Source organism: Cervus canadensis, chromosome 10 (genome assembly GCF_019320065.1).
Source record: "Cervus canadensis isolate Bull #8, Minnesota chromosome 10, ASM1932006v1, whole genome shotgun sequence".
NCBI classification, from domain to species: Eukaryota; Metazoa; Chordata; class Mammalia; order Artiodactyla; family Cervidae; genus Cervus; species Cervus canadensis.
This window is the reverse complement of record NC_057395.1, coordinates 45,193,091-45,257,631: the sequence shown is the minus strand read 5'-3', so window position 1 is coordinate 45,257,631 and position 64,541 is coordinate 45,193,091. Positions and strand designations below refer to the sequence as shown.

The 64,541-nt window shown below is 40.9% G+C and overlaps 2 protein-coding genes across 4 annotated transcripts in view; one reads left to right on the top strand and one right to left on the bottom strand.

Moving 5' to 3' along the window:
• Nucleotides 1–17,356: 17,356 nt before the first annotated feature.
• Nucleotides 17,357–31,076, top strand: LOC122447964 (prostaglandin F synthase 1-like). 2 transcript variants are annotated; one of them, XM_043478760.1, is made up of 10 exons: nucleotides 17,357–17,473; nucleotides 19,576–19,743; nucleotides 20,578–20,684; nucleotides 22,028–22,041; nucleotides 22,125–22,198; nucleotides 22,623–22,745; nucleotides 25,072–25,179; nucleotides 26,110–26,277; nucleotides 28,652–28,734; nucleotides 30,838–31,076. In XM_043478760.1, the coding sequence occupies exons 1-10, from the start codon at nucleotides 17,390–17,392 to the stop codon at nucleotides 30,878–30,880; spliced, it is 972 nt and encodes a 323-aa protein (XP_043334695.1). In that variant the 5' UTR covers nucleotides 17,357–17,389; the 3' UTR covers nucleotides 30,881–31,076. The 2 variants fall into 2 exon arrangements, with proteins under 2 accessions (XP_043334695.1, XP_043334694.1); XM_043478759.1 differs by lacking the exons at nucleotides 22,028–22,041; nucleotides 22,623–22,745; nucleotides 25,072–25,179; ... (1 more) ...; nucleotides 28,652–28,734; nucleotides 30,838–31,076 and having other exon boundaries at nucleotides 20,578–20,693; nucleotides 22,121–22,135.
• A 25,331-nt stretch (nucleotides 31,077–56,407) lies between these two features.
• LOC122447958 (dihydrodiol dehydrogenase 3-like) overlaps nucleotides 56,408–64,541 on the bottom strand; it is a 28,199-nt gene continuing 20,065 nt past the window's right edge. For both annotated transcript variants that reach the window (XM_043478753.1, XM_043478754.1), the window contains exons 7-10: nucleotides 60,646–60,755; nucleotides 59,542–59,707; nucleotides 59,267–59,349; nucleotides 56,408–56,607 (exon numbers count right to left, since the gene is read on the bottom strand). In XM_043478753.1, the coding sequence (XP_043334688.1) occupies nucleotides 56,565–56,607; nucleotides 59,267–59,349; nucleotides 59,542–59,707; nucleotides 60,646–60,755 (402 nt within the window). In that variant the 3' untranslated portion in view covers nucleotides 56,408–56,564. The remainder of the gene's footprint in view (nucleotides 56,608–59,266; nucleotides 59,350–59,541; nucleotides 59,708–60,645; nucleotides 60,756–64,541) is intronic.

Below are 64,541 nucleotides of genomic sequence, written 5' to 3'. Positions count from 1 at the left end.
GATCTTCTCTAGACAGGAAACAAAGAAAGGGTGTATAAACTCGAACCCAAAACAATAAAGTAAATGGCAACAGGATCATACTTATCAATAATTACCTTAAGTGTAAATGGGTTGAATGCCCCAGCCAAAAGACAAAGTCTGGCTGAATGGATACAAAAACAAGACCCCTATATATGTTGTCTACAAGAGACCCACCTCGAAACAAGGGACACATACAGACTGAAAGTGAAGTGCTGGAAAAAGATATTCCATGCAAATAGAGACCAAAAGAAAGCAGGAGTAGCAAAACTCATATGAGATAAAGTGACTTTAAAACAAAGGTTGTGAAAAGAGACCAAGGCGGACAGTACATAATGATCAAAGGATCAATCCAAGAAGAAGATATAACAATCATAAATATATATGCACCCAACATAGGAGCACCACAATATGTAAGACAAATGCTAACAAGTATGAAAGGAAAAATTAACAATAACACAGTAATAGTGGGAGACTTTAATACTCTACTCACACCTATGTGTGAGTAAACAGAAAATTAACAAGGAAACACAAACTTTAAATGATACAATAGACCACTTAGACCTAATTGATATCTATAGGACATTTCACCCCAAAACAACGAATTTCACCTTTTTCTCAAGCACACACAGAACCTTCTCCAGGATAGACCACATCCTGGGTCATAAATCTAGCCTTGGTAAATTCAAAAAAATTGGAATCATTCCAAGCATCTTTTCTGACCACAATGCAGTAAGATTATATGACAATTACAGGAGAAAAACTATTAAAAATTCCAACATAAGGAGGCTGAACAACACGCTGCTTAATAACCAACAAATCACAGAAGAAGTCCAAATATGCATAGAAACAAATGAAAATGAAAAAACAATAATCCAAAACCTATGGAACACTGTAAAAGCAGTGCTAAGGGGAAGGTTCATAGCAATACAGGCTTATCTTAAGAAACAAGGAAAAATCAAATAAATAATCTTACTCTACACCTAAAACAACTTGAAAAGGAAGAAATTATGAACCCCAGAGTTAGTAGAAGGAAAGAAATCTTAAAAATTAGGGCAGAAATAAATGCAAAAGAAGCAAAAGAGACCATAGCAAAAATCAACAAATCTGAAAGCTGGTTCTCTGAGAAGGTAAATAAACTTGATGAAACATTAGCCAGACTCATCAAGAAACAAAGGGAGAAAAAAAATCAAATCAGCAAAATTAGAAATGAAAATGGAGAGATCACAACAGACTACACAGAAATACAAAGGATCATAAGAGATTATTATCAGCAACTATATGCAAATAAAATGGACAACTTGGAAGAAATAGACAAATTCTTAGAAAAGTACAACTTTCCAAAATTGAACCAGGAAGAAATAGAAAATCTCAACAGACCCATCACAAGCATAGAAATTGAAACTGTAATCGGAAATCTTCCAACAAACAAAAGCCCAGGACCAGACGGCTTCACAGCTAAATTCTGCCAAAAATTTAGAGAACAACTAACACCTATCCTAGTCAAACTCTTCCAGAAAATTGCAGAAAACTGCAGAGGAAGGGAAACTTACAAACTCATTCTGTCAGGCCGCCATCACCTTAATACCTAAACCTGGCAAAGATGCCACAAAAAAAAGAAAACCATAGGCCAATATCACTGATGAACATAGATGTAAAAATCTTTAACAAAATTCTAGCAAACAGAATCCAACAACATATTAAAAAGATCATACATCATGACCAAGTGGGTTTTATCCCAGGGATGCAAGGATCCTTCAATATCCACAAATCAATCAATGTAATACACTACTTTAACAAATTGAAAAATAAAAACCATACAATTATCTCAATAGATGCAGAGAAAGCCTCTGACAAAATTCAACATCCATTTATGATAAAAACCCTCCAGAAAGCAGGAATAGAAGGAACATACCTCAACATAATAAAAGCTATATATGACAAACCCTCAGCAAACATTATCCTCAATGGTGAAAAATTGAAAGCATTTCCCCTAAAGTCAGGAACAAGACAAGGGTGCCCACTCTCACCACTACTATTCAACATAGTTTTGGAAGTTTTGGCCACAGCAATCAGAGCAGAAAAATAAATAAAAGGAATCCAGATTTGAAAAGAAGAAGTAAAACTCTCACTGTTCACAGATGACATGATCCTCTACATAGAAAACCCTAAAGACGCCACCCGAAAATTGCTAGAGCTAATCAATGAATATTGTAAAGTTGAAGGATATAACATTAACACACAGAAATCCCTTGCATTCCTATACACTAACAATGTGAAAACAGAAAGAGAAATTAAGGAGACAATCTCATTCACCATTGCAACGAAAAGAATAAAATACTTAGGAATGTACCTACCTAAAGAAACAAAAGACCTATATATAGAAAACCATAAAACACTGATGAAAGAAATCAAAGAGGACACAAATAGATGGAGAAATATACTGTGTTCATTGATCAGAAGAATTAATATAGTGAAAAAGAGTATACGACACAAAGCAATCTATAGATTCAATGCAAATCCCTATCAAGCTACCAACGGTATTTTTCACAGAACTAGAACAAGGAATTTCACACTTCGAATGGAAATACAAAAAATCTCGAATAGCCAAAGCAATCTTGAGAAAGAAGAATGGAACTGGAGGAATCAACCTGCCTGACTTCAGTCTCTACTACAAAGCCACAGTCATCAAGACAGGGTGGTACTGGCACAAAGACAGAAATATAGACCAATGGAACAGAATAGAAAGCCCAGAGATAAATCCACGAACCTATGGACACCTTACCTTTGACAAAGGAGACAAAAATATACAATGGAGAAAAGACAATCTCTTTAACAAGTGGTGCTGGGAAAACTGGTCAACCACTTGTAAAAGAATGAAACTGGAACACTTTCTAACACCATACACAAAAATAAACTTAAAATGGATTATAGATACAAATGTAAGACCAGAAACTATAAAACTCCTAAAGGAAAACATGGGCAAAACACTCTGACATAAACCACAGCAGGATCCTCTATGACCCACCTCCCAGAATATTGAAAATAAAAGCAAAAATAAACAAATGGGACCTAATGAAACTTAAAAGCTTTTGCACAACAAAGGAAACTATAAGCAAGGTGAAAAGACAGCCTTCAGAATGGGAGAAAATAATAGTAAATGAAGCAACAAAGAATTAATCTCAAAAATACACAAGCAGCTCCTGCAGCTCAATTCCAGAAAAATAAATGACCCAATCAAAAAGTTGGCCAAAGAACTAAACAGACATTTCTCCAAATAAGACATACAGATGGCTAACAAACACATGAAAAGATGCTCAACATCACTCATTATCAGAGAAATGCAAATGAAAACCTCAATGAGGTACCATTACACGCCAGTCAGAATGGCTGCTATCCAAAAGTCTACAAGCAATAAATGCTGGAGAGGGTGTGGAGAAAAGGGAACCCTCTTACACTGTTGATGGGTATGCAATCTAGTACAGCCTCTATGGAGAACAGTGTGGAGATTCCTTAAAAAACTGGAAATAGAACTGCCATATGACCCAGGAATCCCCCTCCTGGGCATACACACCGAGGAAACCAGAATTGAAAGAGACACGTGTACCCCAATGTTCATCGCAGCACTGTTTATAATAGCCAGGGCATGGAAACAACCTAGATGTCCATCATCAGATGAATGGATAAGAAAGCTGTGGTACAGATACACAATGGAATATTACTCAGCCATTAAAAAGAATTCATTTGAATCAGTTCTAATGAGGTGGATGAAACTGGAGCCTATTATACAGAGTAAAGTAAGCCAGAAAGAAAAACATCAATACAGAAAACTAATGCATACATATGGAATTTAGAAAGATGGTAATGATGACCCTGTATACGAGATAGCAAGAGAGACACAGATGTATTGAACAGTCTTTTGGACTCTGTGGGAGAGGGTAAGGGAGTGATAATATGGGAGAATGGCATTGAAACATGCAAATTATCATATGTGAAACAAATCGCCAGTCCAGATTTGATGCAGGAGACAGGGTGCTTGGGGCTGGTGCACTGGGATGGCCCAGAGGGACGGGATGGGGAGGGAGCTGGGAGGGGGGGTTCAGGATGGGGAACACATGTATACCCATGGCAGATTCAAGTCAATGTATGGCAAAACCAATACAATGTTGTAAGGTAAAATAAATAAATTCATTAATTTTTAAAAATGAAGCCTATACATGAAAAAACCACAACTCATATCAGATTCAGTGATAAAAGACTGAAAGCATTTCTGGTTAAGATCAGTAATATAGAAGTTTTACCAGTTTTTACCACTCATGGTAAACATACAATCATCAGTTTCAGCTATAGTAATAAAAGAAACAAACAATAATATGCATTCAAAAGTAATAAAATTATCTCTGTTCTGAGACGGCATGATCATTTATGTAGAAAACCATAAAGATAAAACAAAAAACTGTTACAACTAATAAATAATTTTAGCAGAGGTGTAGGATGCAATATCAAAACAGAAAAGTCAGTTACATTTCTATACACTAAGAATGTAAATTTGTATGTAAATCTAAAAGAAAAACTGTAAAGCAATTCCACTGGGGAAAAAAAAAAAACATGAACAAATAATGCATTTGGAAATAACCAAAAAGGCAAAAGAAATGAATAATTAGCAATATAAAATTTGCCTGAAGGAAGTAAAGACAAAAATATATGGAACAGCAACCATGTTTCATTAATGAAAGATTTAATATTAAGATGACAAAACTAATCAAAGTGATCTGCACATTCAATTGAACTTTACATATGCCAACAATATTTGGAGGAAGGGGAAGTAGAAAAACTAACCCTAAAATGCATCTGGAATTACAAAGGACCCTGAATAGACAAAACAATTTTGAAAAGGAAGAAATAAATCTTGGAAAGTAGAAAGTAAAGAAACAACAGAGAACAGAATTTGGTTTCTCACAGCTTGAGCTTTCATAATTAACTACAAAGCTACTATAATCAAAACTGTGGATAACGGCATAAAGACAGATACAAAGACTAGTGAAATAGAACTCATACAGAAATAAACACAAACATAATATATGATAATTGACAAGGTTGCAAAGACCATTTACGGGGAAAAGTCAGTCTTTTTAACAAATAGTGCTGAATAAACTTCATATCTGTATTCAGAATAAAGAAGCTACCCATTAACTTTCATCACACCACACACACACACACACACACACACCCCAAAATGCATCAAAGGCCTGAGCATACAAGACACAAATATGAAACTCAGGAGAAAAGCTAGAGGGAAGGCTTCAGTACATTAGATTTAATGTTTCATAATAAGCACAGGCAAAAGACAGATAAATAAATTTTGTCAAAATTCAGAATACTTTTGTATCAAAGAAACTATCAAGAGACTGAGAGGACAATCCACAGAAAGGGAAAAAAACTTTGCAAATCTTATTTCTGATAAAGCTGAATAGCGCGGAAATTCCTGGAAACACCCTAAAAACCTTATTTCAAATTGCTTGGCTTGGTGTTCTTTACTTTTTAATCCTTAATATGTCCATAATTAAACTTTTGATTATCCCTGCCTAGTGATGCGAAATGTAAAGTGTTTTTATTTCCTCACTCTTTCTGAGTTTGTCTTGGCTACCGCTATTTCTCTTCCCTACTGAATTCAAATCATTTTCTAAGAGCATTTGGATTTATACCTTGAACTAGTCCTAGGGTTTCCCAACCAGCAGACATGGACATGGTAGAAACTGTCACAGTCTCTGTGTGAACGGACAACACACAGGAAAGGAAACACATTCTTCCACAAATATCACACAAAACACTGTTGTGTAGTCTCTGCACACCCTCCAGTACCAACTTCTATTTCTCTTTGACTTCAGTTTTCTACACAGTGCATCCCAAACCATAGTAACTGTGTGAACAGGATGATGGTAAGCTCCAAGTAACGGTGGCCCAGGTGCTTTGATCATGTTCCCCAGTTCCTGCTTCTGTTCCCTCCCCTCCATGTCTCAGAACCACCACCTGTTCTTCATCTTTGTATTCTTGTACTTACCAGATCTCAGAGTTTGAGGGAACTTGAAGTCCTGTCACAATCAGAGGATAAGTGTGATCAGATCACAACAGGAATAAAGTGGTACATCAATAAACATCATCTTTTATAGAAGGAGTTGATAATAATGTATAAGAAGTGCTCAGATTCTCAAACAAGCATTCAAGGAGCTCTTTTTAGGTAACGTGCATTTCAATATCTGCTGGATATTCATCCAATCCATCTTCATTGAAAACACAGTCTTCATGTCCTGAAGCAAGTACATCTATTGTTCTTGATCTGGTAACTAGAAAAGTCTTCTCACTATAGTGTGCATGATTTCCACCCACAAATTCAGATGAGTGGGAAGGAATCACAGTTTTTCATTTTGCTTGGAATTGATATCTTTGTGGCTATTTCAAACATGATCTTTCATGGAAATGGTAGCTGAAGAACATACTCTATTCTAGATAGAGAACCAAGACTTGGGAGCACCCCCATCATCAGGGATTAGCTCCATAGAGACACCCATTGTCCCAAGTCCTTTGTGCATTCAAGTCCAGGTGCCTGAATGGTGGTCAGCTCAGCTCCAGAGGAAAAAGAGGGTTACTGCTTTGAGGTCTCAGCATCTAATTGTTGATATAAAAGAGAAACAAGGGAAAAAGTTTTAACAGAATGGCCTATATGAGTGTGTGAATGGAGGACAGCTTGGGACCATGCTGGGAGAAAAGACCTCCCCATCAGAAGACCCTTTTCTGATTCTCCAGACCACAAAGAGTCTCTCTTAGATGGCATCTGGAAGGTTTCATGTGAATTTTGGCAATCACAGTAGAAACAGATATCAAGGACTATTGTTCAAATATACAGAAATTCAAGTCATTTACTTTATTATTTGTTCACAAACTCTTGAAGTTGCTTTCAATAAAGACTGTGGTCTTCATCTCTAAAACTTCTTTAGTTTTCCCTTTCGGGGAAGAACACTGACCTTGTGATACATGACACATCTAATGTACACAACAGGTCTGGTGGATCCAAGGAAGACAACTCATTCATTACTCACCATCCAGCAAACACCAGATTTACTGTCACATATATGTAACAATAAAAAGGCAAGGCGTTTTCTGTACCTCAGCATTTATGTGCCACAGAAACTGTATGCCCTGCAGAAAATAAGGTGAAAAAAGAGTCTGTGATCACCTGGGTTTCAGAAATTAATTAAAACAATATCCACTGTCCTTTCCAAAGCATGGAAAACTGCCCAAGGCTGCGGTCTGTGAAGGAGTAGAGGTAAAAATAAAAATGATCTTAATCACAGATACACTTGTTGCAAAATGCCATGCTGATGGAGCAATAGCATCAATTATACTCCTCAACATCCTGGTGCATATATGTTAACCAGTGGTATATCCTCTTTCTGTATTGACCCCTTCAACACTCTGTTATGCTCTTCTGTGTCTTTTGTTATAGACTGTATTTTAGAGTTTATTTTGTCTGATATGAGTATTTCCACCCCTCACTGTCTCATCATTTTCATTTTCATGAAATGTCTTTTTCATCCCTTTGCTGACAGTCTCTTTATCTAAAGAAACATAGCTCTGCAGTGAGTCTCTTGTAAGAAGCATATAGATGGACTCGTGTTTTATTATTATTATTATTCAATCAATCAGCCAATCCATCTTTTGACCAGATAGTTCATTCCATTGACTTTTAAGGTGATTATTGATAGGATTGTACTAATTGCCATTTTGTTACTTGTTTTCTGTTTTCTTTCCTCTAGTTTTGTGTTGTTCTTTTATTCTCCTTTGCCTGGCCTCTTGATGAAGGTAAAAGAGGAGAAAGAAAAATCTGGCGTAAAACTCAACATTCAAAAACAGTTTATGGTATCCAGTCCCATCAGTTCATGCCAAATAGATGGGGAGAAATGAAAATAGTGACAAAAATCAGTTGGATTTTTCTTGGGCTCCAAAATCACTGTGGACAATGACTGTAGCCACAAAATCAAAAGACACTTGCTCCTTGGCAGAAAAACTAACAAAACTAGACAGTGGATTAAAAAGCAGAGACATCACTTTGTCAGAAAAGATCCATCCATATAGGCAAAGCTATGGTTTTCCCAGTAGTCAAGTACAGATGTGAGAGTTGGACCACAAAGAACCCTGAGCCCTGAAGAATTGATGCTTTCCAACTGTGGTGCTGGAGAAGGCTCTTGAGAGTCCTTTGGACTGCAAAGAGTTCAAAGCAGTCAATCCTAAAAGAAATCAACCCTGAATATTCTTTTGAAGGACTGATGCTGAAGCTGAAGCTCCAATACTTTGGCCACTTGATGTGAAGAGCCAACTCATTGGAAAAGACACTGATGCTGGGAAAGATTGAAGGTGGGAGGAGAAGGGGCTGACAGAGGATGAGGCGGCTGGGTGACATCACTTGAGTTTGAGCAAACTCCAGGAGATGGTGAAGGTCAAGGAAGCCTGGCATGCTTCAGTCCATGGTGTCACAGAGTCAGACATGACTGAGCAACTGAACAACAGCAACTTGTGGTTTAATGATTTTCTTTAGTTGTTTGCTTGTGTTCCTTTCTCTCTTGTTTTTGTGAATTGATTGTAGACTTTTGACTGGTGATTACTGTGGGGTCCATATATGTTAAATTCACGCTATATGTCCTCATTTTAATTTGATAGACATTTAGGTTCAAACACATTTTAAAGGATCTGCATTTTTTACTCTCCTCTCGCATTTTGTGTTCTTGATGTCATATTCTTCCTTTCCTATAAACTCTTACTTCTTGGTAGCATCTTCTTTTCCACTTAGAGAAGATCCTTTAACATTTCTTTTCTGATTATTTTATTATTGATGAATTCTTTTAGTTTTTGCTTGTCTACGAAGTTTTTTAGGTCTCTTTCAATTCTGAATGATAATCTTGTACGTTATCTTGCATTTTTTTTTTTCCTTTTGGTACTTCAGAAAGATCATGGCATAGTCTTCTGCCTACATAGTTTCTGCAGGAAAATCAGCCAATAATCTGATGTGGTTTTCCTTGTCTGTGACATGTTGTTTTTCTCTTCCTGCCTTGAGAATTCTTTTATCTGTAACTTTTGTCATTTTGACTGTGATATATCTTGGTGTGGGCAGCTTTGGTTTTATGTTGTTTGAGACTCTCTGTGCTTCCTGCACCTGGATAACTTTTCTCTTCTTTGAGTTCTGGTTATTTGGGGTCATAATTTCATCAAATGTCTTTTCTGCCCCTTTCTCTCTCTCCTCTTTCTAGGACTCCTAGAATGTGGATGTTAGTATGCCTGATGTTGTCCCTGTGGTCCTTTAAAAGGTTCTCTTTTTTTTTTTTAATTGGAGGATAATTGCTTTACAAGGGTGTGTTAGTTTCTGCTGTACAACAAAATGAATCAGCCACTTGTATACATAGGTCCCCTCCCTTTGGAGCCTCCCTCCCATTAAACCATTCTCTTCTTTAAATTTTGCTTTTCTTTTTGCTGTTTTTATTGCATGATTTCAATAATGGTATCTTTTAGATCACTTCTGAATTCTGTATCACCTAGCCTGCTATTATTTCCTCCTAGTGTGTTTTTCTCTCTGAGTTATCATAATCTTCAGTCCTGACTGGTTATTGTCTTTAATATTTTCTAGTTACTTCTTAACACTCTTCATTGTATTCATTTATTCTTTTCCCTTGTGAAGTTAGAATTCTTATTACTAATTCTTTGAAATATGGTAAATTATTTTGGTGAGTTAACTGTCTTATTAGCTATTTTTGCAGGGCTTTTTTTTTTTTCCTTATTCTTTAACTTGAACAACTTCCTCTGTCTTCTCAATTTGCTTAACTTCCTCCAACTGTATGAAGTTAAGTGAAAAAGTTACCTATACCAGTCTTGCAGGGGTGTCCTTGTGTGGACATGTCCCTGTGCAGTCTGTAGTCTGTGTGCCTGGAGGCTTTGGGACAGAGTTGGAGCAGAAGTGGGCCAAGGTCAGGCCTTTCCCAGGGTGTACTGGCAGCTGGCAGTTTGGTGGGAGGTTGAGAGGGAGGCTAGATCCAGGGCCAAGTGTGAGCAGAGGCTTTTCTTGTGCTCTGTGGCTGTCCACACCCTACTGGACCAGGTGTGTCCCAAGGCGCTGAAGCAGAAGCCCTGACTGTGGCCTTAACTTGGTTCTAACTTGTAGATGTGGACCCCTCCCTCCCCCACTCTGGCACCTTTGCCCCAGAGGGTGGCAGAGATGGAGGGAGGTGTGCTGAAGCAGCCCCTGGTGCAGGCGGCTGTGCCTGTGGTGCAGACCTGGCACACCATCAGAGCCCCAGATCCTGCTCCTTAGGCCGCACTGCTCTCTGATGGCCGCACTGCCGTATCCTGATGTCCTGCTGGTGTCAGCTGGCTCTGTACCCCCCACTGCCCACTCTGCCCAGCATGGGTGGCCCCTTGACCCAGGAGGGTGAACTGGATCCAGAGGTGATGAGGAGGCATCTGTGGGCCAGAGGTCACACAGGCTGCCCAGTAAACTGGCTGAGTCCTGGGAAGAGTCTTGCCACCCCCTCAGCCTATTCCAGGAGCAGGAGTGGGTTCATGGCTCAGGAGAGGCGTCAGGCTCCTGGGCCTCCTGCGGGTCCCCCTGGGTTCACAGCAGCTGCGGGGCTGTGACCTCCCGAGGTCATCCCAGGGTTGCGGTGCCCAGTGCGTGGTGTTCATGGGTCTCTCCAGGGAGGACCTCTGAGCCCCTGTTCCTCAGCTCCTGGGGGAGCTGAGCTCAGCGTCCTCTTGCCCACCTGGAGCTCCTCCCCAGGACAGTGCGTGACACTCACTGTGCACTGAGTGTGGCTCCTGTGATTGTACAGGAAGAGTCGGTGCTGATTTATTTCCTTCCTGTTATGCCTGATGTCCAAATCCCCGAGCGGGAAGAGAGAAGGCTTCCAAGACAATGCAACTCGCAGGAAGGGAAGTTTATTACTGACTCGAGTCAGGACTCTCCGCCTGCAACCAACACAGTGGTGTGGGTCAGAGAGCCCCGAGCCCAAGCTGTTACACAAATTTATAGGGTGAGAAGCGGATTGGTTACACGTTTGCAAAGCAATTTCATTGGTCAATACTTTCATGCGTGCGGGACTTTCCTGGGGGTTTCCGCCCCGTTCCTAATTTCCTAATTGGCAACCAGCAGTCAGTATTAAGTGAAAACTAATTGGTCCTAATTGGCTAATTGGTTGTATCCAGGTGGCCTGATAATCTTACCAAGTAGGAAGGCCTACTCCTAATCTAAGCTGCGTTACTTTTGTTCGCCTCACATTCCCCCCTTCCTGTTGTTCAAGTAGAGGAATCTTCCTCTTTTCCATCCTGGGCCACTGACACTATAAGTGGACCCAGGAGGGTGGAAATTAAGGTAGTCAGCCAGGGGGAGTGTTGAAAACAAGACTCAAACCATCTCTGCTGGGCTTCCAGTTCTCTCTTTCTAATCAAGACCACCTCAGACAAGGAAGTCAAAGACTTCTCTAAATGACTGATTGATTCTCTTCATCTACAGCAGCTCGTAGGGAGGAAAGCCCTTGGCCTTGCAGAGATAGTAAAGCTTGGTTCACCCATATCTGAGATACTTGGCCCTGCGGGTTGCGCCACACTTGGGGCTACCAAATCTCTGTTTCCTACGTCCCATTCCTGGGGCCCATCACAAGAGGTTACACAGCTTCAGCTCCTGCCATAATCAGCAGGAGAATTAGGAGACCTCCCAGCGGACGAGTTTCAGTTTCAAAGGATTTGACGGGTGAGGACTCGCCTTCCATTCTTCTTGTGCTTTTTCCTGTTCTTCCGGTGTGGCTTGCCGCACGTGATTGCAGTGAACCCAGGGTCCAATCCCGTCGACTTTTATAGCAGTAGGAGTGGTAAGGAGAACAACATTAGGGCCTTTCCATCTAGGTTCTAATACTTTAGATTGGTGCCGTTTTGCCCAAACCCAACCACCTGGGCCAATATCATGTGAGGGGATGGCCCCCTTATTTTGACCCTCGTGTATCTCTCGAATCACTTTCCAAACATGGTTATGTAGGACACACAGGAGGGGGTCTTCCATACAGAATCTCAAAAGGGGTAAGATTCAGCTTATAAGGGGTGTTACGCGCCCGAAAGAGTGCAAAGGGAAGGAGGGTCACCCAGTCCCTGCCAGTCTCTATTGTCAACTTCGTCAAAGATTCATTCTCTCAACCTGTCCTGAGCTCTGGGGATTATATTCACAATGTAACTTCCATTTCGTCCCCAGAGCTCGGGCCAGCCCTTGTACAATCTGGCTCACAAAGGCAGGTCCGTTATCAGAGTCCATAGTCATCGGCAGCCCATACCTAGGCACTATTTCCTCTAAGATATTTTTAGCAACCACTATTGCTGTCTCTCCCTTAGCGGGGAAGGCTTCCACCCACCCTGAGAAGGTATCTACCAGAACTAACAGATAGCGATACCCGTTATTGCCTGGCCTTACCTCAGTGAAATCTATCTCCCGGTGTTGCCCTGGCTTTTCCCCTCAGTACCTCATTCCTGTGTGCTGCTTCTTCTCTGCCCTCATTAGCTGGCACGCTTTGCAAGCCCGAATTTTCTCTCGTACATTTGCATTTTCAACACGCAGATTCAGTCCATCATTTATCTACTGAGTGTCTTCTTCAGAGACTAGGAGGGCGAGGGAGCCTGAAGTAGACCTTCACAGAATCATAGATAGTGTAGTCAGAGTGCCGATCATGATGATGTGGGCAAAGAGTCCCTTCCACACACCTCTAAATTCAAGTCTCTTGAGGCATCATGGTGTATGGTATCTGTTAACCTGGTTGGGTTTGAATTCGAATCTTAGCAGCTTCCATAGGAGCCAGAGCAAGGTCAGCAAAGAATTCAGCACTGGCAGAGGCAGCCAAATACAGTGATGTGCGCCACAGATAGGCATTCTCCTCTACTTCTGTGGGTCCACCTGCATACGGCATTTCACTAAATCCAGAGGAACAACAGCAGTGTGTGTCAGACCACAACTTAAGACCTCACCAAAGCCACACAGTGCATAAAACTTCACGGAGCCATATTCACAACTGTACTCTTCTACTGCAGTGGCTCCTGCTTTCCTTTGCCCATCTTTAGGCAGGGCAAGTGCTGGGGAGCAGAAGGACCTCTGGGTGGCAAGTCCGATATTCATAGAGGTCCTCACTCAGAGCCTCTTGAACCTCTGTGGGATTACTGGTTGGCCTTCCCCCTCGGTCCACTCAAAGGCAAATATCTCCTGGCTCTGGGCCACCAGGGGTAGGCTGAAAAAGGCATCTTTCAAATCCAACACAGTGTACCAAGTGTACTCAGGCAGCAAACTGCTCAGGAGGGTATACGGGTTAGAGACAGTGGGATGTATGTCACTCACTGTTTGTTGACTTCTCACAGGTAATCTGTCCCCCCTGGCTTCTTCACTGGCAGTAAGCGGGTGTTCCAAGGGGATTGACACCGCTTGAGAATTCTGGCATCCATGAGGTGTCGAATGTGGGGAGTGATCCTCCACCGAGCTTCCTGGCTCATGGGATACTGTCTCACCCTCACAGGAATTGCCTCGGCCTTTAGCCCGATGACGACCGGATGTCTCTGTTTGGCTAGTCCCATTCCTGCCATTTCTGCCCAGGCCAATGGGTATTTATGGACCCACGGTTGTACATCTAGTGCTATAGTCTCTGAGGGCTTTGGCGCAAAAAGTCTGTATTCATCTCTTAAGGCTAGGGATAAGACATGTATCGGCTGTCCAAGTCCATCCGTTACCGTCATTCTCCCAGGGTCAAAATGAATCTGAGCATTAACTTTAGTCAACAAGTCTCTTCCAAGTAGAGGGGCTGGGCATTCTGGTATCACCAAAAATGAATGGGACACCTGGTGGGTCCCCAGATCTACTTTTCGTTCTGTGGTCCAATAATATCTTTTTGTCCCCGTGGCTCCTTGCATCAAGCTGGTTTTCTTAGACATTGGTCCCAGTTTTTGATTTAAAACAGAGTGTTGGGCACCAGTATCTACCATGAAGCCAACGGGTTTCCCCTCCACATGTATGGTTACCCAGGACTCGGGGAGGGGTGCCGAGTCTTGACTCCCCCAGTCACTGTCTTCCCCCGCGTATAGAACTCGAGTTCTAGGGGAGATTTTCTCTCTCTGGGTCATTCCTCTCCTCGGGTCCCTCTTAGGGCACTCGTTTTTCCAGTGCCCCTGTTCTTTGCAGTAGGCAAACTGATCTTTCTTTAGGGCCTGCCTTTTAGGTTTCTGTTTTTCTCCCGTCCAGGGGTCTCGAGGTTCCCTCAATTCTGTTCTGGCTCTTATCCCTGCAAAAAGAATCTGGGCTAGCTCCCTCTGGTTCTTCCGGTTTTCCCTCTTTCTATATTCTCTATCTTCCTTCCTGATCTTCTCAGCTAATTCCCTTTCCTCCCATCGAATTCTTTCTTCCCTTTCTTCTGGGGTCTCCCTATTATTAAATACCTTTTCAACTGTTTTCAATAAATCCTGTATCGTCTGTTCTCCCAATCCCTCTATCTTTTGTAATTTCTTCCTAATATCTGGGGCTGCCTGATTTACAAACGCTAACAGAACTGCAGCACGTGACTCCTTAGCCTGGGGGTCCATAGGTGTATATTGCCTGAAAGCTTCCATTAGCCTCTCTAGGAAGGCTGCCAGGCTCTCAGTGGGCTCTTGCCTTACTAAATTTACCTTTGCCAAATTTGTCGGCTTTCTTGCAGTGGCCCGCAGGCCTGCCATCAGAATCTGGCGGTACACTCGGAGATGCTCCCTACCTTCCGCTCGCTCAAAATCCCAGTTAGACCACAACAGAGGAAACCCCTCATCCACGAGATGAGGCTGGGTGGTTGGCCTCCCATTGACCCCTGGGACCCGTTTCCACGCTTCTGCCAGAATTCGCTCCTGCAACAGCTGCTGACAATCGTAGTGAAAGGAGAGTTTCACCTGGTTGGGCTCTAGTCACTGAGGCTCACTTATTGTAGGGCCTTCAGAGTCCGCCAGAGTGTAGCCCTGGCCAGGACTCATCAATTGCACACACAACCGTTCACCTGTTCACTGAAACTTGAGTCAGAGTAGGAACGAGACCAGAGACAGTGCTGGCACACACACAAACACAGAGAGCTGAAGACAAACACACAGACAGACAAACATCGGCCAACAACACAGCACTGGGTTTTTGGGCCCCCTGACCAGACCAGACTCGGGATCAGGAGAGGAACTCTCCTTCCCACAGAGCCAGCTGCCTTCCAGCGCGCTCACTGGCCTTGGCCTTACGCCAGCTAGAGAAAGCTTTCTCCTGTGCCAGATACCTCCCTGCTTTACAGCAGGGCCCCGGAATTACTCTGGGCTTTTCCTGTGCCAGATACCTTCCTGCTTTGCAGCAGGGCCCCGGAATTACTCTGGGCTTTTCCTGTGCCAGATACCTCCCTGCTTTGCAGCAGAGCCCCGGTTTTACTCTGGACTTCCTGTCCTGCCTGAGACAATGCCGGCACACACACAAACACGGAGAGCCAAAGACAAACACACGGACAGCTGACAACACAGCACTGGGTTTTCGGGCCCCCTGAGTTTTCCTGAGCACCGGTGCTATTATCTATCCTTCCCCTCTCTCCTGGAAGTGTTCTCTTCCCCCGGTAAAGGGATCCTGGACGAACCCCCAAATGTTATGCCCAATGTCCGAATCCCTGAGCGGGAAGAGAGAAGGCTTCCAAGACAATGCAACTCGCAGGAAGGGAAGTTTATTACTGACTCGAGTCAGGACTCTCCGCCCGCAACCAACACAGTGGTGTGGGTCAGAGAGCCCCGAGCCCAAGCTGTTACACAAATTTATAGGGTGAGAAGCAGATTGGTTACACATTTGCAAAGCAATTTCATTGGTCAATACTTTCGCGCGTGCGGGACTTTCCTGGGGGTTTCCACCCCGTTCCTAATTTCCTAATTGGCAACCAGTGGTCAGTATTAAGTGAAAGCTAATTGGTCCTAATTGGTTAATTGATTGTATCCAGGTGGCCTGATAAACTTACCAAGTAGGAAGGCCTACTCCTAATCTAAGCTGCATTACTTCTGCTCACCTCACACTTCCTTTCCTGGATCATGGTTTCCTTTCTTTATTTCTTTCTCCCTTTCTATTTTTCTTCCTCCCTTCTTCCTTCCTTTCTTCTATGCTGAGTGTGAATGTTCTTGTGTGTCTGTGTGTGGTCATATTGGCTACTTGAAACATGAGGCAAATACTTGCTCTTGGCAGATTGATTCCTTGTCCTGACTGAACTTAGCTAGTTGGTTTCCCATGCTCCTAGTCCTGGGATCAGCCCAACAGGAAAATTAAGAGCAACTCAGTTCATTCCTGAGTCAACATCTTGCCTGGCCCATGGGTAGCTTTCTGATTCTCCTGAATTTGTGGCTGTTTTTGAATGCCTTACTATCCCCAAAACCACACCCCAGTTCTACTCAGGGTTTTACTTATACATGGTCTAGTCTATGTCTCCACCCTTACTCCTTTGTCCCTGGCCCCATATGTAAATATACCTATAATACATAGCCTTCCCTGCAGGGGACTTCCTTGTAACTCAGACAGTAGAGAGTCTGCCTGCAATGCAGGAGACCCTGGTTTGATCCCTGGGTCAGAAGATCCTCTGCAGAAGAGAATGGCAACCCACTTGGTATTCTTGCCTGGAGAATTCCATGGACAGAGGAGCCTGGCAAACTACAGTCCATGGGGTGGCAAAGAGTCAGAAATGACTTAGCAACTAGGCACAGCACACGTCAGTAAGCACTTTGCCAAAATGCCCAGCTTTAGAATCCTTTACAGAGTTTCACTCTTCTCAGGTCTGTAAAGAAAAATAACTTGCTGTTAGGAAATATAAAAAGGCAAATTTCTCCTCATTTGATGTTTTGATTCTTTATTAAGGGATTACATTTTGAAACATGCTTATTAATATGAAACACTTTTAAACTGTGTGATTTGTATATGTGAGGGTGTTAATGCTGTAAGATAATTGTTTCAGTTGGTGTTGAATCAAGATTGGGCTTCATAATCAGAAAAATGAAATGATTGTTATGTGGAAGTTTCCATGTAACATATGGTCAATAATTGTTAGCCCATCTCATCATTATGTGATACTTAAGGTTATACTGATAAAAAAAAAAAAAATCAAACAAGTTAACTGACTTCAATCTTCTTCTATCTCCAAAGCTATTGGTTTATTCATGCTCCTCCTCCTACAATGTATCTGCAAACACTGGACAGTGCAGCTGGCGTGTTAACTTCCTGTTATTTATAACCTCTGAAGGCAGAAGAAAAAAATCAGAGTCTGCTTACTCAGAGGAGCAACAAGCAATGGATCCCAAAAGCCAGAAGGTGAAGCCTAATGATGGCCATTTCATTCCTGTCTTGGGATTTGGAACCTATGCACCTGAGGAGGTAAGAGTAGTGGTTTGGGGTTGAGATATAATATAAATAGTAGTGGATGTGACATGAGTGGAAAGGGACTTGGGTTGTCAAATGCTGAGTTCCTGTGTGACCCTGGGAGGACCACATGGTTCCACTAACCAGGAGAGAAGATCCAGGCTCCACTCTGCATCAGGGTCTGAGGCTGTGCTCACCTTCAGGTTACTCTGGGTTCCCCTCCAATTTCTGTCTCTTTCCCAGCTTGGCAGAAGAGGGTGAGACTCGGCTGTCGAGAACACTGACTGTCAGCTACTTTGCTTTGAGAGAGATTGCAATGGCCAAGTTTCTCTGTATATTTCATTAATTCCAGAACTCTTTCCTCTTTCCAAAAAGACATGACCCAGAGAAGTATTGAGGTAAAATTTCCTGAAGAGGAGGTGACAGAAAACTAATGGGAAGAATTGCTTTTCTACTATGGGGTACCTGCTCCATGCCAGGAAAGATACACTAGCTGTGTTTTGCCCTGTACATCTGTTCCTGCCTGGAAACGTCTCCTAATGGAAGCTTTAGTATCATTTGAGGGGATTAGCTATCTTACATCCAACTTTGAACTATTGGGATTTTCAGTGTCTTTTTATTTTAGTCTGCAATACTCAGGCATAAGAGGTGCTAGTGAACACATCTCTAGACCTGACCCCAGAAAGTTTGCTGTCCATCTTGTCTTTAGAGTATGTAGCTGTGACAAGGGACTGGTCCTGAAACTTTGAGTCTCACTTTTCTAATTTCTAAAACAGAAGACAATATTCAGAGACATTTTGCAGACAGAATACAGGGCTTGTTTACTTGTAGTGCAAAGTGTGATGAGGAGAGGGAAGGGCCCAGGTCATTACTGAAGCTCATTTGTTCATTCCTTAGTACATCCCACAAGGCAAGTGATCTTAAGGAAAACCAGGGCTGAGACCCAACAGAGGAAAGTTAGACCAAACATCTACCTCCTTGAAAATAAAAGATTCTGAATTATAGAAACATACATACAATATTAGTCAGCCTTAAAAGGAAAGTTAATCTCACCATTTGCAACCACACAGATGAACCTGGAGAACATTAAATGAAATAAGCCAGGCCTAGAGAACAAATATTTCATTATCTTTTTATAGGTGGAATCTAAAAAAATTGACTCATAGAAGCATAGAGACATAGTGCTCAGAAACTGAGGACAAGGCTCTCAAGAATGGAAAGATGTTTGTCAAAGGTACAGACCTTCACTTATAAGATACATAAGGCTGGAGACCGGATATACAGCATGGTGACTCTAGTTAATAATAATAGATTCTGAGATTTGCTAAGAGCGTAAATCTTAAATGTTCTCACCACACACAAAAGTAATGTATGCGCGGTTATGGATCTTCTGGTAGCTTAATTGTGGTAATCATTTGCAATGGATAATTATATGAGAACATCACTTTTTACAGCTTGAATAGATAGATTTAGGTGTATTCTGTGTGGCTTCACTTGTAGACAGAGGTCTCAAAAGCTTTCACCTGGTTTCTTGACGCTTTTAAAGTGAATTGAAGTGAAAGTCTCTCAGTTGTGTTCGACTCTTTGTGACCCTATGCACTGTACAGTCCATGGAATTTTCTAGGCCAGAATACTGGAGTGGGTAGCGTTCCCCTTCTCCAGGAGATCTTACCAACCCAGGAATCAAACCCAGGTCTCCCGCATTGCAGGCAGATCTTTACCAGCTGAGCCACAAGGGAAGCCCTTTGATGCTTTTACCATGCCCTCATACTTTAGTTGATTTTGCCCCAGACATCTCACAGTGTAAGCTGTATACATGACTACAACTTTATTTTGAGTCCTTTGGATTGTATCAGCAAATGACTGAACCTGGAGGTGGTTTTGGGTCCTCTGATGCCTGAGATCAACCACTGGTCACCTGGGGTTGAAGGGTTCCTGGGTGTCCATTTAAACACTGACCAGGAACATTCAGAGAAACTGTCATGGGTTCATCACCACACACTTGCAGAATGAACCAAATGCATGAAGAAAAGTTGGTTCTTGGGATGATCAGTCTCATGCCTTAGCAATCTCTTAATCATGTGGATATTCAACTTCTACTTTTCTTACTCATGTAGGTTCCTAAGAGTGAAGCTCTGGAGGCCACCAAATTTGCTATAGAGATTGGGTTCCGCCATGTAGACAGTGCTCATTTGTATCAAAATGAGGAGCAGGTTGGCCAGGCCATTCGAAGCAAGATTGCAGATGGCACTGTGAAGAGAGAAGACATATTCTACACTTCAAAGGTGCTGTGTGTGGTGTGTGTGTGCACATATGTGCAGTGATTGTGTGAAGGTGACAGGTAATAGGATCAGTACTTAGGTGAATGCTATTTATTGATACAGCTTTTTTTGCACATATTTACATCTTAAATCTAGTATCCTCTTCTCTTCCCCCTCCTAAAAGAGAAAGTGATTATAACTATTTCATCATTGCTGTGTTCAAATTTTAATTTTAATTTAAAGTCACTTTACTTCTCTGAACCTACCAGAGTGATGTGATTTAGTGTGGGTTAATGAATCAAACAGAAAGAAGTACGATTAGATTATAGTTTCCTTATCATCTGGGAGACTTTCTCAAATTTCTTCACATTCTGAATCTCAGACCTCAGCTCCATCAGTAAGAGAGCATTAGGGCTTCACTTTGTATATTACACAAGATGTAGCCAAAGTACGTAGAATTATGTTCTGCACATGTTAATATGTTCAAAGCACCTTCCCCTAGGTTATGTAATACTAATTATTTCTGAGATGATTAACTATTTGATCAAATCAAACTGTTTGTCTTCTGAATATCTTTCAAACATAATTCAGATGATGGGCTTGGTAATTATTTGATAAGGTTATTTATATCTTGATTCATTTCATTCTTTTGTGAATAGTGGAGTGATGATAAATTCAAATAATGAAGTTTACATGGGTAGGTTAGACTTAAAATTGAAGTTTAGAAGAAAGGGGGCAATTTTTTAGTGGTCGTCCATTTCTAACCAATAAAAAATGTCTAGTTATTAAGTGAAATGAGACAAACAAAATTAGCTACAGCACTCATTTCATGCAGCTTCCTTTGCTTAACCTCTGCAGCTTTGGTGCACTTCCCTTCGACCAGAATTGGTCCGACCAGCCTTGGAAAAGTCACTGAATAATCTTCAACTGGACTATGTTGATCTCTATATTATTCATTCTCCAGTGTCCTGAAGGTTAGCAATATGCTTTTGTATTCAATCATTTTTTTCCTTGCCTCAGAGTGCTTATAAACTTGGATGGATGGTTGACTTAAGATTTTCTTAGTCGGTTGAAGAGATGATTGCACTAGAGTAGAATCCCCCCAAATAATCATTTCTGATCATCTTTTTACTGAGCTTCCTTGAATATTTAATTCTGTTACATGCCTCCCAGAGAAAGGCATTCAATAATAATCTCATATGCTTTGCTCAAAAACTTGAGAAAATATAAATGGACATTTTTAGCACACATCCCTGATTATGACTTCTGAATCTCTTGGGGATTTCATGAAGACAGTTTGGTACAGAATGGTGAGCAATGACACTGTCTCACACTTGCACAGTCTGAGTTGTTCCCCCTTTCACTCTTTCAAGAGGAACAGGTTTGGTGGTGCTCCCTCTGGATGGGTGTAAACCTCCCAGCCTTTAGAGCGACTTAAGAGAGATTGCCTACACTGTTGCCTGACTTCACAATGAGGATTATAGACTGTACTTAGCCATTAAGAACTGCAACAGGAATTTCTTGGCAGTCCAGTGGTTAGGATTCCATGCTTTCACTGCTGAGGCAAGTCAAGTTGAGGGAAGGAGTTCTGGGAACTAAGACCTGGCAGGCTGTATCCAAAAACAAAACAACAGCAACAACAAAATAAATGTATTACATAGAACTCTTGATTTTAAGTTACAGAAATCTACTCAAGCCATCCTATGCAGAAGAGTTTATTTGACTATGTAGATGGCACATCCCAGCCATGGATAGATTTAAGGATTTGCAATACTCTTCAGTAATGTAACCCTTTTAAAAAATCTGTTATCCTGTCATTACTCTTGCTTTGCTTTATTTTCACTGAACACTTTCCATTAGTGGCAAATATAGCCTTGGGGCAACTCAAGGTTCATACTCATGAAATTTGAGAGCATGTCTGGATCTTCTACATTCCGTATCCACCTAAACAGAGTCTTGCTGTTTCATGTGCCTGTCCTAGTGCATCAGATGCTCAGAGGGAAAAGGAAGTCTGATTATCTGGCCCAGGTCAAGTTTGCAATCTTTAATCTGGAAATAAAGCCATGTAATTTACTCCCATTCCCAGCATGAGAGGCATTTTGCAAGAGCAAAGTATGAGGAGCAGAAAAATATTCACATAAGTCACTGATAGCCCCCATTGCAATGTATGAAAATTATATTCATTAAAAGATATATTAGGTGTAAGAGATTAGTGGGAGCCTGCCTCCTGAAGACATTTCTCATAACTCCATTTGCAAATCACTTTTCTAATATTGGTATCTAGAATATTGCTTTACCTATCTCATAGAGGTTTAGTGCCTGGTCTAGACATGCCCGGAAGCCTAGCTAAATGTGGAGAAGTCATTTGGTAACAGCTCTGCAATGATTGCTTCTATTCCAGCCAGGGAATGAATTTGTTCCAAAAGATGAAAGTGGAAAACTGATATTTGACTTGGTGGATCTCTGTCACACGTGGGAGGTGAGTCTGGGGAGAAGAAAGCCCAGATGAGGACCTAGGTGGGGGAAAATTCTTTCATTTCTTCCACCTGTGAGAATGGGCTGTGGACCATCAGACTCAGCAGTTCAGGAACTTAAGGGCTGGGATGCTGGGGTTGTGGGGAGGAACCATTGCTGAAATGTTCACAGAGAAGAACAGTGGAGGAGAATATGGGGCAGTGAAGACAGACATCTCTTTCCTTCCTTGTGATATGTCTTCTTTGGGGTTTCTCTAACGAGGAGATGGTAATTCTTCTTGTGTCATGACCCTCTTCTCCTTTTTTCTTTCTTAAAATCAATGTTAATTCTTGACATGAGACAGTTTTTACAGATTTTTTCCAACATTTATTCTTGATCTATCATTCACTCCAAGTGACTGAGTCATTCACTCCACCCCTCCCTCCCAGGCCCCGGAGCAGTGTAAGGATGCAGGGCTGCCCAAGTCCATCGGGGTGTCCAACTTCAACCACAAGCAGCTGGAGAAGATCCTGAACAAGCCGGGGCTCAAGTACAAGCCTGTCTGCAACCAGGTGAGCAGCTCAGCTCCTCTCCCTCGTGCTCTTCAGAACCTCTTCCTTGCCCTGGAGCTTGATGTCTGTCTGTCCTCCCCTCCTGTTCATCCAACGTTGTGGACAGAAGATTCTACACAGCTGAGCCTCTGTCTGGATGGTGTGAATAGAATCCATAACAGTATCTTTGATAAAATCTGGGTGGAACTTATGGGGAGGACTTCCCCCTAAGTTGTGGTAGGAATTGAGGGAAGGTAATGGACGTGAGGGAAAGGGGGTTAGACTAGTCCTCCAGAACTTAGAGGAAGCAGTTCTTTCCCTGAGTTGAAAGGCTGATCACTAATCAGATGGGAAAGTGCCTCAAAGGGAACTGTGTATAGGATGGAAGACCATGAAAACACGGAATGAGAAGTAAATAACAAAGGGAAAAATCAGCGGAGATAGGTGTTAAGTGTTTGTGTGGGGTCTATGTCCATAGGATGCCTGAAAACTTAGTCTTTGTGTCTCTACATTCATTGGTCTTCATCATGGAGCACAGTACAGGAAAGTTTGCTGGAGATGATGAAGGTCTGTCAAGTCAGATGGATGAAGTTAAAGGCTTATAGTGATACTATCCATAGATATTCACTCAGGAACATATACTTAGCTTAGAGCACATCTTATCATTTACTCAGTCTTGGACTGGTTCTCCCATCAATGTCCATCATAAAATGAACTGGTTAAGCACACCTTGTCTATGTCTGTTTCTGCACTCTTCCTTTTTTGGCTCTATTTTTACATTATTGTGGTGACAAAACATGAGATCTAACCTCATAAAAAATGTTTAAGTATTCAGTACAATACAGTGTTGTTTACTATACAGACAGTGGTGTACAGCAGATCTAGAATTTATTCATCTTGTATAATTGAGACTTCACATGCATGATTAGCAAATCTGGATTCCTCCTTCCTCCCAACCCCTGGTGACCATCTCTCTAATGTTTAATTCTAAGTTTGGCCTATCTACATATATAACTGAGATGTGATATATATGTCATGTAATCTTTATCCTGGTGAAATGGTCTTATTTCAAATGTACCATAATGTCTTTAATGTACAACTTGAAGTCAAGGATAAAGAATCTCCTATAGCAGAATTCTTTGCAAGCTGAGTAGCTTATAAAATTCAAGAAATATACATATATCAATTATATATTTTTTCAATTTTAGAAATTAAAATATTAATGTGATTCTAACATCAATTTTGTCCATATTTTTTATTATGATAAATGTCAGATATTAGAAGTGTTAAGATTACAACAGGGAATATAAATATATTTAATTTTATGTATTTATTATGTATTATATATTTAATAAATAAAGATCTATAACACTTTGTTGACCTATATCTTATGTGGTTCCCATGTCACACTGAGCCACTTTTCTCAAGGACTTTTCGCCTAGAATGACCACCGAAGCATTCTGTTACCAAAATATCTAGACGGGCTTTTGACAGATACACTATATTTCTCGTTGTTTTTGACATTAATTAGTATGCATGTGCATGTGCTCAGTCATGTCTGGCTCTTTGCAACCCTGTGGACTGTAGCCTGTTAGGCTCCTCTGTCCACGGGATTCCCCAGACAAGAATACTGGAGTGGGTTGCCATGCCCTCCTCCAGGGGATCTTCCCGACCCAGGGATCAAACCTGCATCTCTCACACTGGCAGGTGGGTTCTTTACAACCAGCACCACCTGGGAAGCCTCCACACTTATTCCTACAAGACAGGGTAAAACTTAACTCCTTGTCACTAATTGTCAGTTTCTGAGAAAGGGTTTATTGTAATAATCATCAGCCCTGGAGGAAAATATTTTTGTTCTTTCCACCTCTCTCATCACTAGGGCTTCAGGGATTTTTATTTAGTCTGTGTGCTATACTTGTTTTCACTCATGATTCCTTCTGATGCTCAAGTCTACCCAAATGTCACCAGTTCCTTTGTCTTTAAGTCATTTGTTCATAAGTCTTTGTGCAATTTCTTGCTGTCTGGCACAGTTTGATGTCCACGATTCTGAGAGCTCTTTTCCTCTCCCGGATCTGGAATTAGGCATGTGTCCTGGTGGTGTACAGCAACCAAGATCTGGTTCCTAGAGTTGCTTTTTCTCAAGAATGTCATTATTTTTTTTTTAGCTTTTCAGGAGACAGCAATAAAATTTCTTTTTTTAAAAAATATCATGACTTCAGGTTGATGTTTTAAGTTGTAATTTGATGTGACACAGTTTTTTCTTTAGCGTTTATTAAAATTTTGATCTTTATAATGTTAATATATTTTTTTCATATGAATTAACACTCATCTATCTTCCATTCTACAGGTGGAATGTCACCCTTACCTCAACCAGAGCAAACTGTTAGAGTTCTGCAAGTCCCATGATATTGTCCTAGTTGCTTATGCTGCTCTGGGATCCCAAATATTACCAGAAATATATGAACATCACTGAAGACAACAAAGAGATTCTCTAAAATTCAATTTTTGAAGAACTATCTTTATCATAATGTAACAGTGCTCTGGAGATAACTCTCATTTGGCAGGGGAAGAGAAGAGAGATGGGAGAAACCCTTCTCTTTTGTCTTCCCACCCATCACCCAGCCAATTTTTACATATCATGTATCTTGTTGTAAAATGTTAAAATGCAAGTCTGCAAGAAATTAACATATAATTCCATAGTTGAGAACGAAGATATAAACTTAAGTCATGATTTACTTATTTATTAACTAATGAATACATTACTAATGAATAATAAACTTTTCAAGCTTCCCTTACCTTCTGTCTAAAATCAGGATAATATTAAATACCTCCCAGGTCTATGATGATCAAAAAATAACAAGTCGAATCACTTTAGTAAACATTTATTTGTAGGAGTATTGCATAATGCAAACAACAATGAAATGAATAGTTCTCATTTTTGGACAACTCAATTTTTATCAACACTTGAGAACAACAAAAATTTAAAATTTTCCTGGTCTTCTCCATCTCATTTTCTTTTCATGCCCTTGTACTTTAGAGCTGTAATTATAAGAGAAAAACAACTACTGAAAAGTAAAAACAACAACAACAAACAAATTCCACAAGATTGGCAGTACTGGTCTCACAAGCATGCATCAAATACCTGGGAGAGCTTTGTAAACACAGACTGCCAGGTGCCACAGTTGAGTTCCTCATTCAGTTTGTCTGCAGTTAAGCCATGGAGTTTGCATTTCTAGCAAGATCCCAGGTGCTGCTGATGCTGCTGGCTCAGGGACCACACTTTGAGAAGCATAGGTCTAGAGTGAACCTACTTGGTCTGTTTGAGAAGCCTCGTTAGGAACTGAGTACTTAGTCTCAGCTCCTCAGCATTTCTGAATTTCCTTCCAGGGTGAACTCAAACAATCCTGTTCTCTTGGAGGACCCGGTTCTCTCTGCCATTGCCAAAAAGCACAAGCAAACGCCAGCTCTGGTTGCCCTTCGCTACCAGATACAACGTGGGGATGTTGTTCTGGCCAAGAGTTTCAACAAGAAGCGTATCAAGGAGAACATGCAGGTGATGATGAGTGGGGCTGTGGGCAGAGGACTCCTAGGGAATATCCTTCACGAGGGTCATGCTTTGTCCATCTCTCAAGACTTTTCTTGAGTCAAGACAAGTTACCTATTCTTCTCAATGCATGAATGTGTTGTGTGGCAACAGGAAAAGTGGCATGGCTGGAGAGGGTTCAGGTTGGACAGAAAACAGATTTTTGTTTCAGCATTACATCAACCATTTATTCTATCACCTTGTGCAAATGACATTTCATTTTCTTTGTTCTCAATTGACAAAATTGCATTATGTGATGTTCATAGATCATTTAGGCTGCTCTAACAGACACCACATTGTGTGGCATAGAAACAATTGAACTTTGTAGTCTCACAGTTCTAGAGGTGGAGATCCGAGATCAGGGTGCCCATGTGGTCAGGTGAGGGTCCTCCTCCAGGTCACAGGCTTCTCCTCGTATCTTAACTTGGTGGAGGGGGCAACAGAGCTCTCCTAAGTCTCTTATATGAATATGATATTGTTTAAATCTCATTCATGAGGGCCCTACCATCATAACCTAATTAATCACTCTTCAAGGGCCCATTTCTAACACCATCAGAGTGGGGTGAGGTATCCAACATGTAACTCAGGGGGACACACAAGTTACAGGAGTGATCTTGAACCTCTAAATTATCATGATTTTATTTTACATTTCCCTGAATAGTAATGTAGCTTCATTTTTATACATTTAATCTCCGTGAGTTTTTGTTGTTGCAAATTTCCTATTCAAGGCTGTGCCCATTTTTGCTGAGTTGTCTTTTGACTTGTGTGTAGGAGACCATTATCGTAACCATTATCGTACACTTAGTCATAGCTATAAGGAAACTCCCCCCGGTTTCAGGATTTAATGCAGAGATTAGTGATGCTTCTCTTGTTTCCATAGTTTGACGATCAGCCTGAACTCAGCCCCGCTGTTGTCCTCTTGGCTGGGCTCTCTCGTGTATTTGCAGTTCAGTGCAGAGCAGCCCGGTAGTTCTGCTTTAGCAGGTGGATGTGGCTCTTGTCAGAGGAGCCTGCACGCCTCTCCATCTAGTTTTTCATATATATTTGGCTAGACTGTGGTCAACTAACCTAGTCTTCATCTCAGCACAGTGCTATGATCTGCAGTCAGTGAGTGGGGAAAAACCCTCTTCATGTCTGGACTCAGAACTGACTCACCGCTTCTGGCAAATATCACAGTCCAATACAGATATCACTGTCCAAGGCAGGTTACAGCTCAGGTCAAGTCAAGGGGAAGGGAAATTGTCCCCTGAAAAACTGTTTCCTTTAATATTTGATTCTGTAATATAGCTGGAACAGATTTTCTAATAAGACATGAAAAGACAATTTCAGGGAAATTGTCCCCTGAAAAACTGTTTCCTTTAATATTTGATTCTGTAATATAGCTGGAACTGATTTTCTAATAAGAAATGAAAAGATTATTTAAATAGAAAACTAAAGGTTCATATTTTTATACAGATTTTCGTTGTCAACTCTGTCATATATCAAGTGTCCATGAGTACATTTCTGAGCTCTCTTCTATTTAACTACTCAGTTTTCTGTACTTATCATAGTGGAAAATAAGTCTTGCTTTTCTGAATGGTATATTCTCCTTCCTTAAAGAGATCTTTGCTACTTTTCACTAGTTGTTCCTTGATGTAAATTTAGTATCACTTTCCCAACTCTCACAAAAGAATACATGTTTAAGTCTTAGGTTCATGGTGCATTGAAACAATAGAATGCTTTGGAGAAAACTGATTTCTTTTCAAAATTAAGATTTCCATGCTATGGTTATGAGATGAATTTCTAATTATTTAGGTGTGCTTTAATACTTTAAGCACATTTCATAATTTATCTCCTTAAAGGCTTTATGTAATCCTTTTTGGTTAGATTTACTCATAGATAATGAATAAGTTTGATATGGGATTATTGGGTAGGTTTTCGGAGGGAGGGGTCCTCCTTACAATTCTTATTAAGTTCAAAGTTATATCATATTTAGGGGGTGTTGGGAAGAAGAAAAACAGACTAATGCATGGTGAAATGCAGGTATTTTGTCTGAATTGTCCAACTGCCCCTCTGTTTTTGAAAGAAGATATGTGTCTTTTAATTTTCTGTCTCAAATAATTCACTTAGAAAGACAAGAGACTGATGCACTATAATCTGTTTAAGGTGGACAGAAAAGGAGAAGGTGTAGGAAGGAGAGGTGAGAACTCAGCAGAGGGTCCCAGGCTCGTTCACCTGGAAGCTGATGACAGACATGGCTTCCCTGTCCCCTCTTCTTGTCTCCATCCAGCTGGAAGTCCTCCAGTCCCCAGGGGGAGGCCAGCTCCTTGGGGGAGAGGTTAATGTGATTCTTCCTTCCTTCCAGGTGTTTGACTTTGAACTGACTCCAGAGGATATGAAAGCAATCGATGGCCTCAATCGTAATATAAGATACTATGATTTTCAACAGTAAGTAACTTGTATATATCACACATACACACTGTTTTCTCTAGCATATAGCTCAGCAGAGGAATAAGCTTTCTTAAAACTTAGTTTTAGGGAGGATGTCCTGATTTCCAGCATAGGAGGAAACCAGGGGCTTCCTGCAGACCTCAGACCAGAGGTTTCCTCCAGGGCTCCATTTATCACCAACAGAAATGTGATTGGGGCCCAGGACAACCCATAAGTAAGATCCCCAGATTTGACACTGTGGTGAATCCACAACGTTGCGCCTGTAATCCGTGCCTGGTGTAGCTCCTCTCAGGGCTGAGGGACCTACTAGACACCGAGAGCACAGTGCCTGTAGCCCACTGCTCTTCCAGGCACCTACATGAATATTTCAGCTTTAAATCACTGTAGAATCAGGAGGAAATGATAAATAAGGACTGTGTAATAAAGAGTCCATCTTGGATTACGATCATGTTTATCCTAACGTATGTGTATGGTCAGTTGTGTCTGACTCCTTGTGGCCCAGGAACTGTAGCCCTCCAGGCTCCTCTGTCCCTGGGATTTCCCAGCAAGAATACTGGAGTGGGTTGACATTTTCTTATCTAGGGGATAAGATCTTCCCAACTCAGGGATCAAACCCACATTTTCAGCATCTCCTGCATTGGCAAGTGGATTCTTTAACAGTGAGCCACCCGGGAGTCCACATGTTTATCCTAACACAATTGTAAATGTACTGCTGATGTTTTTTGGAGGAGGGACCCACGAAGGCCGACAAGCATTATTGCTGAGTAGTCACAGTGGGCCTGCTTGCACCCCCTCCTCCTAGTGTCTGATGGTTTTTCTCCCTAATGAACATTTCTGGTACCAAGACACCATCCATTTCAATCAAATCGATCTCTTTCCCCTCTGTTACAACACATTTCTTCATCCTTGTAATGTCACCAAATGAAGTGCAAGTAGATCATGAGCTTAACTGACCCTCCAGAGAGTGACTGCTGTGTCCTTAGCAGGACACACCCTGATAAGATCGTCTAGGTCTCTAGTTTCTTGAGTCCAGACTGAATCTAGTGCTGCCTTTGTCCCACAGGGGTCCATCCCCTGGGGAGCCCCTACCTCCTTGATTTTGACTTAGTCACAAACCTAGGATTCCAGCTGCCTAATAACTGCAGGAGAATGTCAGGATTGAAGAGAAAGAGGGCTAATCAACCAGAGAGATATTGGAAAACATTTTAGAGAGAAGCAAATACAAATTAGTGATAAAATGAATATTTAGTTTCAAATGAAAGATCTCAAAGCTCTCTTTCTTGCTCTTAAAGAAGATATTTATATGCACATATACATGTGTTTATGAGTATACCATGGTTCTGAGAAAAGACATAATGATAAATGAAAGTTACTCTTCTGTTCTCAAAGGCTTTTGTGTTCTGTGTTCTCCTTCACTATGGTGTGAGTGCCTAGACTTACTCATCCTTGTGGGTTTATGTCAACAGCACACCTTTTGGCACATGGAATTGCTCTGAATACACTCTTTAATGAATTGAATTGAAAAGGACCATGTTAGAAAGATAAATCAGGCCATAAGTAAAGATAACAGCAGTAATACTAATGAATAAATAATGTGTTGTCATATAAAATAAGAAAATAGTAATCACAATTTATAGGTATGATTATTTAGATGTATGTGGTATTTCTTCAGTTTAATAGGAATTCCTCAGTGGAGGCATCCTGTATTTTGGGTATGCTCAACATTTTTTCATGGAATGTTTATATGAAAAAGAGCAAGGTATTCCTTAACTGTGATTATTCTCATCACTTAGGGTTGAAAGTTCCACCTGTGTCTGAAATGACCTCCACAGTCAGCCCTAGGTCTTGTGCTCCCATATAAATTGTATGCAATTATATATTATATAAGTCACTGTGGAGTAATTATTACATGGGAATGTTTGGATTGGACACGCAGGTGCAGTGCGCACATGAAGCAGACACCTGGTGTATGCTTGTTGGGGTAGAAGGAGGGAATGTTTTGTAGATTTCGAGTTTGAGCCCATTCTGACTGCATCAACAGAGTAATGCACTCTATGACAACAAGACAGATTTAATAAATCAATTCTCCTCCCCTTTCAGGGCTATTGGTCACCCTGAGTATCCATTTTCTGAAGAATATTGACTGTGTGAGGTGTCCACCATGCCTTCTACCTGAACGTCTTGCTTCTAGGGCTGTGAAGAGCATTTCTATACTTGGTGGAGATGTTTAAGTGTCTGAACTTTTGAAAGCTTGTTTTTCTTTAAAAATCTTTTATGAACTAATCAAGATTTCAAATATGGGTACTAGTTTTTCCTGATAATAGAATAATTTGAAAAATAAAGGGGAAAAGATAGAAAATAAAAATAACCCGATTAACCCATTTAATAAATTTGGTGCATTTTACTTTGTTGAAAATGAATCAATCTAAGAAAGAAATAGAACATTGTATTTGAGCCAAATTTGAGAACTATAACCCAGAAAACTCTGATAGCTGTTCTGTCTTCTAAAAGTCAAGGCACAGGGATGAAAGTTTTGGAGACAGAGGGCCCTACATGAAAAGACATATTATTGACAGTGTACATAATACACATCTAAGTGTCATCATGTTGAGTCATGTGACCCCTTATAAGATCAAGAAGAAATTTATCTTTTAAGGAGCTATCTTATTGATGCTGGGAGAAATGTGACTCTTTATGGTTGAGCAGGTCCTCACATTGATGGAAGAGTTCCGGTATATGTATAAAGCAGACCCACAACCCACAGTGAGGAGAGAGGGGTGCAAAGGGCACAGAAGAATTTTTCATATTTAAATTTCTGTCATAAAATATAAATTTTATTTCATACCTTCATGACTCCCCTATACAAACATGTGTTTCTGTTTATAATTTGAAATTATCTTCAATATGCAGGTTGTATACTTAGGTTTTACTTCGCATAAGTTTTTTGTAAGCTATCAAGTGTTATCTGATGGTTGCCAAGGGTCAAGGGGTTGGGAGAGGGTTGGACTGGGAGGCTGGAGTAAGCAGGTGCAAGCTATTATATATGGAAAGGATTAACAAGAAAGTCCTACTGTATAGCACAGGGAACAATATTTATCTATGGTAAACCATAATGGAAAAGAATATGAAAAAGAATGTATATATGTGTATAACTGAGTCACTTTTGTGTACATCAGCAATTGAAACAACATTGTCATTCAACTATACTTCAATAGAAAATAAACTAAAAAGTTACAGTATTATATTTAGCTTTTTATAATGCTTCTCAGGTGGCTCAGTGGTAAAGAATCCACCTGTCAGTGAAGGAGACACAGGTTTGATCTCTGGATCAGGAAGAGTCCCTGAAGAAGGAAATGGCAATTCAGTCCAGTATGTTGCCTGGGAAATCCCAGGGACAGAAGATCATGACGGGCTACAGTCTGTGGGGTGGCAAAAAGTTGAACAGGATTTAATGACTGAGTATGCACACACGTTATAAAGCAGTGCATCTTTTCAATTTATTTAATTTTAAAAACTGTTAGTTCTTTATTCAAAACATTTTTTATTGAGACATAGTCGGTTTACAATGTTGTGTTAATTTCTGCTGTACAGCAAAATGATTCAGATGTGTATATATATACACACATATATGTATATATATATGTGTTCTTTTTTATGCTAAACACTTTGATTAGTTATTATATGTTTAGCCATTCATTCAGCACAAGTTTATTGAATATTTTTAGTAAGACTGTTTTATCAATAAAGTGGACAACAAATTAAATTCTTGAGTCGATAGTCTAGTGGAGGGTGAGACGAGACTATGAATGAAATCAGGAGTATTTACCTGTTAGAAATTAGTAAATGCCTATTGAGATAATTCTCACACTCTCTCACTTTTCTGTACATCTATCAGGAAGAGGCACTAACTACCCTTCATCCCACACAACTTTTCATCTGTACAACAAATAGCCTTACCCTGCAGAGACATGTAGGGTGTGTTTGCTACCATGTAATGTAAAGAAAACACCTCCCTCCCGAGAAAAGGAGGGATGCTGAGTGCCTACAGTCATTGATCCAGGATCTCTAGACTCAAGGTTTTTCTCCTGTCACTCAACGCATTGAGTATTCAGGTATCAGCTGGGATGTTCACTTCAACTTTAAAATGGGGACCCGGGAACTAGCACAACACACCACATATATGCACACCTAATTATCACATTATAAAACCTCAGTTCAGTTCAGTCACTCAGTCGAGTCCAACTCTTTGTGACCCCGTGGACTGCAGCATGCCAGGCTTCCCTGTCCATCACCAACTCCCGGAGCCTGCTCAAACTTATATCCATCGAGTTGGTGATGCCATCCAACCATCTCATCCTCTGTCATCCTCCTCTCCTCCTGCCTTCAATCTTTCCCAGCATCAGGGTCTTTTCCAAGGAGTCAATTCTTTTTTTTTTTCTCTTTTATTTTTATTACTTGGATGCTAATTACTTTACAATATTTTAGTGGCTTTTGCCATATATTGACATGAATCAGTTATGAATCCACATGTGTTCCCCATCCCTCTGGGTCATCCCAGTGCACCAGCCCTGATCACCTGTCTCATTCATCCAACCTGGACTGGTGATCTGTTTCACACTTGATAATATACATGTTTCAATGCTATTCTCGCATATCATCCCACCCTCACCTTCTCCCATAGAATCCAAAAGTCTGTTCTGTACATCTGTGTCTCTTTTTCGTCTTGCATATAGGGTTATCTTTACCATTTTTCTAAATTCCATATATATGCGTTAGTATACTGTATCAGTGTTTATCTTTCTGGTTTACTTCACTCTGTGTAATGGGCTCCAGTTTCATCCACCTCATTAGAAATGATTTTTTTTTTTTTTTTAGAAATGATTCTTTTTAATGGCTGAGTAATATTCCATTGTGTATATGTACCATGGCTTTCTTATCCATTCGTCTGCTGATGGGCATCTAGGTTGCTTCCATGTCCTGGCTATTATAAACAGTGCTGCGATGAACATTGGGGTACACGTGATTCTTTCAGTTCTGGTTTCCTCAGTGTGTATGCCCAGAAGTGGGATTGCTGGGTCATATGGCAGTTCTATTTCCAGTTTTTTAAGGAATCTCCACACTGTTCTCCATAACGGCTGTACTAGTTTGCATTCCCACCAACAGTGTAAGAGGGTTCCCTTTTCTCCACACCCTCTCCAGCATTTATTGCTTGTAGACTTTTGGATAGCAGCCATCCTGACTGGCATGTAATGGTACTTCATTGTGGTTTTGATTTGCATGTCTCTGATAATGAGTGATGTTGAGCATCTTTTCATGTGTTTGTTAGCCATCTGTATGTCTTCTTTGGAGAAATGTCTGTTTAGATCTTTGGCCCATTTTTTGATTGGGTCATTTATTTTTCTGGAATTGAGCTGCAGGAGTTGCTTGTATATTTTTGAGATTAATCCTTTGTCTGTTTCTTCATTTGCTATTATTTTCTCCCATTCTGAAGGCTGTCTTTTCATCAAGGAGTCAGTTCTTTGCATCAGGTGGCCAAAGTATTGAAACTTCACCTTCAGCGTCAGTCCTTCCAATGAATATTCAGGACAGATTTCCTTTAGGATTGACTAGTTTCGTCTCCTGGCAGTTCAAGGGGCTCTCAAGATTGTTCTTCAACACTGGAGTTCAAAAGCATCAGCTCTTTGGTTCTCACCCTGCTTTATGGTCTAACTCTCACATCCATACATGACTACTGGAAAAACCATAGCTTTGACTAGACGGACCTTTGTTAGGGGTTGTAAACCCTAAGCCTATACAATGTTATATATCAATTATGTCTCAACAAAGCTGGAAAATGACACTCCTATTTTGGCTACAGCTTTTGTTGTGGGTCCATTTGTTGTGGGTGATAAAGAGTCCATCTTCTATAAGCATCCATGAAACCAAGGCAAGGTGATTTGTAGGCTTGCAGGTCAGGTTAAAATCTTAGATTCTTCATAACTCTTCACTGTGAAAGGAAGAAAAAGAAAGCAGGGAGGAGAACAGGCCATGCTGGGAGTTGGGGGGTTGGGCACTATTATAAGATGGTTAGAAAAGATTTTACTGAGCAAACATGAAGGGAAACAGTGAGCTCTGTGGACAAGTGGGACACAGAACAGAGAAGCTAAGTCCAGGAAGAGTCTCCTGTCACACTTAAGGGACAGCAAGTCAGCTGCCTCTGGAGGTAGCGCATTCCTGTTATGGAGGTAACACATTTCTGTGGGGATTCAGCCAATTTTGAGATAAGTGTTCTTGACTTGCACTTTCTTTCATGCTCTGCTTCAGAACTCAAACAATTATCAAAGTTATCAATTTTCCATTGACAACCCCCCTGCACTTTGCACCTAGCCAGGAGTTTCAGAACCTGAGGAAATTGCTGAGTCATCTTTGAGACCATTTCTGTAATGGACTCTAAGGATTTGATGATGGTACTGAGTGATCTGAGTAATAAGTGAAGCAAAAAAGCATCGGATTGCTTCTTCACTCATCCTGAGGTCACATTTGAGATAGCTTTTATTCTTCAGTCTGGACCCACTCCATGACACATTAGTGAGGGAAGTGGATTTTACTAAAAATTCCAGGGTTACTCATTTCATCAAGCATCATAATTAAAACCTCATAAATATTTTGGTTCTTTTCCCCCAAATTCCTCCCAGGACAACAGTGTCTGCTCTCCTCTCTACATCCTCCCTCATTTTCCCATCCCTTGTCCCTTGCAGCTCCCAGCTTCTCCCCCACCTTCCAAAGCAATGCCATTCTGACCATTGGCCAGCACTTCCCCACTCACAAGCCTCTGTCAAGTTCAAGTGTAATCTAGTTTTGTTCGTATAGAACACAAAATACCCCTCTCACACCATAAATGCCTCAGTAAACAAGAGACCACTTTCTAGAGACAAATACCACTGGCTCTATCATTTTATTTTTTCTAAATAACATGACAGTATGCTGTTTGGTGAGCAGATATTTGCTTTTCTCTTTATACTGGCAAGTCTCCTCTAGGGATTGAGTGAGGACAAATAAAAGTCTAGGGTGTATGTTCTTCTGGTCAGAAGTTTTTATCCGGAGGGGGTCTGCTTCCTGTAAAAACAATTTAGGAATGTGTGTCAGGCCTTTGTCTGTATCTATCAGGAAACTGTGAGTTCCCTGATTCTGTAGTGTGGGAGAATTATAGTCTAAGCTGTTACCAGTTCCCTAGTCCTACAGTTATTCTTTGTTTCTACATCTTCACATTTCCCAATCATTAACTCTTGAGGCAGCATTTTACTTCAAAGGACAAGGACACAGAAGCTCGAACATGGTTTCAGAGCTAGTCCCGGATGATCAGGGCAACCCCTAATCTTGGTTCTTTATCTAGAATACAGTATATTCTTCAGCTACCTTTTCTGAGAAAGACCAATTTCACAACAGCCCAAATAAAATCAATTCCAAGAATAACAAACAACTCTGTTTTCTTCTTACACATCTGAATTTGTGGGTGGCAATAATGAACACTATAGTGAGAAGACTTTTCTAGTTACCAGATCGAGAACAATAGATGTACTTGCTTCAGGACATGAAGACTTTGCTCTCATTGAAGATGGATTGGATGAATACCCAGTACATGTAGAAACGAATGTTACCTGAGAACAGCTCCTTGAACGCTTATTTGAGAATCTGAGCATTTCTTATTATCAACTCCTCCTATAATAATGATGTTTATTGATGTAGCACTTTATTCCTGTTGTGATCTGATTACATTTATTCTGTGACTGTGACTGGGCTTCAAGTTCACTCAAAATCTGAGATCCGGTAAGTGTAAGAATACAAAGATGAAGACTAACAGGTGGCGGTTCTGAGATGTGGAGGGGAGGGAACAGAAGCAGGAACCAGGGGATGTGGTCAAAACACCTGGGTCACTGTCATCTGGAGCTTACCATCATCCTGTCCACACAGTTACTTTGGTTTGGGATGCACTGTGTAGAAAACTGGAGTCAAAGAGAAACAGAAGAGAAACAGAGGTGACCACTAGAAGGTGGGGAGAGAATACACCAGAGTGCTTGGTGTGATGTTTGTGGGACAATGTGTTTCCATTCCTGAGTGTCAAATCTTCACATAGAGGCTGTGACAATTTTTACCATGTCCAGGTCTGCCAGTTGGGAGACAGTAGAACAACTTCAAGGTTTAAATCCAAATGCTCTTAGAAAATGCTTTTAATTCAGTAGTCAAGAGAAATGGCAGTCAAGAAAAGTGAAGAAATATAAGATCTTTATATTTTTCATCAAAAGGCAGGGATACAAAAATTGATTATGGAAATATTAAGCATTAAAGAGTAAAGGTCACCAAGTAAAGTCTGTAGCAGTTGAGCAAAGGTGATCTGAGATAAAGTTTTAGAGTGTTTCCAAGAAGGTCCATTCTATTCAGCTTTATCATAAACATGATTCGAAAAGGCTTTTTTTTGTTTGTTTTTTGTTTTTGTTTTTTCCCTCTCCTGTGTATTGACATTTCACTCTCTTGATAGTTTCCTTTGATGCAAAAAGTATTTTATCTGTTTTTCCTTCTGTTGCCTGTGCTTTGGTGACATATCTAAATCCAATGTCATGAAGCTTTCCCTCTAGCTTTTCTTCTAAGGGTGTCATATTGCATCTTGTATGTTTAGGTCTTTGATGCAGTTTGAATTTTCTCTGTGTGTGTGTGTGTGTGTGTGTGTGTGTGTGTGTGTGTATGTGTGTGTGGTGTAAGGTAATTAGATCTAGAGAGGTCTAACTTTCTTTTGCACACTGATACATAGTTTTCTCAGCATTGCTTGTTGAAAAGATTGCACCTTTCCTTTAAATGATCTTGGCAACCTTGTCAAACAACATTACTTATATTTATGTTGACTTTTGTATTCTGTTCTATTTCGCTGGTCTTTATATCTGTCTTTATACCATTACTCACACTGTTTTGATAAGAGTAGCTTTTGTTGATTGAAAATATATGCACAACCTAAAAGTTGAGAGTTATGCTCTATTCAGTGGTAATTTTTAGGACTTCAAGCCTGGGATACAGCATCCCAAGTAACCCTGAGAGAAGTGGTCCATGGAGGCTGGGGGTGGAGGGGGAGAAGTCAGGTTATATATTAGTTTTGGGAGAAGGGGCAGGTAGTCTGAACATCAAAAGATTATTATTAATTAAGGAAGTTCAGATATCTTAAAGAATTAAGTGCTTTTCTATGTATGGGAAGATGCAAGAGTCTTGGCTTGCTGAAATCATTCCTTTTGTATGTATTTCAGCTATCTGGGGCCAGTGTCCTGCATCTTTTCACATTTTCCTGAGCTCCTCAGTGCTTGCAAGAGGGAGTGCCAGCAACTCAGTGGCTACAGGATAGCAGGCAATGTTTTTCCTGGGTGTTCTCTGGGCTCAGAAATTCATGTTTGGAGGGCTGGAATAGCTGATGGCTGTGACATCCTTGTTTGCTGATGTGGTAGGAAATACTCCATTCCACACTTGGAGTAAGTTATAAAATCTGGCATTGTGACAAACCCAAATCTATTCTCTCTTTTTAATTTACTTTTTATTTTCCAAAATTTATTTTTTTTCTTTTCAAGATTGCTTTGTATGTTCATGTTGCAGTGCAAAGGAAAACAAAAAGAGTGATTTTTTTTTTTTAAATTTCCCTTAGTTGCAGTGAAAAAGAAAAAGAAGAATGAGTTTTTTCTTTCCCTTTCCTGAGAGCAAAGCATATAGAGAAAACAGTGAGAAAGTTTTTTTTGTTTTTTGTTTTTTTAATTTAACTGCTCCTAACTGCTTTTCTGTAACTAAGTTTGCTTTTCTGACCCCTAACTTTGCAGGAGTTACACTTCACACCTATTTTCTTTTGACTCTATGCTAAATTCATCCTGTATCTGGTGTTTACCCTTCCAACACCCTTCCCCTGGTAGATATATATCAGAAAGAAGGCTGCAGAGCCACCAAACTGCCAGACTCAATTACTAGGTTATTGACACAAGCCTATGACTGTCTTCAAAACAATGCAAGAGGAAGAAATGAAGATCCTGTCACCTCTGTTCCTCTTCACTGACTCCTGACTGCGAGCTCTCAGCTTATATAAGTCCGTAAACTCCTCATGGAGGGGGTCAGGCCTCAGTTCTTGCAGCTTGAGTCTACTGTGTTCCCCTCTCTGCTGGCTGAGAATTAAAGCCACCTTTCTATTTCCTCCAAACTCTGTCCCCCTATTTTTCACTTTGCTTTGGTGGACAGAGAAAGCCAAGAATGTTGGTCAGCAACATTCAGGGTGTCTTGAGATCCCATATGAATTTTAGGGTGAGTTTTTCAACTTCTGCAAAAAATGGCCTTGGGGTATATATAAAATTCAATTGAGTGTGTCAATCACTTTGGTTAGTATTGTCATCTTAATAGTAAGTCATGAATATGGTTGTCCTTCCAATACTTGTGTCTTCCTTCAAACAATTTTTTTTTAAATTACTTGTCTACTAAAAAAGTATTCACAGCCTAAAATTTGAAAGTTATATTTTGTTCAGTGGAAATTTATACAACCTCAAGCCTGGGATGAAGCATGTCAAGTAACCCTGAGAGAAATGCTCCAAAGAGCCAAGGAGAGAGCCTGGTTATATAGGGGTTTTGCAACAAAGGACAGGTAGTCTGAATGTAAAATGATTATTGTTAATTAAAGAAAACCAGATATCCCAAGATAAAGAGTTTAGTGCCTTTCTTCTTATAGGAGGGCTTCCCTCGTGGCTCAGACAGTAAAGAATCTGCCTGCAATGCAGGAGACCTGGGTTCAGTCCCTGGGTTAGGAAGATCCCCTGGAGTAGGAAATGGCAACCTACTCCAGTATTCTTGCCTGCAAAATTCCATGGACAGAGGAGCCTGGTGGTGTACAGTCCATGGGGCCGCAAACAGTTGGACATGACTGAGCAATTAACATACACATGCTACTTATGGGAAGATGTAAGAATCAGAGACCACTAAAATCATTCCTTTGATATGCATCTCAGCTGCATGGGGCCAGTTTCCTATGTTTTTATATCCCGAGTTTCCTCAAGGCTCACCTTAGGGAATGGATGTAGTCTCATGGCTGCAGTTCAGTCACTAAGTTGTGTCCAATTCCCAGTACCCCATCTACAGCACATCAGGCTTCCCTGTCCTTCACTATCTCCCAGAGTTCACTCAAACTCATGCCCATTGAGTCAGTGATGCCATCCAACCATCTCATCCTCTATCACCCCCTTCTCCTCTGGCCCTCAATTTTTCTCATCATCAAGGTCTTTTCCAATGAGTCAGCTGTTTGCATCAGATGGCCAAAGTACTGGAGCTTCAGCTTCCAGATCAGTCCTCCCAATGAATATTCATGGTGGGTTTCTTTTAAGAGTGACTGGCTTGATCTTGCTCTCCAAGGGACTCTGAAGAGTCTTCTCCAGCACCACAGTTTGAAGAGCATGGCCGCTAGATGTGTGTTAGATGGTAGGTATTCTTTGTTTCCTTCCTGAGTTCCCTCAGGGCTCATGGCTCATTTTCTTCAGCTGGTGGCTGCAGTTGCTGAGAGTTAAGACATCCTTTGTTTAGATAGGGCAGAAATATTGTTAAAGCTGAAACTCCAATACTTTGGCCATCTGATGCGAAGAACTGACACATTTGAAAAGACCTTGATGCTGGGAAATATTGAAGGTGGAAGGAGAAGGGGATGATAGAGGATGACATGGTTGGATGGCATCACCAACTCAATGGACATGAGTTTGGGTAAAGTCCAGGAGTTGGTGATGGACAGGGAGGCCTGGCATGCTGTGGTTCATGGGGTTGCAAAGAGTCGGACATGACTGAGCAACTGAACTGAACTGAACTGAGAACTAGGAGTTACATATTATTTTCCCAATTTTAGACATAAGGTAAGTGAGCCTTGGAAAGTCTACTTTTAGAAATGTGTTCATTATTTAATAAATAAGTAAATCATGACATGCCTCAGATATGCAAATGACACCACCCTTATGGCAGAAAGGGAAGAGGAACTAAAGAGCCTCTTGATGAAGGTGAAAGAGGAGAGTGAAAAGGCTGGCTTAAAACTCAACATTCAAAAAACTAGGACCAAGTCATCCAGTCCCATTACTTTATGGCAAATAAATGGGAAAACAATGGAAACAGTGACAGACTTTACTTTCTTGGTCTCCCAAAGCACTACAGATGATAACTGCAGCCATGAAGTTAAAAGATGCTTATTCCTTGGAAGAAAAGCTAGGACAAACCTAGACAACATATCAAAAAGCTGAGACATTACCTTGCCAACAAAGTTATGTCTAGTCAAATATGGTTTTTCCAGTAGTCATGTATGGATGTGAGAGTTGGACTATAAAGAAGGGTGAGGACTGAAAAATTGATGCTTTTGAACTCTGGTGTTAGAGAAGACTCTTGAGAGTCCCTTGGACTGCAAGGAGATCAAACAAGTCAACCCTAAAGGAAACCAGTCCTGCAATATTCCTTGGAAGGATTGATGTTGAAGCTGAAGCTCCAATACTTTGCCCACCTGATGCATAGAGCCAGCTTATTATAAAAGACCCTAATTGTGGGAAAGACTGAAGGCAGGAAGAGAAGGAGCAACACAGGACAAGACGGTTGGATGGTATCACCTACTCAGTGGACATGAGTTTGAGCAAGCTTTGGGAGCTGGTGATGGACAGGGAAGCCTTGTGTGCTACAGTCCATGAGGTTGCAAAGAGTCAGAGATGACTGAGCAACTGAACAGCAAAATCATGACATAACTTATGTGTTTGGAGAAGGAAATGGCAGCTCACTCCAGTATTCATGCCTGGAGAATCTCATGGACAGAAGAGCTTGGTGGGCTATACTGCATGGGATCGCAAAGAGTCAGACATGCCTTAAGCAACTTAGAACCTATATAGATTTTAATGCAGATGTTTGTTATTGATATTTCTATAAGACTAATACAACATAGAGAAATTCAGTTCAGTTTAGTCACTCAGTCGTGTCCGACTCTTTGTTACCCAATGGATTGCAGTAGAGAAACTGGCTGGGTGCTAGAAGACAAAAGAAAAGAATTTGCTCCATCCCTCCCTTCTCTCCCCACTGCCTATGAGAGTTATCTCCAGAGCCCTGAGTTGTTGGGTTCCCAGAGAACCATAGGCAACAAGAACAATATTGTGTGACCTGCAGAACTTTAACAGTTTGCTCTGACTGAAATAGTGTGACATTCTACGTGTAGAATGCCAACAGAGAAAAGTGTCAGATTATGTGGAAAGATAATATTAATATGACAGAGAAAGAACAAAAGTTTAAAAAATACTAAAGGAAATACTGGAACATTAGATGTGACCTGGAAATATTAACGTCAAGTAATGAGCTTTTTAATAAAAGAAATTTTATGCCTCTGTCCCCTGAAAAGGTGAAACATTATGACCTGTCTGAGAACAAGCAGGGACCAGATTTTGATTACTAAGACCACTGTGCTCTAGCAGGAGACATGGCTAATTCCACAGTGGGACAGTACTCAACTGTTGCACCTTGGACATCCTATTGTGCAGAAAGCAAGAATTTTCGAGGGTGGAGGTCAAGATAGCAGAGTAGATCCTACTTTCCCATGAATACATCAAAAAGACATCCACCTCCACGTGTCTAAGTGTTCTCACAGGGAACCTACCAAATGCTGGCGGAAGATCTCGTACAACCAGAGCTACAAGAAAATTGCTGTGGAACCAGGTAGGAGGAAAGAATATAACTGGAGTGAGGAAGTGATATGCACCCCAGGGAGGGAACTATGAAAGAGGAAACAGTACCTCACCCTCAGAGCCTCCTTCACAGGCTGGGAGGTCTTCTGGGACAGGTAAGGAGCTTCTGAGACCCAGAGGGGCATGGAGCTGTTGGCTTGCAGTGGGAGGGGCAGAGAGAGACTGGCAGAGACAGTCCCTGCATCCTCGCTGCCCTTCCCAGCTAAGAGGCATGCCCGCTGGTGCATGCAGAGGCTGGGTGCTGGAACTCAGGCTGCAGCGGACAGACTGGGGAGAGGATGCTGCTTGCATGTGAAGAGACAGCCCCCCAGAAAGAGCCTGGAGTGTGGCCGGGGCCTCACCTGGGGGTGCGTGAAGGACAGAGCCCGGGTCTGCCCTCAGAGCCCCACTGTCAAGGGGTGGGCATGGGAGGATGGTGGCCACAGCCAGGGAGCTGGGCTCCACTGCTAAGAGCTCTGTGAGCCCAGAAGCCCCAGAGAGCAGCCGCCCCCAGAGGTGGGGCTCAAACCTGAGCCATTCCCGGCAACCCCACAGCCCTGCAAGTGTGCCACCTGGGCAGATGCACACCTGCAGCTTCGTGAGCCTGGTACCTGGGAACCGCTAAGCAGGCAGATGTCCCCGCAGCTGAGGTGGGTCTGGCCCCAGCAGCAGCAGTGTGCTTTGTGGGTGCGCACGCTTGCAGGCTAAAACCTGAGCCCATCCCAGTGTTCTCACAGTGGAGGTGAAGCCAGGTGCAACACCAACTGTCTACTCATGGGTTTTTCATGCTGGGTGGCAGGTGACCTCACAGAGCAAGTGTCCCTGCTGACAGTTCTTAGAGAGGGACACGCACTGGATGCTTTCTGGCAGGAGCACCCCAGTCCCCCCACCTCACACTCAGCTTTGAACCAGGTCTGGGGGCTTCCACTCCAACACTCAGTTCCCAAACAGGACAAGAGGCCAGAGTGGGGGTGTGGATAAATTAGGAGACTGGGATTAACAGATACACACTACTATTCATCAAAAAGGTAAACAACAAGGACCTACTGTATACCGGAGGGAACTATACGAAGTATCTTGCAATAACCTCTGATATAAAAAAATCTGCAAAAGCGTGCTGTGTTGTGCTCAGTCGTGTCCAACTCATTGTGACCTTGTGGACTATAGTCCATGAGACTCCTCTGTCCATGAGATTCTGCAGGCAAGAATAATGGAGTGGGTTGCCATGCCCTCCTCCTTGAGGGGGATCTTTCTGACCAGGGATCAAACCCAGGGCTCCTATATATGTGTGTGTGTGTATATATATATGTTTAACTGAATCACTTTTTTGTACCCTTGAAACATTACAAGTGAACTATCAGTTCAGTTCAGTCGCTCAGTTGTGTCTGGCTCTTTGCAATCACATGGACTGCAGCATGCCAGGCTTCCCTGTCCATCACCAACTCCTGGAGTAGTTGACAAAGTTAACTATACTTCAATTTTAAAAAACAAAACAAAACAAAAAACATAAAATGATAGAATGGCCATTCTGGGCTAAAAGAGCTTGAGAAACATGGCTTAAAGTGACATGTGAAGCACAGTCAGTTCTAGGTCAGCGAAATCTTGCTGCTGCTGCTAAGTCACTTCAGTCGTGTCCAACTCTGCGACCTCATAGATGGCAGCCCACCAGGCTCCCCTGTCCCTGGGATTCTCCAGGCAAGAATACTGGAGTGGGTTGCCATTTCCTTCTCCAATGCATGAAAGTGAAATGTGAAAGTGAAGTCACTCAGTCGTGTCTGACTCTTAGTGACCCCATGGACTGCAGCCCACCAGGCTCCTCCATCCATGGGATTCTCCAGGCAAGAGTACTGGAGTGTGGTGCTATTGCATTCTCTGAGCGAAATCTTATATGTATATATATGGCAATGTGGCAAAAATTTTGCATATAAAAGGGAAAATAGTGATGTTTTTTATAATACTCTTTGCTTTTATTTAAAAATTTTCCACGATAAAAACTTAAGGACAAAATTAAAGCTAATCACATTAATTTTTAACTTTTATAATTAAAAATATTTATTGTGTTTATATAAATATACATATGCATATATATATATATATATATATATATATATATACAATTCTTTAATTCACAAAGCTGTATTTTTCATTGAACGCTCCTCCTCACTGATTTTAGCTTATACCTTGAGGACATTGCATTATATGAAATAAGATTGTCAGAAAAAGAATAATTTTCTGTCAACATGCATTATATGACATATCTTAATTGGTGAGACTGAAAGAGTTAAATAGGAGAGTGATGGTTACCAGGGGCTAGGAGGGGGGAGAAATCAAGCTTTTCTAAGTCTCAATTATACAAAATGAATAAATTTTAGAGATCTGCAGAGCAACTTTTCCCCTAGAGTTAATAATATTATACCACACTACATTGTACTGAATAGTATTGTATGCTTAAAATTTTCATGAGGGTGGATTTCATATTAAGTTTCCTAACCCTCATAGCTCAGTCGATAAAGAATCTGCCTGCAATACAGGAGACCTGGGTTCGATTCCTGGGTTGGGAAGATCCCCTGAAGAAGGAAATGGCAATCCACTCCAGTATCCTTGCCTGGAAAACTCCATGGACAGAGGAGCCTGGCGGGCTACAGTCCACGGGGTTGCAAGAGTCAGACACGACTTAGCAACTAAACCACCACCACAACCAATCATGAAACAGAGAAAATATAACAGAAAATATGAGAACACAGAACCCAACAGAGAAAAGTGTGTCTAAACAGTTAATTTTCTGATGAACATCAAAGGGAGAACCAGTCCAAGATTGAGTAAATCACAAGATGTGCTCTACTTTTGAGTAAATGTTCCTGAGTGATATTCCATCTACTGTTAGTATCACCATGAGCCTTTATCATGACCCATCTAACATAAATGACTTTCACAGTCTCTGGCAAATTTTTCTGTACTGTGCTCCCTGTTAAAGACTCATAAATGCAGAAACACCAACTCTTAAGAAGCAGGCATCCAAACTCCATACAACCTCTTAAACCCATCTCATCTGATTTTTCTCTTCTTTTGACTTCCCATTCCATGTTTTCATGTCTTTTTTTCTGTATGCAATTCCCCTGAGTTGATTTCTGGTCATGTTTTCAGGTTAGGGACATGCCTCTTCCCTCTAAGTTCTCAGTAACTTATCTAACCCTCCTTTACCTTCTTTGCATGCATGCACACACAGTCACTTCAGTCATGTCTGAGTCTTTGCCACCTCATGGAGTGTAACCTGCCAGGCTCCTCTGCCAATGGCATTCTCCAGACAAGAATACTGAATACTGGGTTGCTATTTGCTTCTCCAGGAGATCTTCCCAACTCAGGGATCAAACCCAGGTTTCCTGCATTTCAGGCAGATACTAAGCCACCAGGGAAGAACTTAATATATGTTGCAATAAATACACTTTTTCTAGGTTTGAAAAGGAGCTCATTGTGGCTTATGTGAATTTTGTCTCTTCCCTGTACTTGCCTATTTTGAAATGCCTCTTTTGAGCTTGCAATTGCAGTAAGTTACATGGCTTTATTTCCAGAATGAAAATTGCAGTCTTCACCTGGGCTAGATAATCAGACTTCCTTTTCCCTCTGTACATCAGAGGCCCTAGACAGTCATATGAACTAGCAAGGTTCTCTTTAGGTTGGTATGGAATGTGGACAATCAAGACAGGCTCTCAAATGTTCATGACCATGAGCCTTGAGCTGCCCCAAGGCATATTTGACAGCAAAGGAAAATGTTCAGTAAAAATAAAGCAAACCAAGAGCTATGCCTTAGTAAGGGGTAAAAAAAAGGAGACATATCTGAAGAGTTCTGCAAATCCTTAGGTCTCCATGGTTGGGACCTACCATCTACATAGTCCTCTAAGCTGTTTTGCATCCGATGGTTTGAGTAGATTTCTATAACTTAAAATCAAGAGTTGTACATGATACAGTTTTTAGTGGCTGAGTGCAGTCTACAAACCTCATCATGAAAACAGCCATCATTGTAGGCAAAGTCTGCAAGTCCCTATAAAGGTCCTAGGTTTAGACCCACCCAGAGGGAGCTCCACCAAATTTGTTCAACTTGAAAGGGTGAACGAGGAGATAAAGCCATCGTGTTCAAGTGTAAGAAAGTGTCACTGCTCACCACTACTGTACCAAACTGTGGGTTCAGGAAATCCCCAAGAGACTCAGGCATCATAATCAGGACTCTGCTGAACTCTCTTATTTTTATTTCCACAAGATTCTGAGGGAAAGAGATCATGAAACTGGAGGGGAACACAATGTAATCTCCAGGTTAACACAGCCTCAGACCCTGATGCAGACTGAAGACTGAATGCTCTCTCCTCTTTCACAGGGAATGGTTCTAGCCTGGCTAGTGGAACCAAATAGCCCTCCTGGTGTCGCACAGAGAATCGGTGCTTGACTTCCCAAGCCCTTCTCACTGATGTTACATCCACTACTATTTATATCTCAACCCCAAACCACTATTGTTACCTCTGGAGGTACATAGGTTCCATAAACCAGGACAGGAAAGAAATGGCCATCATTAAGCTTCACCTTCTGGCTATGGAGATCCAATGCCTGGTGCTCCTCTGAGTAAGCAGACTTTTTTTTTTTTTTCTTCTTCTGCCTTCACATATTATAAATAACAGAAATGTAATGCTTGAGCTGCACTGTCCAATGTTAGCAGTTATATTGTAGGAGGGGCAAGGTGAAATCAGTACCCATGGAATCAGAACAGAATCAAAGCCAGTTAACCTGTTTGCTTTTTCTTTAAATCAGCTTTATCTTCAGTTATATTATGATGAGAATGGCTGAACAAGTATTGATTGTATGTTAGACTAGAAACTTCCACATAGCAATCTTTCTGCATTTTTCTGATTATGAAGCCCAATCCTTTTTTTTTTTTTTTTGATGTCTATAATGCCTTTATTTTTTATCTTTATTTTTTTCCCATTTATTTTTATTAGTTGGAGGCTAATTACTTTACAATATTGTAGTGGTTTTTGCCATACATTGACATGAATCAGCCATGGATTTACATGTATTCCCCATCCTGATCCCCCCTCTCACCTCCCTCCCCACCCCATCCCTCTGGGTCTTCCCAGTGCACCAGCCCTGAGCACTTGTCTCATGCATCCACCCTGGGCTGGTGGTCTGTTTCACCCTTGATAATATACATGTTTCGATGCTGTTCTCTCAAAACATCCCACCCTCGCCTTCTACCACAGAGTTCAAAAGTCTGTTCTGTACATCTGTGTCTCTTTTTCTGTTTTGCATATAGGGTTATTGTTACCATCTTTCTAAACTCCATATATATGTGTTAGTATACTCTATTGGTCTTTATCTTTCTGGCTTACTTCACTCTGTGTAATAGGCTCCAGTTTCATCCATCTCATTAAAAGTGATTCAAATGAATTCTTTTTAATGGCTGAGTAATATTCCATGGTGTATATGTACGACAGCTTCCTTATTCATTCATCTGTGGATGGGCATCTAGGTTGCTTCCATGCCCCGGCTATTATAAATAGTGCTGCGATGAACATTGGGGTGCACGTGTCTCTTTCAGATCTGGTTTCCTCAGTGTGTACGCCCAGAAGTGGTATTGCTGGGTCATATGGCAGTTCTATTTATGAGGCCACCATCACCCTAATTCCAAAACCAGACGAAGATATCAAAAAAAAAAAAAAAGAAAACTAAAGGCCAATATCACTGATGAACATAGATGCAAAAATCCTTAACAAAATTCTAGCAAACAGAATCCAACAACATATTTAAAAAATCATACATCATGACCAAGTGGGCTTTATCCCAGGGATGCAAAGATTCTTCAATATCCACAAATCAATCAATGTAATACACTACTTTAACAAATTGAAAAATAAAAATCATATGATTATCTCAATAGATGCAGAGAAAGCCTTTGACAAAATTCAACATCCATTTATGATAAAAAAAAAAAATCCCCTCCAGAAAGCAGGAATAGAACGAACATACCTCAACATAATCAAAGCTATATATGACAAACCCACAGCAAGCATTACCCTCAAAAGTGAAAAACTGAAAGCATTTCCCCTGAAATCAGGAACAAGACAAGGGTGCCCACTCTCACCACTACTATTCAATATAGTTTTGGAAGTGTTGGCCACAGCAATCAGGGCAGAAAAAGAAGTAAAAGGAATCCAGGTAGGAAAAGAAGAAGTGAAACTCTCGCTGTTTGCAGATGACATGATCCTCTACATAGAAAACCCTAAAGACTCTACCAGAAAATTACTAGAGCTAATCAATGAATATATTAAAGTTGCAGGATATAAAATTAACACACAGAAATCCCCTGCATTCCTATACACCAATAATGAGAAAACAGAAAGAGAAATTAAGGAAACAATATCATTCACTATTGCAACAAAAAGAATAAAATACTTAGGAGTATATCTACCTAAAGAAACAAAAGACCTATACACAGAAAACTATAAAACACTGATGAAAGAATTCAAAGAGGACAAAAACAGATGGAGAAATATACCGTGTTCATGGATTGGAAGAATCAATATTGTCAAAATGACTATACTACCCAAAGCAATCTATAGATTCAATGCAATCCCTATCAAGCTACCAACGGTATTCTTCACAGAACTAGAACAAATAATTTCACAATTTGTATGGCAGTACAAAAAACCTCAAATAGCCAAAGCAATCTTGAGAAAGAAGAATGAAACTGGAGGAATCAACCTGCCTGACTTCAGTCTCTACTACAAAGCCACAGTCATCAAGACAGTATGGTACTGGCACAAAGACAGAAATACAGATCAATGGAACAGAATAGAAAGCCCAGAGATAAATCCACGTACCTATGGACACCTTATCTTTGACAAAGGATGCAAGGATATACAATGGAAAAAAGACTTTAACAAGTGGTGCTGGGAAAACTGGTCAACCACTTGTAAAAGAATGAAACTAGAACACTTTCTAACACCATACAGAATCACACAATTTAAGGGAGTTATAGTAAGAATTTTTTCAAAATCTTATCCCTAAAAAATGTATGAAAACTTCAAATGAAAATAAATTTGCTTTTTAACCTTTCCCATTGGCAAGATTATTTTGTTTTATTTTGAGGCTGGTGAAATTCTGAATAGGACACAAAAACCAGACATTTTGTTGTTGTTCAGCCACTAAGTTGTGTCCAACTCTTTGTGACCCCATGGATGGTAGCACACCAGGATTACTTGTACTTCACTATCTCCAGGACTTTGCTCAAGGTCATGTCCATTGATTCACTGATGCCATTTAACCATCTCACCCTCTGTTGCCTCCTTCTCTTCCTGTCCTCAATCTTTCCCAGCATCAGGGTCTTTTCCAAGGAGTTGGCTCTTTGCATCAGGTGGCCAAAGTATTGGAGCTTCAGCTTCAGCTTTCCAATGTATATCCAGGGTTGGTTTCCTTTAGGATTTTCTGGTTTGATCTCCTTATTGAAGATTAGTTATTAATAGCTATTGGATACCATGTCGAGTGTGCAAACAGGCTCTTAGAGGCTTTATACCTTAGTTATGTAACTTTCAGAAATATTTGATTCATATCATGTATGGCGAAAAACACTACAATGTTATAAAGTAATTAGCTTCCAACTAATAAAAATAAATTAAAAAAAGAAATCTTTGATAATAGAAGTGATATGTATTGCATACTTTACTATCTTGCTCAGTGGTTATTCATAAAAGAGGAATCTGTAAACAAGCTAATTGTAACACATTTAGAAAGAGTTAAGGAAATCATGATGCATTGATACAATGGGAAGTTGTGAAGCCAAACAAAATTTAACACATGGAGGGAAGGCAGCAAAATGGTGAGCCAGGAATTGTTGAAGCCTCCCTTAGAAAGATAAAAAAGCAACCAGAAACCAGATGGGCAACCTGATAGGAGCTCTGGAAAACACTCAGTCAAAAATCTACAGCAACAATACTTAAAACGGATAACCAACAAGGACCTACTGTATAGCACATGGAACTCTGCTCAGTGTTATGTGGCAGCCTGGACAGGTGGAAGTTTGGGGGAGAATGGATACATGTATATATACAGCTGAGTTTCTTCCCTGTTCACTTGAAAATACCACAACATTGTTAATCAGCTATACCCCAATACAAAATAAAAAGCTTAAAGTTTGGAGAAAATCTACAGCAACAAAGTGAACACACAATTAGGAAAAATCCAGAACACAGTGGAAGGACATTTCATTGTGGTTTTACTCACCTGTACCCTCCTCCTGGCTGTGCAGTGCAGTCTTTAAATGGTGACAGTTCAACTCTCAGTTACCTCCCTTAAACCAGACTGATCACAAAAAAATATACAATATTCCAGGCTATTTGCAGGTTGCCTGAAGACTGGTGGGTGTTCTCCTTCAGGGGAAGTAGGAATGGCAGTTATAGCTGCAGGGGGCTATATATGCACAGATGCCAAGGACAAGGGACTAAGGGTGGAGAGATAGACTAGAACTTGTAAAACCCTGAGTAAAACTGGGGTGTGGACATTCAAAAATAGCCACATATTCTGGAGAACAAATAGGTACAGGTATGCCAGGTGAGATGCTGACTCAGAAATGAACTGAGTTGTCCTTAGCTGAGCTGTTGGACTGACCCCAGGACTAGGAACATGCCAAGTTAACTAGTGAAGGCCAGTCAGTGACATGGCAGAAATCTGCAAAGAGTGCATATTTGCTGTTGTTTTAAGTACAGAATCATGAACATGCACACACACCACCAAATAATCAAAGGCCTTCACATACAGATACAAATATGATACTCTTAGAAGAAAAACTAGAGGGAAAGCTTCATGACTTTAGATTTGGATATGTCACCAAAGCACAAGCATGCATGTGTAGTAATTTGTTTCAGTCATGTCAGACTCTGTGCGACCCATGGCTCTTATGTCCATGGGATTCTCCAGGCATGAGTACTGGAGGAGATTTCCATGCCCTTCTCCAGGAGTTCTTCCTCACCCAGGGATCGAACATGCATCTCTTAACTCTGCTGCACTGTCATGTGGGTTCTTTAGCACTAATGCCACCTGGGAAGCCACTATTGTAACCAAAGCACAAGCAAGAGAAGAAAAATAGGTAAATCAGTATTCATCAAAAATCAAAATGTTTTTTCTTCAAATAAACTACCAAGAGAGTGAAAATCAATCCACAGAACGGGAAGAAAAACCTTTGCAAATCATATTTCTGATAAAGCTAAATTGACTGGAATTTCCTGGAAACATCCTAAAACTTTATCTGAAATTGCTTGGTTCAATAGCCAAGGTCAATTGGTGACCTTTACTCTTTATTTTGCCTAATATTTCCAAAATTAATCCTCTGATTATCCTTGCCTGTTGATGCAAAACTTAGAGTTTTTATATTTCCTCACTCCTTCTGAGTTTGTCTTGACTACCACCATATCTCTTCCTTCCTGATTTAAAGCATTTTCTAAGAGAATTTGGATTTAAACCTTGAACTAGTTTTAGTGTCTCCCAACTAGCAGAAGTGGATATGATAGAAATTTTTACATTCTCCATGTGAACAACTGACAGTCAGGAATGGAAACACATTGTTCCACAAACATCACACAAGCACTCTGGTGTATTCTCTCCATACCTCCAGTAGTCACCTCTGTTTCTCTTCTGTTTTTCTTTTGACTCCAGTTTTCTACACAGCGCATCCCAAACCAAAGTAACTGTATGGACAGGTGATGCTAAGCTCGAGGCGGCAGTGGCCCAGGCGCTTTGGTCATGTCCCCTGGTTCCTGCTTCTATTCCATCCTCTCCACATCTCAGAACCACCATCTGTTCTTCATCTTTATATGCTTGTACTTACTGGATCTCAGAGTTTGGGGGAACTTGAAGACCAGTCACAGTCACAGAATAATTGTGACCATATCACAATAGGAATAAAGTGTTACATCAACAAGCATCTTTATTATAGAAGGAGTTGATAATAATATATAAGAAAAGGTCAGATTCTCAAACAAGCATTCAAAGAGTTCTTATGTAACGTGCATCCTAACATCAGCTGGATGTTCATCTAATCTCATCTTCAACGAGAACAATTTCTTCACAACTTGGCACAAGTACATCTAGTATTCTTGATGTGATAACTAGAAACATCTTTCATCATAATGTTCATGATTTCCACTCACAAATTTAGATGAGTAAGAAGAAAGCAGAGTTCTTAGTTTTTCTTGGGATTGAGTTTATTTGGGATGTTTTGAAATTGATCTTTCTTGGAAAACATAGCTGAAGAACATACTGCGTTCTAGGAAAGGAATCAAGACTTGAAGGTGACCCTGATCATCGGGGACTAGCTCTGAAACCATGTACAAGCTTCTGTGTCTTTGTTCTTTGAAGTAAAATGCTGACTCAGGAGTTAATGATTGAGAAATGTGAAGATGCGGAAACAAAGAATAGCTGTAGTACTAGGGAACTGGTAACAATTTAGAGTATAATTCTGCCACATTGCAAAATCACGGAACCCTCAGTTCCCTGAAATTTATAAACAAAAGTCTGACATACATTCCAAAGTTATTTTTACAGTAAGCAGCCCCCACCAAACAAGAACTCATGACAGCAAGCATGTAGACCCTAGGCTTATTGAAAGCAGGAGGTTGATAATGCTTGAAACTTCACCTTGATGCCAACCAATGCAAGGACTGTGCACGAGCTGGTCTTGCCCTGATCCTTAAACACCATGAAACTCCTCACTAACTGCTCCAGGCAGAGTCACACGGTCTTGAGGGCACTAGTCCTCTGTGGCTCCCTTTTCCTGGTAAAGCAACTCTTTGCTACTTCACCCAATATTCTGTCTCTGTGTTTCTATTTGGCACCAGTGAACAGGGGCAGAGTTTTGGTAACAGCCGCACAGAAACATGCATTGTCCCAAGTCATGTGTTCCATTCAGGTACAGCTGCCTGAATGGTGGTCAGCCCAGCTCCAAAGGGAATACACAGGACTGCTGCTTCAGAGTCTCAACGTCTCAATGTTGATGTAAGAAACAAGCAAAAAGGCTTTACATAATTGCCTATATGAGTGTGAGGATGGAGGACAGTTGGAACCATGGTGGGAGAAAAGACCCCATATCAGAAGACCCTTTTCTTATTCTCCAGACCACAGAGAGTCTCACTCAGACAGTATCTGGAAGGTTTCATGTGAATTTTGGCAATCCCAGTAAAAGCTATCAAGGACCATTTGCTCAAATATATAGAAATTCAGTGTCATTTATCTTATTTGATCACAAACTTTTTTGTATTTTATCTTGTTTTAATTGGAGGATAATTGCTTTACAGTGTTGTGTTGGTTTCTGCTGTAAAGCACTGAGGATCAGCCATAATTATACATATTCCCCCTTCCCCTTGAGCCTCCCTCCCACCCTCTCTCCCATCCACCCCTCTAGGTCATCACAGAGCACAGAGCTGAGCTCCCTGTGCTATATAGCAGCTTCTCTTATCTATGTGTTTACACATGTATACTAGATAGTGTGTATATGTCAATGCTTCTTCCTCAACTCGTCCCAAACTTTTGAAATTGCTTCCAATCAAGACTGTGTTCCTCATCTCTAAAACATCTGTAGGTCTCCCTTTTGGGGAAGAACCTTGACCTCTTGGATACACAGCACGTCTAAGCTATAAAACCCCTCTAGTGGGATCCCAGTGAGACAGCTCATTCATTATTCACCAACCAGCAAACACCAGATTTACTGTCACATGTACACAGACTCGGCTATGGGCAAACTAATAGAAAGCTGATTTTGCAACACTTGTTGGGTTCCAAAGTCAAAGACACAAAGCCTGCACCTATTAAGCAAAGCACACTTATCCACCCTCTACAGCCCAAAACTATAGTAACATTTTCTTAATTGATAAGATTTGAACTCATATCAACCCATGAATATTCAGGGAGTGGAGTAAGAGGAGAAAAATCTTGAGTCAAGTGATCCTGGATCAATAGCCATAGGCACTCAGGATCCCTCTCTTTCTCAGGAGGGAGATGTTTTCTTTACATTACTCCACAGCAAACATGCCCTCCATGTCTCTGCAAGGAGCTACTGTCTCTGTGTTGCAAGGGTGTTTGTTATACAGACAAATGCTTGTGTGGGATGAAGGGTAGTTGGTGTCTCCACCTAATCAGATGTACAGAAATGGGAGAGATTTTGTAGAAATATCTCCTACTGGCACTTACCCGTTTCTAACAGCTAAATTCTAATCTCATTTACAAGTGTCACCCTCCACTAAACTATCAACTCAAGAATTTATTTTAATTTATTATTCTCTATTGTATTTGTTGATAAAACAATGTCTTACTAAAAGTGTTCAATAAACTTTTGCTGAATAAATCAAGGAATGATTATATATATATATATATATATGTGTGTGTGTGTGTGTGTGTGTGTATATATATATATCTTCAGTCATATCCAACTCTTTGTGACCCTTTGGACTGTAGCCTTCCAGGCTTCTTTGTCCATGGGATTCTCCCAGTAAGAATACTGAAGTGGGTTGCCATTTCCAGACATATCTGAATCATTTTCCTGTATAGCAGAAATTAACAGACCATTGTAAACCAACTACAGTGGTAGTTGAAGTATTACAACTTCAATAAAAAATTTTTAAATAAAGAACTTCTAACAGTTTTAAAAAATTAAATAAATCAATAAGACGTACTGCTTTGTAATATGTGTGCTTGCTCAGTGGCTAAATTGTGTCCAACTCTTGTGACCATGGACTGTAGCCCACCAGGCTCCTCTGTCCATGGGATTTTTCAGGCAAAAATACTGAAGTAGGTTGCCATTTCCTTCTCCAAGGGATGTCCCTGAACAGGGATTTAACCAGAGTCTGCTTCATTCTTTAGAATTCCTTACCACTAGCCACCTGGGAAGCATTATAAGAAGCAAAATTTAATACTGGAACTATTTTATTTCAGTTTTATTGAGATATAGTTGAATTACAATGTTGTGTTAATTACTGCAGTACAGCAAAGTGACTCAGTCATATATATATATATATATATATATATATATATATACATATATACATATACATACATATATATATTCTTTTTCATATTCTTTCCCATTATGGTTTGCCATAGGCTATTTAATATGGTCCCCTGTGCTGTACAGTTTGCTTTGTGTTAATCCAATTTGTATACAATAATATGCATCTGCTAACCCCAACCTCCCAGTTCAACTCTTTCCCAAGCCCTTCCTCCCTGGAAACCATCAGATAATACTTGATAGCTTACAAAAATGTTTACACTGGGTAAAAAAAAAAAGTGTAAAACCTGTATATTGAAGATTATTTCAAATTGTAAATAAACATGCAAATACTTTTATATAGGAGAGTCATGAAAGTATGAGATTAAATTTATATTTTATGGTAAGAAAAATTTAAACATGAAAAACTTTTCTCCACCTTTGCTCTCCTCTCCCTCACTGTGAGTTTTGTGTCTGCATGACACATGGACCAGAACCCCCACTTCAGAGGGAAGACCTACACGACGTTGAAGAGCAACAGTCTCCTAGCATCAGTAAGACAATTTATTCCTTAAAAGATAAATTTCTTCTTGACCTTGTAAGGGGTCACATGACCCACCATGATGATGCATAAATCTGGATTATGTACACTGTCAATAATATGTCTTTTCATGCAGAGCCCTCTGTCTCCAAAATTTAAATCCCTGTGCCTTGATTTCTAGAGGACAGAACAGTTCTCAGGCTTTCTGAGATGCTCTTCCTGGGTTATATTTCTCAAATCTGACTCGAATAAAATTTTCCATTTCTTTCTTAGATTGACTAATTCATTTTCAATAAAGGAAAAGGCATCTGAGTTATTAAATAAGTTAATTTTAGGTTATCTTTATTTTCTGTCCTTTCTGTTTTATTTTCCAAATTGTTTTGTTATCATGAAAAACTAGAATTCATATTTGAAGTCTTCTTTATTTCATAAAAATTTTTAAAAGATAAACAAGCTTCAAAAGTTCATACACTTCTTTTAAACATTTCCACCAAGTACAGAAATGCTCTTCACAACCCTGGAAAAGAAGTTCTGGTAGAATGCATGATGGACCGCTCAGTCAATATTCTTCAGAATATGGATACTCAGGGTGATCAACTGCTCTGAAAGAGAAAGAGGAGAAATAATTTATTATATCTGTCATATTGTAATAGAGAGCATTACTCTGTGGACGCAGTCAGGGTGGGCTAAAACTCTAAATCTATAAACACATCCCATCTTCTTCCCCGACAAGCACACATCAGGTGTCTGCTCCATGTGCACACGGCACTTGCATGTCCAATCCCAACATTCAATTGTAATATTCACCCCACAGTGACAGGTAGTTTGACTCAGGTTACAATTTATAAGAGGGCACAGACCTAGGGGTAACTGTGGAGGTCATTTCAGACACAGGTGGATCTTTTGACCCTAAGTGGTGAGAAGGATCACAGTTAAGGAATTCTTTGCTGTTTTTCATAAATCTATTCAACAGGAAAAAAAATATTGCGCACCCCACAAATACAGGGTGCTTCCATTAAGGAATTACTAAATTGAAGAAATACAACATACACCTGAACAATCATACCTATAAACTGTGATCACTGCTTTCTTAATTTGTATTATATGACTACACTCGTATTTATTAATATTACTGCTGTTTTCCTTCCTTATAGTCTGATTTTTCTTTCTAAATTTGTTCTTTTCAATTCAATTCATTTAAGAGTGCATCCGGAGCCATTCCATGTGTCAGGAGCTATGCTATCAACATAAAGCTACAAGGATGAGTAAGTCTAGGCATTCCCAGCATAATGAAGGAGCGCACAGAATATACATAAAAGTTTTTGAGGACAGAAAAGTAACTTGCTATGTTTTCTCATTTTTCATCCCGTCTTTGTTCAGAATCATAATATACATATACTTAAGTATGCATGCATACTAAGTCACTCAGTTGTGTCCAACTCTTAGTGACTCTTATGGACTATAGCCCACCAGGCCTCTCTGTCCATGAGATTCTCCAGGCAAGAATACTGGAGTGAGTTGCCTGCATTCCTCCAAAGGATCTTCCCACCCAGGGATCAGACCTGCATCTCTTTCGTCTCCTGCATTGGCAGGCGGGTTTTACCACTACCGCCCCCCAGGAAGCCCAGATGTACGTGCTGTGTGCTGTCGCTTCAGTCGTGTCTGACTCTTTGCAGCTCCATGGACTGTAGCCCACCAGGTTCCTCGGTCCATGGGATTCTCCAGCAAGAATACTGGAGTGGGTTACCATTCCCTTCTCCAGGGGATCTTCGCAACCCAGAGATCCAACCTGCGCCTCTTAGGTCTCCTGCATTGGCAGGTGAGTTTGTCACCATTAGTGCCAACTAGGAAGCCCATATGTAAATGTATATATATATATATATATATATATATATATACATATATCTTCTGTACAAACAAGGAAGCGCCCCAGTGTCTCAGTGGGTAAAGAATCTGCCTGAAATGCAGGAGACACAGGAGACATAGATTCAGTCCCCAGGTTGGGACACTCACCTCAGGAAGGGCATGGCTACCCACTCCAGTATTCTTGCCTGGAGAATACCATGGGCAGAGGAGCCTGGTGGCTACACTCCATAGGGTTGCAAAGAGTCAGACACAACTGAAGTGACTGAACACTACAAACAAGGGAAGTTTTGAGATCTTTCATTTGAAACTAAATCTTTATTAAATCACTAATTTGTGTTCCCTTTTCTCTAAACTCCCTCCCAATATCTCTCTGTTTGATTAGTCTTCTGTCTCTTCAGTCCTGACATTCTCCTGCAGTAATTAGGCAGCTGGAATTCCACAGTAATAACTAAGTAAAGTCAAGGAGGTAGGAACTCCCCAGTGGATGGACCCCTGATGGACAAAGTCTACTCTGGGGTGAGTCTTGACTCAAGAAACCAGAGAGACCCAGACAATCTTACCAGGTGTGTCCAGCTAAGTACAGAAGCCTCTCTCTGAAGGTCAGTTCATGATATACTCAAAATTCATTTGGTGACATTTTAAGGATGAGGAAATGGGAAATGTGATGGGGAAAAGGTCAATAAAGAGATACATTTGGAAGAAATAGATGGTGTCTTGGTAAAGAAAAGTCCATCAGGGAGAAAATCCACCAGACACTTAGGAGAGGGAGTGGCACCAGGCTCACTATGACTTCTCACACTGAAGCATGTTGGCCTTCATGGGCCCCTCCTCCAGAAATATCAACAATGCATTTGCAATTGTGTTAGGATAAGCAGGAATGTAATTCAGGATGGATTCCTTATTACACAGTCATTATGTATCATTTCCTCCCGGTTCTATAAAGAATTAAAGGTGAAACATTTGCATCAGTCCCTGAAAGAAGGAGCCTGGTAGGTTACAGGCCATGAGGTCCCAAAGAGTCAGACAAGACTGAGCAACTAACGCGTTCATTTCCACTTTCTGAAAGAAGAGTGAACTGCAGACACTGCGCCCTCTGTGTCTGCTAGGTCCCTCGGCCCTGAGAGGAGGGACACCAGGCACAGGGATTAGAGACACAAAGTAGCGAATTCACCACAATGTCAATTCTGATTTGTCCTGGGACCAATCACGTTCTGTTGGTGAGAGACGGAGTTCTGGAGGAAACCTCTGTTCTGAGGTTGGCAGGAAGACCCTGGTTTACTCCTACGTTGGAAACCAGGGCTGTCTCCCTGAAATTAAGTTTTAAGAAAACTTATTCCTCTGTGGATCTACATGCAAGAGAAAACAGTATTTGTGGAACATATACAAGTCACTTACTGTTGAAAATCATAGTATCTTATATTGCTGTTGAGGCCATCGATTGCTTTCATGTCTTCCAGAGTCAGTTCAAAGTCAAACACCTGAAAAGAAGGAAGAATCACATTAATTTTTCCCCCAAGGAGCCGGCCTCCCCCTGGGGACTGGAGGACTTTCCAGCTGGATGGGGACAACAAGAGGGGAAAGGGAAGCCATGTCTGTCCTCAGTTAGACAAAGAATGCCCCTCGTGAAGGATATTCCTTAGGAGCCCTCTGCCCACAGCCCCACTCATCACCTGTATGTTCTCTTTGATCCGCTTCTTGTTGTAACTCTTGGCCAGAACCACAACCCCACGTTGTATCTGGTAGCGAAGGGCAACCAGAGCTGGGGTTTGCTTGTGCTTTTTGGCAATGGCAGAGAGAACCGGGTCCTCCAAGAGAAAGGGGAAGTTCGGGTTCACCCTGGAAGGAATTTCAGAAATGCTGATGAGCTAAGATCAAGTACTCAGTTTATGAAGAGGCTTCCCAAACAGATTAGGTATGTCAACTCTAGACCAGTGCTTCTCAAAGTGTGGTCCATGAACCAGTATCATCAGTATCACCTTGGATCTTGTTAGAAACACAAAATTCCATGGCTTCACTGAAGACAAACTGATACAGAACCTCAAATATGTCACCTCCAATTCTATGATTACAGATCTCTTCGGGTGATTCAGATGCATTATTGAGTTGAGACCAGGACTGCCGAACTCGTGGATTTTGTTTCTTTTTACTTCTCTGTAGTTATTTTTCTTTTCTAATCAATGCTCAAAAGTAAGGACAATGGTATGAAAGGAGAACATGATGGGAAAGATTGGGAAATATTTTGTTTTTCATATTTTTCCTAATTTTCACTTGTCTCAGGTGTTGATAAAAGTTGAATTGTCTGAAAATGAAGACCATGCATTTCATAATTATTTACATTGTGAAATTCTTCTACAAATGTTTACAAAAAATGGTTCAAATTATACTTATTTTTAAATCATGATAAACCTGGAAATTATGTATTATTGTCCTGATTTTAGACATAAGGTGAGGGAGGCTTGATAATTCTACTATAGTAATGTGCTCATTAGTCCATAAATAAGGAAATTATGGCAAAGTTTATGTCTTAGTTATCAACTGGGGTATTATATAGAGATTTTAATGCAGACACTTGTGCTAAAATCTATATAGAAGACACATGCAATGTAAGAAATCTAGCTGGGTGATGAAAAGACAAAAGAGGATTTCTCCCATCTGTCTTCTTTCCCCTCTACCCTTTGAGAGTTATCTCCAAAGCACTGAGTACAGAACAATAAAATTTTCATCAAAAATGAGTTTTAGATAAACCCCTTGTGGCCATCAATAATGTTCATTACCATTGTAATGTTCGTTGGGCTCCCAGAGCACCATAAGCAACTAGGACAATATCGTGTGACTTGCAGAACTCCAGCAGTTTGCTCTGGTTGAGATAAGGGTGACATTCCACCTGTAGAATGCCAACAGAAAAGAGATCATATGAAAAGGTAATACACCAGAGGAAGCTAAAAGTAAGAATTATATATGCTAAAGAAAAACTGTCACATCAAATTACAACTGGAAATATCAAAGAAAGAATTTTTTTTAATTATATTTCTGTCCCCTGAAAAAGTAAAAAAAATAATGACATTACTGAGAACAAGTAATTCTATGCACCAGATCTTGGTTGCTGAACACCACTGAACAGACCAAGACACATGCCTAATTCCAGACCTGGGACAGGAAAAGAGCTGACTAAGCTTTGGACATCAAACTATGCCAGAAAGAAAGAAATTGCACAGTCTTATGAAGAAATGTCTGAAGGACAAAATGAATTCCCATTGGTAACATTTCAGTAGATTTGAACACCAAAGGGAATCATGAGTGAAAGCAAATGTAGCACACAGAGGCAATAAAAATTCATGAGAGAGGAAGAAAGAGCAAAAACGTTTCTCTCCAGAGATGGTGATTATTATAATAAATCTTTTCTCAGAAAATGACAGTTAATGTGAAGGAGTGCAGTGTTTTACCCTGTCTTATAGGAATAGATGTATTTTATCCTGAAAAATGAGGGAATTTTACTTTTACAATAAAATGTCAGGTCAGAAGATTAAAAAGAGTCTTTAAAATGGAAAATAATGGGAGGGAGGAGCCAAGATGGCGGAGGAGTAGGACGGGGAGACCACTTTCTCTCCTACAAATTCATCAAAAGAATAACTGAACGCAGAGCAAACTTCGCAAAACAACTTCTGATCGCTAGCTGAGGTCATCAGGCGCCCAGAAAAGCAGACCATTGTCTTTGAAAGGAGGTAGGACAAAATATAAAAGATAAAAAGTGAGACAAAAGAGCTAAGGACGGAGATCCGTCCCGGGAAGGGAGTCTTAGGCGGCATTGCTTGGGGTAGGGTCTGGGCCTGAGTGCCCTGAGGACAATCGGAGGGAGCTTCTGTGAGTTGCCAACTTGAACTGTGGGAGACCAAAAGAGAGAGAGAAAATTAACCGGCCTGAACACACTGCCGGCCATTCGCAGAACAAAGAGACCGAGAAAGTCCAGAGAAGAACTCGCAGGCTGCGGACCGGCCCAGCCCCGCCGGAGGCAGGAGGCAGGGGGGAGGGGAAGGTCGCAGCGAGACACAGGGCGCAGGCACCCGACCAGCGCAGGCGGGGACTGGGGCTGGGGACGCGGAAGGCAGAAGGTGCACGCACCCTACTGGAGCCAGCAGAAGCTGAAACTGGGTCCGTGGAAGGGAGTGGGCGCCCCACACATGGGTAGAGTGCGCCCACCAAGCCCCTCGCTGCCTGGACTGCTCTGGCGGGGAAGGCACAGAGAGCAGGCGCAGCTTTTCGTTCCGCGCTTTTGTGGAACACCGGAGGGCTGGAACCTCACGCAGCGCGGGGCGCTCCATATAGAACAGCCGGGAGCCTGAGCAGCGCAGACGGAGAAAGCAGCGACAGCCCCTCCCCGCAGCGCCAGCTCCTCCCCGCAGCACCAGCTCCTCCCCGCAGCGCCAGCCCCTCCCCGCAGCACCAGCCCCTCCATGCAGAGCGACGAACTAGCTACCTGAATAAGAGTCCACCTCCACCCGCCTGTGTCAGGGCGGAAATGAGGCTCTGAAGAGACCGGCAAACAGAAGCCAAATGAACAAAGGGAACCGCTTCAGAAGGGACTGCTGCAACAGATTAAAATCCCTGTAGAAAACACTGACTACCCCAGAATGGGCCTGTAGATATCGAGAAGTGTAAGCTGGAACGAGGAGCTATCTGAAACTGAGCCTCACCCACACTGACCACAGCAGCTCCACAGAAACTCCTAGATATATTTTTACTTTTTTTTTTCTTTTTTTTTCTTTTTTCTTTTTTCTCTTTTCTTTTCCTTTAAAATTCCCTATTACTCCCCCATTACTCCTTAACTTTCATTTTCATAGATTTTTACGATTTTTTTAATTAGGGAAAAAAAATTTTTTTTCTCTTTCTTTTTTCTTTCCTTTTTCTCTTCTATTTTCTATTTTTCTTTTTCTCTTATTTGTTTTAAAATCCTCTAGTACTCCTCTAGTGCTCCTTAATTTTCATTTTCAATACACTATAGCCTATCAAAAAAAAAAAAAAGAAGCCCTATTTTTAAACCGAAGATTATTCTCTCCCAATCTTGACTCTCTGTTTTCTACCTCAGAACACCTCTATTTCCTCCTTTCCCCTTCTCTTCCAAATCCAATCTGTGAATCTTTGTAGGTGACTGGGCTACGGAGAACACTCTGGGAACAGACAGCTGCGTAGATCTGTCTCTCTCCTCTTGAGTCCCCCTTTTTCTCCTCCTGCTCATCTCTATCTCCCTCCTCCCTCTCGTCTTCTTCATGTAACTCTGTGAACCTCTCTCGGTGTCCCTAACGGGGGAGAATCTTTTCGCCATTAACCTAGAAGTTTTATTATCAGTGCTGTATAGTTGGAGAAGTCCTGAGACTACAGGAAAAATAAAACTGAAATCCAGAGGCAGGAGACTTAAGCCCAAAACCTGAGAACACCAGAAAACTCCTGACTACATGGAACTTTAAGTAATAAGTGACCGTCCAAAAGCCTCCATACCTACGCTGAAACCAACCACCACCCAAGAGCCAATAAGTTTTAGAGCAAGACATACCACGCAAATTCTACAGCAACACAGGAACATAGCCCTGAATGTCAACATACAGGCTACCCAAGGTCACACCTAACACATAGACCCAACTCAAAACTCATTACTGGGCACTCCATTGCTCTCCAAAGAGAAGAAATCAAGTTCCACGCACCAGTACACTGATGCAAGCTTCCCTAACCAGGAAATCTTGACAAGCCAATCGTCTAACCCCACCCACTGGGTTAATCCTCCACAAAAAAAAGGAACCACAGACCTCCAGAATACAGAAAGCCCACCCCAGATACAGCAATCTAAACAAGATGAAAAGGCAAAGAAATACCCAACAGGTAAAGGAACATGAAAAATGCCCACCAAGTCAAACAAAAGAGGAGGAGATAGGGAATCTACCTGAAAAAGAATTTAGAATAATGATAATAAAAATGATCCAAAAATCTTGAAAACAAAATGGAGTTACAGAGAAATAGCCTGGAGACAAAGATTGAAAAGATACAAGAATTGTTTAATAAAGACCTAGAAGAATAAAAAAGAGTCAATTAAAAATGAACAATGCAATGAATGAGATCAAAAACACTTTGGAGGGAACCAAGAGTAGAATAACGGAGGCAGAAGATAGGATAAGTGAGGTAGAAGATAAAATGGTGGAAATAAATGAAGCAGAGAGGAAAAAGAAAAAAGGATCAAAAGAAATGAGGACAACCTCAGGGACCTCTGGGACACTGTGAAACGCCCCAACATTCGAATCATAAGAGTCCCAGAAGAAGAAGACAAAAAGAAAGGCCATGAGAAAATACTCAGGGGATAATAGCTGAAAACTTCCCTAAAAATGGGGAAGGAAATAGCCACCCAAAGTCCAGACCCAGAGAGTCCCAAACAGAATAAACCCAAGGTGAAACACCCCAAGACACATATTAATCAATTAACAAGATCAAAACACATAAAGAACAAATATTAAAGCAGCAAAAGGGAGAAACAAACAAATAACACACAAAGGGATTCCATAAGGATAAAGCTGATCTATCAATAGAAACCTCCAGGCCAATAAGGGTAATGGCAGGCATACTGGAAAGTAATGAAAGAGAATAACCCTACATAACCTAGATTTACTGTACCCAGCCAAAGGATCTC

Excerpts from the sequence above, each read along its gene's own strand:
- LOC122447964 (XM_043478760.1), top strand. The coding sequence starts at position 17,390 with ATGGATCCCAAAAGCCAGAAGGTGAAGCCTAATGATGGCCATTTCATT. Across the intron at positions 22,746-25,071 it reads ACAAGCCTGTCTGCAACCAG|GTGGAATGTCACCCTTACCT; the intron begins GTGAGCAGCTCA and ends TCCATTCTACAG. Across the intron at positions 25,180-26,109 it reads GATCCCAAATATTACCAGAA|AGGGTGAACTCAAACAATCC; the intron begins ATATATGAACAT and ends GAATTTCCTTCC.